The sequence below is a fragment of the Stegodyphus dumicola genome, chromosome 1 (genome assembly GCF_044657685.1).
Source record: "Stegodyphus dumicola isolate Sdum_Otavi_A_Nest chromosome 1, ASM4465768v1".
NCBI classification, from domain to species: Eukaryota; Metazoa; Arthropoda; class Arachnida; order Araneae; family Eresidae; genus Stegodyphus; species Stegodyphus dumicola.
This window is the reverse complement of record NC_140768.1, coordinates 120120310-120192398: the sequence shown is the minus strand read 5'-3', so window position 1 is coordinate 120192398 and position 72089 is coordinate 120120310.

Genomic DNA, 72089 nt, shown 5'->3' with positions numbered 1-72089 from the left:
TAACTTATTTTCTATTTTTTAACGTTTCTAGTTTCCAACATACTCTGAGTTTTAACTAATTTGCTATATTTTCACACTACGTACATGACTTTTACTTCATTTCTCTTATACATTTTAACCTTCATAATTTCCAATATAGTCCTAATTTTAACATAATTGCTATATTTTCACATGATATACCTGACTTTTATTTAATTTTAGGTGTAAATTTTAACTTCTTTTCTATATTTTAACGTTTTTAGTTTCCAATATACTCTGAATTTTAACTAATTTGCTATATTTTCACACTATGTACATGACTTTCATTTAATTTATAGCTACTTTCATACGTTTTAACCTCCGTAATTTCAAATATACTTTACATTTTAGTTTAATTCCTATATTTTCTGACCATATATATGAATTTTGTTTAATTTTAGATGTAATTTTTAACTTGTTTCGTACATTTTAAACCTTCGTAATTTTTAAATTACACTAATTTTGAACTTGCTTATTACATTTTTCTACCGCATACCTAACTTATTTAATTCTAGATGTAAATTTTAACTCCTTTTCTGTTTTTCATTGTTTTTAGTTTCCAACATACTAAGAATTTTAACTAATTTCTTATATTTTCACATGACTTTCATTTAATTTGTAACGACTTTCATATGTTTTAACACTTCTAATTTCAAACAGGCTCTTAATTTTAGCTTAATTCCTCTATTTTCTTGCCATGTATATGAGCTTTATTCAATTTTAGATATTATTTTTAACATGCTTCGTACATTATATACCTTCGTAATTTTTAAAGTACTCTAATTTTGAACTTGTTTATTACATTTTCCTACCATACGCATGAACTTTAGTTAGTTTTAGATGTAATTTTCATACTTTTCTGGCACTGGGTTTCTTTCTAGTTTCCAACATACTCTAAAGTTTAACTCTGTTTTATAATTTTTGATTGTAATTGCTCTTGTGATTTTACTATTTCAGCTAAATTAACACGCTTAAAGCTTAAATTTCTTAAAAATAGAGATCGATTTCAATTAAGCATTTTATTTTACAACCTTTAACTGTTATTCATATCCAATTCCTTGATTAGCCCTTACTTAGTCCATATTTTATAGTACTATTTTAATTTGCCAATTCTACAATTTAGCATTCTGTAGTACTCTTACCATGACTTATCCTACTACTTTACTTCATTATTAACTTCATTCGCATTTTCAAACTTTAACATTTCCTGCATATTCTGGCATTTCCTTTTAATTCTTAATACCCTTTATATCTGAATATATGTTAAGCTCTTCAGTGTTACCAATGTTCAGTTTTGAATCTTGATTCTCATTAAGCTGGTTTGATAGATTCCGAATTTTTAGAATAAAATCTCAACTTTCATCCATAATTTTAGACCCATATTCATTCTTTCATGTACTCATACAAAATTCTTTCTTATTATTTTGAACGCTCAGTACCTTTTAATTCAGTAATTTGTACTAATTGAATGCATTCTACATCACTTTAAATGTCTCGACTATGTTACATTTTCACTTTATTACCTTTTCCTACACTAAGTATGGATATTTCTGCTTTCATGAATGATTTTCATGTGAAATTGACGTATATTTTGGTTACATATCCAAAAGAAAGACCTAATACATTTCCAGTTTTGAATAAGAGATGAAAGACAATCGATTTTACCCGTTGGTTCGAACAAGAATCGTCAAGTTATTACTAGCCTTTCGAACTACGCATTAGTATCGTTAATCGCTTCGTAACAGCTTCATCTGTCCACTGAATTTCCGTTTATCTTTTATCCGTGCTTCTTTAAGGTAGTTATGTAGGACAGATTGATTTTTTGATGCATTTTATAAATATCGCCGATAAAAATTAATAAGGTCTAAGAATGTTCTGAGTCCGTGAATGGCTATTGGAAGTTTGTAATTAACTATAGTTTGGACTTTTTCAAGTAAAGTTTGTGATCCTTGAGGAGAAATGTAATAACCCAAGAATTCTATTTCTTGCGTGCCAAAGATGGATTTGGAAACATTAATGCGGAGTCATTTAATCTTTCAAACACTAGCTTCAAATGGATTCCGTATTGTTCGTCACTAGCAGATGCTATCAATCAGAATGCCATCTAAGTAGGAAAAAATGAAATTTAGGCCAGGAACTGTATTTATAAATCTTTGAAACTTTGCTGGTGCCTTTCACAAACCAAAGCTCATTACATTAAATTCTGATAATCCAAAAGGAGTAATAATAGCAGTTTTATATCTGTCTTCTTCGGCAATGGGCACTCGATAGTAGGCTTTAAATAAATCTATTTTGAAATAAATATTTGTACCTTTTAAAATATGCTGGAAGACCTCAATTCTAGGAATAATATATCTGTCTTAGCTGTCTATAATCTTCACATGGGCAAAGTTAACCATCTTTGTTTAGCACCACATGAAGAGGACTAGCCCATCGAGAACTTGAGGGTCTTATTATGTAATTGTTCAACATGAATTGGAACTCTTTTGTAACTACTGCAAGCTTTCGATGATCCAACTGTCTTCCTTTAGAATGTACAGGTTTACCATATGATGTTGACCATTATGTTTTAAACCTGTAAAGAATCAATTCGGTTTGCATAAGTCTGGGTATTGGTTTAGAAGAGTAGGAAATTTTGTCGAATGGTTTACAGCAGAGGAAATAATGACAGTTCTGAGCCAGGGAGCACAGGGAGCGGGAGTTGAGGGAGCTCCCGAGAAGGAAGGGTTAGTCGTGGAAGGGAGACTTATCTGAAAATGGGGACAGGGAGCCTATCAGGAAGTGGATGCGAGTAGAGTAGTTGCTACGTCACAGAAAAAGGACGTGTGCTTAGATTATTTTCTTTTTTTTTTAATTTGGTGATTTAGGCATTTAGTAGTTATATGATAATTTGTAAACTTGCTTATTTATATTGAGTTCTTAAAAACGTATATCAAGTACGTGTTTTAAGTGACTGAAACAGTTATTATCTTGAAACAGATATTAGCATATAATAAAATGTTTCCTTAACAGTTTTTGGAAAATATTTATTTTCTTACTTGTATTTATCCTATGACTGAATATCTGCAAAATTGCTACATGTCATCACAATTTAATAAGAGATTATATTTTACTGATTTATCGGAGGTGATTTCCCTTCGTTAATAAATTTTTAGCCTTTGTGTTTTTTCTTCTTATTCCAACTGTTTTACTACGTATATGATGATTATCTCCTAGTTACCCTGAATGAGGATTATTTTCGAATTTAATGATTGAGTGATCCTATACACTCAGAATTTTACCTTATTTCTTAAATCTTCTGTTCATAATATCACATATACTTTCCGTAATCTTCATTACATTACTCATTTTTATTCTTAAATTCATTTTACCCAGAGTTTTTTCAAACTTGTAAGGCAATACTTTTAACTTATTCGTTATATTTTATGAGTGTAATTACTAAAACACGCATTTTCGTGTATTATATTATTCAATGTTAGATGTAATTTTTAACTTTTTCGTTCTTTTCAACGTTAGCGATCTTCAACATATTCTGTATTTTAACTTATTTCATACATTTTCTAATCATATAGATGACTTGTATTTAAATGTAACATTTCTAGCTTGTTTTGTACATTTTAACCTTCACACTATTTAATATACTCAAATTTTTAACCAGTTTATATTTTCACACTATATATATGACTTTTACTTGATTTCTCGCATACATTTTAACCTCCATGATTTCCAATATAGTCCTAATTTTACACATAATTCCTGCATTTTCATATAATATACCTGACGTTTATTTAATTTTATGTGTAAATTTTAACTTATTTTCTATTTTTTAACGTTTCTAGTTTCCAACATACTCTGAGTTTTAACTAATTTGCTATATTTTCACACTACGTACATGACTTTTACTTCATTTCTCTTATACATTTTAACCTTCATAATTTCCAATATAGTCCTAATTTTAACATAATTGCTATATTTTCACATGATATACCTGACTTTTATTTAATTTTAGGTGTAAATTTTAACTTCTTTTCTATATTTTAACGTTTTTAGTTTCCAATATACTCTGAATTTTAACTAATTTGCTATATTTTCACACTATGTACATGACTTTCATTTAATTTATAGCTACTTTCATACGTTTTAACCTCCGTAATTTCAAATATACTTTACATTTTAGTTTAATTCCTATATTTTCTGACCATATATATGAATTTTGTTTAATTTTAGATGTAATTTTTAACTTGTTTCGTACATTTTAAACCTTCGTAATTTTTAAAGTACTCTAATTTTGAACTTGCTTATTACATTTTTCTACCGCATACCTAACTTATTTAATTCTAGATGTAAATTTTAACTCCTTTTCTGTTTTTCATTGTTTTTAGTTTCCAACATACTAAGAATTTTAACTAATTTCTTATATTTTCACATGACTTTCATTTAATTTGTAACGACTTTCATATGTTTTAACACTTCTAATTTCAAACAGGCTCTTAATTTTAGCTTAATTCCTCTATTTTCTTGCCATGTATATGAGCTTTATTCAATTTTAGATATTATTTTTAACATGCTTCGTACATTATATACCTTCGTAATTTTTAAAGTACTCTAATTTTGAACTTGTTTATTACATTTTCCTACCATACGCATGAACTTTAGTTAGTTTTAGATGTAATTTTCATACTTTTCTGGCACTGGGTTTCTTTCTAGTTTCCAACATACTCTAAAGTTTAACTCTGTTTTATAATTTTTGATTGTAATTGCTCTTGTGATTTTACTATTTCAGCTAAATTAACACGCTTAAAGCTTAAATTTCTTAAAAATAGAGATCGATTTCAATTAAGCATTTTATTTTACAACCTTTAACTGTTATTCATATCCAATTCCTTGATTAGCCCTTACTTAGTCCATATTTTATAGTACTATTTTAATTTGCCAATTCTACAATTTAGCATTCTGTAGTACTCTTACCATGACTTATCCTACTACTTTACTTCATTATTAACTTCATTCGCATTTTCAAACTTTAACATTTCCTGCATATTCTGGCATTTCCTTTTAATTCTTAATACCCTTTATATCTGAATATATGTTAAGCTCTTCAGTGTTACCAATGTTCTGTTTTGAATCTTGATTCTCATTAAGCTGGTTTGATAGATTCCGAATTTTTAGAATAAAATCTCAACTTTCATCCATAATTTTAGACCCATATTCATTCCTTCATGTACTCATACAAAATTCTTTCTTATTATTTTGAACGCTCAGTACCTTTTAATTCAGTAATTTGTACTAATTGAATGCATTCTACATCACTTTAAATGTCTCGACTATGTTACATTTTCACTTTATTACCTTTTCCTACACTAAGTATGGATATTTCTGCTTTCATGAATGATTTTCATGTGAAATTGACGTATATTTTGGTTACATATCCAAAAGAAAGACCTAATACATTTCCAGTTTTGAATAAGAGATGAAAGACAATCGATTTTACCCGTTGGTTCGAACAAGAATCGTCAAGTTATTACTAGCCTTTCGAACTACGCATTAGTATCGTTAATCGCTTCGTAACAGCTTCATCTGTCCACTGAATTTCCGTTTATCTTTTATCCGTGCTTCTTTAAGGTAGTTATGTAGGACAGATTGATTTTTTGATGCATTTTATAAATATCGCCGATAAAAATTAATAAGGTCTAAGAATGTTCTGAGTCCGTGAATGGCTATTGGAAGTTTGTAATTAACTATAGTTTGGACTTTTTCAAGTAAAGTTTGTGATCCTTGAGGAGAAATGTAATAACCCAAGAATTCTATTTCTTGCGTGCCAAAGATGGATTTGGAAACATTAATGCGGAGTCATTTAATCTTTCAAACACTAGCTTCAAATGGATTCCGTATTGTTCGTCACTAGCAGATGCTATCAATCAGAATGCCATCTAAGTAGGAAAAAATGAAATTTAGGCCAGGAACTGTATTTATAAATCTTTGAAACTTTGCTGGTGCCTTTCACAAACCAAAGCTCATTACATTAAATTCTGATAATCCAAAAGGAGTAATAATAGCAGTTTTATATCTGTCTTCTTCGGCAATGGGCACTCGATAGTAGGCTTTAAATAAATCTATTTTGAAATAAATATTTGTACCTTTTAAAATATGCTGGAAGACCTCAATTCTAGGAATAATATATCTGTCTTAGCTGTCTATAATCTTCACATGGGCAAAGTTAACCATCTTTGTTTAGCACCACATGAAGAGGACTAGCCCATCGAGAACTTGAGGGTCTTATTATGTAATTGTTCAACATGAATTGGAACTCTTTTGTAACTACTGCAAGCTTTCGATGATCCAACTGTCTTCCTTTAGAATGTACAGGTTTACCATATGATGTTGACCATTATGTTTTAAACCTGTAAAGAATCAATTCGGTTTGCATAAGTCTGGGTATTGGTTTAGAAGAGTAGGAAATTTTGTCGAATGGTTTACAGCAGAGGAAATAATGACAGTTCTGAGCCAGGGAGCACAGGGAGCGGGAGTTGAGGGAGCTCCCGAGAAGGAAGGGTTAGTCGTGGAAGGGAGACTTATCTGAAAATGGGGACAGGGAGCCTATCAGGAAGTGGATGCGAGTAGAGTAGTTGCTACGTCACAGAAAAAGGACGTGTGCTTAGATTATTTTCTTTTTTTTTTAATTTGGTGATTTAGGCATTTAGTAGTTATATGATAATTTGTAAACTTGCTTATTTATATTGAGTTCTTAAAAACGTATATCAAGTACGTGTTTTAAGTGACTGAAACAGTTATTATCTTGAAACAGATATTAGCATATAATAAAATGTTTCCTTAACAGTTTTTGGAAAATATTTATTTTCTTACTTGTATTTATCCTATGACTGAATATCTGCAAAATTGCTACATGTCATCACAATTTAATAAGAGATTATATTTTACTGATTTATCGGAGGTGATTTCCCTTCGTTAATAAATTTTTAGCCTTTGTGTTTTTTCTTCTTATTCCAACTGTTTTACTACGTATATGATGATTATCTCCTAGTTACCCTGAATGAGGATTATTTTCGAATTTAATGATTGAGTGATCCTATACACTCAGAATTTTACCTTATTTCTTAAATCTTCTGTTCATAATATCACATATACTTTCCGTAATCTTCATTACATTACTCATTTTTATTCTTAAATTCATTTTACCCAGAGTTTTTTCAAACTTGTAAGGCAATACTTTTAACTTATTCGTTATATTTTATGAGTGTAATTACTAAAACACGCATTTTCGTGTATTATATTATTCAATGTTAGATGTAATTTTTAACTTTTTCGTTCTTTTCAACGTTAGCGATCTTCAACATATTCTGTATTTTAACTTATTTCATACATTTTCTAATCATATAGATGACTTGTATTTAAATGTAACATTTCTAGCTTGTTTTGTACATTTTAACCTTCACACTATTTAATATACTCAAATTTTTAACCAGTTTATATTTTCACACTATATATATGACTTTTACTTGATTTCTCGCATACATTTTAACCTCCATGATTTCCAATATAGTCCTAATTTTAACATAATTCCTGCATTTTCATATAATATACCTGACGTTTATTTAATTTTATGTGTAAATTTTAACTTATTTTCTATTTTTTAACGTTTCTAGTTTCCAACATACTCTGAGTTTTAACTAATTTGCTATATTTTCACACTACGTACATGACTTTTACTTCATTTCTCTTATACATTTTAACCTTCATAATTTCCAATATAGTCCTAATTTTAACATAATTGCTATATTTTCACATGATATACCTGACTTTTATTTAATTTTAGGTGTAAATTTTAACTTCTTTTCTATATTTTAACGTTTTTAGTTTCCAATATACTCTGAATTTTAACTAATTTGCTATATTTTCACACTATGTACATGACTTTCATTTAATTTATAGCTACTTTCATGCGTTTTAACCTCCGTAATTTCAAATATACTTTACATTTTAGTTTAATTCCTATATTTTCTGACCATATATATGAATTTTGTTTAATTTTAGATGTAATTTTTAACTTGTTTCGTACATTTTAAACCTTCGTAATTTTTAAAGTACTCTAATTTTGAACTTGCTTATTACATTTTTCTACCGCATACCTAACTTATTTAATTCTAGATGTAAATTTTAACTCCTTTTCTGTTTTTCATTGTTTTTAGTTTCCAACATACTAAGAATTTTAACTAATTTCTTATTTTTTCACATGACTTTCATTTAATTTGTAACGACTTTCATATGTTTTAACACTTCTAATTTCAAACAGGCTCTTAATTTTAGCTTAATTCCTCTATTTTCTTGCCATGTATATGAGCTTTATTCAATTTTAGATATTATTTTTAACATGCTTCGTACATTATATACCTTCGTAATTTTTAAAGTACTCTAATTTTGAACTTGTTTATTACATTTTCCTACCATACGCATGAACTTTAGTTAGTTTTAGATGTAATTTTCATACTTTTCTGGCACTGGGTTTCTTTCTAGTTTCCAACATACTCTAAAGTTTAACTCTGTTTTATAATTTTTGATTGTAATTGCTCTTGTGATTTTACTATTTCAGCTAAATTAACACGCTTAAAGCTTAAATTTCTTAAAAATAGAGATCGATTTCAATTAAGCATTTTATTTTACAACCTTTAACTGTTATTCATATCCAATTCCTTGATTAGCCCTTACTTAGTCCATATTTTATAGTACTATTTTAATTTGCCAATTCTACAATTTATCATTCTGTAGTACTCTTACCATGACTTATCCTACTACTTTACTTCATTATTAACTTCATTCGCATTTTCAAACTTTAATATTTCCTGCATATTCTGGCATTTCCTTTTAAATCTTAATACCCTTTATATCTGAATATATGTTAAGCTCTTCAGTGTTACCAATGTTCAGTTTTGAATCTTGATTCTCTTTAAGCTGGTTTGATAGATTCCGAATTTTTAGAATAAAATCTCAACTTTCATCCATAATTTTAGACCCATATTCATTCTTTCATGTACTCATACAAAATTCTTTCTTATTATTTTGAACGCTCAGTACCTTTTAATTCAGTAATTTGTACTAATTGAATGCATTCTACATCACTTTAAATGTCTCGACTATGTTACATTTTCACTTTATTACCTTTTCCTACACTAAGTATGGATATTTCTGCTTTCATGAATGATTTTCATGTGAAATTGACGTATATTTTGGTTACATATCCAAAAGAAAGACCTAATACATTTCCAGTTTTGAATAAGAGATGAAAGACAATCGATTTTACCCGTTGGTTCGAACAAGAATCGTCAAGTTATTACTAGCCTTTCGAACTACGCATTAGTATCGTTAATCGCTTCGTAACAGCTTCATCTGTCCACTGAATTTCCGTTTATCTTTTATCCGTGCTTCTTTAAGGTAGTTATGTAGGACAGATTGATTTTTTGATGCATTTTATAAATATCGCCGATAAAAATTAATAAGGTCTAAGAATGTTCTGAGTCCGTGAATGGCTATTGGAAGTTTGTAATTAACTATAGTTTGGACTTTTTCAAGTAAAGTTTGTGATCCTTGAGGAGAAATGTAATAACCCAAGAATTCTATTTCTTGCGTGCCAAAGATGGATTTGGAAACATTAATGCGGAGTCATTTAATCTTTCAAACACTAGCTTCAAATGGATTCCGTATTGTTCGTCACTAGCAGATGCTATCAATCAGAATGCCATCTAAGTAGGAAAAAATGAAATTTAGGCCAGGAACTGTATTTATAAATCTTTGAAACTTTGCTGGTGCCTTTCACAAACCAAAGCTCATTACATTAAATTCTGATAATCCAAAAGGAGTAATAATAGCAGTTTTATATCTGTCTTCTTCGGCAATGGGCACTCGATAGTAGGCTTTAAATAAATCTATTTTGAAATAAATATTTGTACCTTTTAAAATATGCTGGAAGACCTCAATTCTAGGAATAATATATCTGTCTTAGCTGTCTATAATCTTCACATGGGCAAAGTTAACCATCTTTGTTTAGCACCACATGAAGAGGACTAGCCCATCGAGAACTTGAGGGTCTTATTATGTAATTGTTCAACATGAATTGGAACTCTTTTGTAACTACTGCAAGCTTTCGATGATCCAACTGTCTTCCTTTAGAATGTACAGGTTTACCATATGATGTTGACCATTATGTTTTAAACCTGTAAAGAATCAATTCGGTTTGCATAAGTCTGGGTATTGGTTTAGAAGAGTAGGAAATTTTGTCGAATGGTTTACAGCAGAGGAAATAATGACAGTTCTGAGCCAGGGAGCACAGGGAGCGGGAGTTGAGGGAGCTCCCGAGAAGGAAGGGTTAGTCGTGGAAGGGAGACTTATCTGAAAATGGGGACAGGGAGCCTATCAGGAAGTGGATGCGAGTAGAGTAGTTGCTACGTCACAGAAAAAGGACGTGTGCTTAGATTATTTTCTTTTTTTTTTTAATTTGGTGATTTAGGCATTTAGTAGTTATATGATAATTTGTAAACTTGCTTATTTATATTGAGTTCTTAAAAACGTATATCAAGTACGTGTTTTAAGTGACTGAAACAGTTATTATCTTGAAACAGATATTAGCATATAATAAAATGTTTCCTTAACAGTTTTTGGAAAATATTTATTTTCTTACTTGTATTTATCCTATGACTGAATATCTGCAAAATTGCTACATGTCATCACAATTTAATAAGAGATTATATTTTACTGATTTATCGGAGGTGATTTCCCTTCGTTAATAAATTTTTAGCCTTTGTGTTTTTTCTTCTTATTCCAACTGTTTTACTACGTATATGATGATTATCTCCTAGTTACCCTGAATGAGGATTATTTTCGAATTTAATGATTGAGTGATCCTATACACTCAGAATTTTACCTTATTTCTTAAATCTTCTGTTCATAATATCACATATACTTTCCGTAATCTTCATTACATTACTCATTTTTATTCTTAAATTCATTTTACCCAGAGTTTTTTCAAACTTGTAAGGCAATACTTTTAACTTATTCGTTATATTTTATGAGTGTAATTACTAAAACACGCATTTTCGTGTATTATATTATTCAATGTTAGATGTAATTTTTAACTTTTTCGTTCTTTTCAACGTTAGCGATCTTCAACATATTCTGTATTTTAACTTATTTCATACATTTTCTAATCATATAGATGACTTGTATTTAAATGTAACATTTCTAGCTTGTTTTGTACATTTTAACCTTCACACTATTTAATATACTCAAATTTTTAACCAGTTTATATTTTCACACTATATATATGACTTTTACTTGATTTCTCGCATACATTTTAACCTCCATGATTTCCAATATAGTCCTAATTTTAACATAATTCCTGCATTTTCATATAATATACCTGACGTTTATTTAATTTTATGTGTAAATTTTAACTTATTTTCTATTTTTTAACGTTTCTAGTTTCCAACATACTCTGAGTTTTAACTAATTTGCTATATTTTCACACTACGTACATGACTTTTACTTCATTTCTCTTATACATTTTAACCTTCATAATTTCCAATATAGTCCTAATTTTAACATAATTGCTATATTTTCACATGATATACCTGACTTTTATTTAATTTTAGGTGTAAATTTTAACTTCTTTTCTATATTTTAACGTTTTTAGTTTCCAATATACTCTGAATTTTAACTAATTTGCTATATTTTCACACTATGTACATGACTTTCATTTAATTTATAGCTACTTTCATACGTTTTAACCTCCGTAATTTCAAATATACTTTACATTTTAGTTTAATTCCTATATTTTCTGACCATATATATGAATTTTGTTTAATTTTAGATGTAATTTTTAACTTGTTTCGTACATTTTAAACCTTCGTAATTTTTAAAGTACTCTAATTTTGAACTTGCTTATTACATTTTTCTACCGCATACCTAACTTATTTAATTCTAGATGTAAATTTTAACTCCTTTTCTGTTTTTCATTGTTTTTAGTTTCCAACATACTAAGAATTTTAACTAATTTCTTATATTTTCACATGACTTTCATTTAATTTGTAACGACTTTCATATGTTTTAACACTTCTAATTTCAAACAGGCTCTTAATTTTAGCTTAATTCCTCTATTTTCTTGCCATGTATATGAGCTTTATTCAATTTTAGATATTATTTTTAACATGCTTCGTACATTATATACCTTCGTAATTTTTAAAGTACTCTAATTTTGAACTTGTTTATTACATTTTCCTACCATACGCATGAACTTTAGTTAGTTTTAGATGTAATTTTCATACTTTTCTGGCACTGGGTTTCTTTCTAGTTTCCAACATACTCTAAAGTTTAACTCTGTTTTATAATTTTTGATTGTAATTGCTCTTGTGATTTTACTATTTCAGCTAAATTAACACGCTTAAAGCTTAAATTTCTTAAAAATAGAGATCGATTTCAATTAAGCATTTTATTTTACAACCTTTAACTGTTATTCATATCCAATTCCTTGATTAGCCCTTACTTAGTCCATATTTTATAGTACTATTTTAATTTGCCAATTCTACAATTTAGCATTCTGTAGTACTCTTACCATGACTTATCCTACTACTTTACTTCATTATTAACTTCATTCGCATTTTCAAACTTTAACATTTCCTGCATATTCTGGCATTTCCTTTTAATTCTTAATACCCTTTATATCTGAATATATGTTAAGCTCTTCAGTGTTACCAATGTTCAGTTTTGAATCTTGATTCTCATTAAGCTGGTTTGATAGATTCCGAATTTTTAGAATAAAATCTCAACTTTCATCCATAATTTTAGACCCATATTCATTCTTTCATGTACTCATACAAAATTCTTTCTTATTATTTTGAACGCTCAGTACCTTTTAATTCAGTAATTTGTACTAATTGAATGCATTCTACATCACTTTAAATGTCTCGACTATGTTACATTTTCACTTTATTACCTTTTCCTACACTAAGTATGGATATTTCTGCTTTCATGAATGATTTTCATGTGAAATTGACGTATATTTTGGTTACATATCCAAAAGAAAGACCTAATACATTTCCAGTTTTGAATAAGAGATGAAAGACAATCGATTTTACCCGTTGGTTCGAACAAGAATCGTCAAGTTATTACTAGCCTTTCGAACTACGCATTAGTATCGTTAATCGCTTCGTAACAGCTTCATCTGTCCACTGAATTTCCGTTTATCTTTTATCCGTGCTTCTTTAAGGTAGTTATGTAGGACAGATTGATTTTTTGATGCATTTTATAAATATCGCCGATAAAAATTAATAAGGTCTAAGAATGTTCTGAGTCCGTGAATGGCTATTGGAAGTTTGTAATTAACTATAGTTTGGACTTTTTCAAGTAAAGTTTGTGATCCTTGAGGAGAAATGTAATAACCCAAGAATTCTATTTCTTGCGTGCCAAAGATGGATTTGGAAACATTAATGCGGAGTCATTTAATCTTTCAAACACTAGCTTCAAATGGATTCCGTATTGTTCGTCACTAGCAGATGCTATCAATCAGAATGCCATCTAAGTAGGAAAAAATGAAATTTAGGCCAGGAACTGTATTTATAAATCTTTGAAACTTTGCTGGTGCCTTTCACAAACCAAAGCTCATTACATTAAATTCTGATAATCCAAAAGGAGTAATAATAGCAGTTTTATATCTGTCTTCTTCGGCAATGGGCACTCGATAGTAGGCTTTAAATAAATCTATTTTGAAATAAATATTTGTACCTTTTAAAATATGCTGGAAGACCTCAATTCTAGGAATAATATATCTGTCTTAGCTGTCTATAATCTTCACATGGGCAAAGTTAACCATCTTTGTTTAGCACCACATGAAGAGGACTAGCCCATCGAGAACTTGAGGGTCTTATTATGTAATTGTTCAACATGAATTGGAACTCTTTTGTAACTACTGCAAGCTTTCGATGATCCAACTGTCTTCCTTTAGAATGTACAGGTTTACCATATGATGTTGACCATTATGTTTTAAACCTGTAAAGAATCAATTCGGTTTGCATAAGTCTGGGTATTGGTTTAGAAGAGTAGGAAATTTTGTCGAATGGTTTACAGCAGAGGAAATAATGACAGTTCTGAGCCAGGGAGCACAGGGAGCGGGAGTTGAGGGAGCTCCCGAGAAGGAAGGGTTAGTCGTGGAAGGGAGACTTATCTGAAAATGGGGACAGGGAGCCTATCAGGAAGTGGATGCGAGTAGAGTAGTTGCTACGTCACAGAAAAAGGACGTGTGCTTAGATTATTTTCTTTTTTTTTTAATTTGGTGATTTAGGCATTTAGTAGTTATATGATAATTTGTAAACTTGCTTATTTATATTGAGTTCTTAAAAACGTATATCAAGTACGTGTTTTAAGTGACTGAAACAGTTATTATCTTGAAACAGATATTAGCATATAATAAAATGTTTCCTTAACAGTTTTTGGAAAATATTTATTTTCTTACTTGTATTTATCCTATGACTGAATATCTGCAAAATTGCTACATGTCATCACAATTTAATAAGAGATTATATTTTACTGATTTATCGGAGGTGATTTCCCTTCGTTAATAAATTTTTAGCCTTTGTGTTTTTTCTTCTTATTCCAACTGTTTTACTACGTATATGATGATTATCTCCTAGTTACCCTGAATGAGGATTATTTTCGAATTTAATGATTGAGTGATCCTATACACTCAGAATTTTACCTTATTTCTTAAATCTTCTGTTCATAATATCACATATACTTTCCGTAATCTTCATTACATTACTCATTTTTATTCTTAAATTCATTTTACCCAGAGTTTTTTCAAACTTGTAAGGCAATACTTTTAACTTATTCGTTATATTTTATGAGTGTAATTACTAAAACACGCATTTTCGTGTATTATATTATTCAATGTTAGATGTAATTTTTAACTTTTTCGTTCTTTTCAACGTTAGCGATCTTCAACATATTCTGTATTTTAACTTATTTCATACATTTTCTAATCATATAGATGACTTGTATTTAAATGTAACATTTCTAGCTTGTTTTGTACATTTTAACCTTCACACTATTTAATATACTCAAATTTTTAACCAGTTTATATTTTCACACTATATATATGACTTTTACTTGATTTCTCGCATACATTTTAACCTCCATGATTTCCAATATAGTCCTAATTTTAACATAATTCCTGCATTTTCATATAATATACCTGACGTTTATTTAATTTTATGTGTAAATTTTAACTTATTTTCTATTTTTTAACGTTTCTAGTTTCCAACATACTCTGAGTTTTAACTAATTTGCTATATTTTCACACTACGTACATGACTTTTACTTCATTTCTCTTATACATTTTAACCTTCATAATTTCCAATATAGTCCTAATTTTAACATAATTGCTATATTTTCACATGATATACCTGACTTTTATTTAATTTTAGGTGTAAATTTTAACTTCTTTTCTATATTTTAACGTTTTTAGTTTCCAATATACTCTGAATTTTAACTAATTTGCTATATTTTCACACTATGTACATGACTTTCATTTAATTTATAGCTACTTTCATGCGTTTTAACCTCCGTAATTTCAAATATACTTTACATTTTAGTTTAATTCCTATATTTTCTGACCATATATATGAATTTTGTTTAATTTTAGATGTAATTTTTAACTTGTTTCGTACATTTTAAACCTTCGTAATTTTTAAAGTACTCTAATTTTGAACTAGCTTATTACATTTTTCTACCGCATACCTAACTTATTTAATTCTAGATGTAAATTTTAACTCCTTTTCTGTTTTTCATTGTTTTTAGTTTCCAACATACTAAGAATTTTAACTAATTTCTTATTTTTTCACATGACTTTCATTTAATTTGTAACGACTTTCATATGTTTTAACACTTCTAATTTCAAACAGGCTCTTAATTTTAGCTTAATTCCTCTATTTTCTTGCCATGTATATGAGCTTTATTCAATTTTAGATATTATTTTTAACATGCTTCGTACATTATATACCTTCGTAATTTTTAAAGTACTCTAATTTTGAACTTGTTTATTACATTTTCCTACCATACGCATGAACTTTAGTTAGTTTTAGATGTAATTTTCATACTTTTCTGGCACTGGGTTTCTTTCTAGTTTCCAACATACTCTAAAGTTTAACTCTGTTTTATAATTTTTGATTGTAATTGCTCTTGTGATTTTACTATTTCAGCTAAATTAACACGCTTAAAGCTTAAATTTCTTAAAAATAGAGATCGATTTCAATTAAGCATTTTATTTTACAACCTTTAACTGTTATTCATATCCAATTCCTTGATTAGCCCTTACTTAGTCCATATTTTATAGTACTATTTTAATTTGCCAATTCTACAATTTATCATTCTGTAGTACTCTTACCATGACTTATCCTACTACTTTACTTCATTATTAACTTCATTCGCATTTTCAAACTTTAATATTTCCTGCATATTCTGGCATTTCCTTTTAAATCTTAATACCCTTTATATCTGAATATATGTTAAGCTCTTCAGTGTTACCAATGTTCAGTTTTGAAACTTGATTCTCTTTAAGCTGGTTTGATAGATTCCGAATTTTTAGAATAAAATCTCAACTTTCATCCATAATTTTAGACCCATATTCATTCTTTCATGTACTCATACAAAATTCTTTCTTATTATTTTGAACGCTCAGTACCTTTTAATTCAGTAATTTGTACTAATTGAATGCATTCTACATCACTTTAAATGTCTCGACTATGTTACATTTTCACTTTATTACCTTTTCCTACACTAAGTATGGATATTTCTGCTTTCATGAATGATTTTCATGTGAAATTGACGTATATTTTGGTTACATATCCAAAAGAAAGACCTAATACATTTCCAGTTTTGAATAAGAGATGAAAGACAATCGATTTTACCCGTTGGTTCGAACAAGAATCGTCAAGTTATTACTAGCCTTTCGAACTACGCATTAGTATCGTTAATCGCTTCGTAACAGCTTCATCTGTCCACTGAATTTCCGTTTATCTTTTATCCGTGCTTCTTTAAGGTAGTTATGTAGGACAGATTGATTTTTTGATGCATTTTATAAATATCGCCGATAAAAATTAATAAGGTCTAAGAATGTTCTGAGTCCGTGAATGGCTATTGGAAGTTTGTAATTAACTATAGTTTGGACTTTTTCAAGTAAAGTTTGTGATCCTTGAGGAGAAATGTAATAACCCAAGAATTCTATTTCTTGCGTGCCAAAGATGGATTTGGAAACATTAATGCGGAGTCATTTAATCTTTCAAACACTAGCTTCAAATGGATTCCGTATTGTTCGTCACTAGCAGATGCTATCAATCAGAATGCCATCTAAGTAGGAAAAAATGAAATTTAGGCCAGGAACTGTATTTATAAATCTTTGAAACTTTGCTGGTGCCTTTCACAAACCAAAGCTCATTACATTAAATTCTGATAATCCAAAAGGAGTAATAATAGCAGTTTTATATCTGTCTTCTTCGGCAATGGGCACTCGATAGTAGGCTTTAAATAAATCTATTTTGAAATAAATATTTGTACCTTTTAAAATATGCTGGAAGACCTCAATTCTAGGAATAATATATCTGTCTTAGCTGTCTATAATCTTCACATGGGCAAAGTTAACCATCTTTGTTTAGCACCACATGAAGAGGACTAGCCCATCGAGAACTTGAGGGTCTTATTATGTAATTGTTCAACATGAATTGGAACTCTTTTGTAACTACTGCAAGCTTTCGATGATCCAACTGTCTTCCTTTAGAATGTACAGGTTTACCATATGATGTTGACCATTATGTTTTAAACCTGTAAAGAATCAATTCGGTTTGCATAAGTCTGGGTATTGGTTTAGAAGAGTAGGAAATTTTGTCGAATGGTTTACAGCAGAGGAAATAATGACAGTTCTGAGCCAGGGAGCACAGGGAGCGGGAGTTGAGGGAGCTCCCGAGAAGGAAGGGTTAGTCGTGGAAGGGAGACTTATCTGAAAATGGGGACAGGGAGCCTATCAGGAAGTGGATGCGAGTAGAGTAGTTGCTACGTCACAGAAAAAGGACGTGTGCTTAGATTATTTTCTTTTTTTTTTTAATTTGGTGATTTAGGCATTTAGTAGTTATATGATAATTTGTAAACTTGCTTATTTATATTGAGTTCTTAAAAACGTATATCAAGTACGTGTTTTAAGTGACTGAAACAGTTATTATCTTGAAACAGATATTAGCATATAATAAAATGTTTCCTTAACAGTTTTTGGAAAATATTTATTTTCTTACTTGTATTTATCCTATGACTGAATATCTGCAAAATTGCTACATGTCATCACAATTTAATAAGAGATTATATTTTACTGATTTATCGGAGGTGATTTCCCTTCGTTAATAAATTTTTAGCCTTTGTGTTTTTTCTTCTTATTCCAACTGTTTTACTACGTATATGATGATTATCTCCTAGTTACCCTGAATGAGGATTATTTTCGAATTTAATGATTGAGTGATCCTATACACTCAGAATTTTACCTTATTTCTTAAATCTTCTGTTCATAATATCACATATACTTTCCGTAATCTTCATTACATTACTCATTTTTATTCTTAAATTCATTTTACCCAGAGTTTTTTCAAACTTGTAAGGCAATACTTTTAACTTATTCGTTATATTTTATGAGTGTAATTACTAAAACACGCATTTTCGTGTATTATATTATTCAATGTTAGATGTAATTTTTAACTTTTTCGTTCTTTTCAACGTTAGCGATCTTCAACATATTCTGTATTTTAACTTATTTCATACATTTTCTAATCATATAGATGACTTGTATTTAAATGTAACATTTCTAGCTTGTTTTGTACATTTTAACCTTCACACTATTTAATATACTCAAATTTTTAACCAGTTTATATTTTCACACTATATATATGACTTTTACTTGATTTCTCGCATACATTTTAACCTCCATGATTTCCAATATAGTCCTAATTTTAACATAATTCCTGCATTTTCATATAATATACCTGACGTTTATTTAATTTTATGTGTAAATTTTAACTTATTTTCTATTTTTTAACGTTTCTAGTTTCCAACATACTCTGAGTTTTAACTAATTTGCTATATTTTCACACTACGTACATGACTTTTACTTCATTTCTCTTATACATTTTAACCTTCATAATTTCCAATATAGTCCTAATTTTAACATAATTGCTATATTTTCACATGATATACCTGACTTTTATTTAATTTTAGGTGTAAATTTTAACTTCTTTTCTATATTTTAACGTTTTTAGTTTCCAATATACTCTGAATTTTAACTAATTTGCTATATTTTCACACTATGTACATGACTTTCATTTAATTTATAGCTACTTTCATACGTTTTAACCTCCGTAATTTCAAATATACTTTACATTTTAGTTTAATTCCTATATTTTCTGACCATATATATGAATTTTGTTTAATTTTAGATGTAATTTTTAACTTGTTTCGTACATTTTAAACCTTCGTAATTTTTAAAGTACTCTAATTTTGAACTTGCTTATTACATTTTTCTACCGCATACCTAACTTATTTAATTCTAGATGTAAATTTTAACTCCTTTTCTGTTTTTCATTGTTTTTAGTTTCCAACATACTAAGAATTTTAACTAATTTCTTATATTTTCACATGACTTTCATTTAATTTGTAACGACTTTCATATGTTTTAACACTTCTAATTTCAAACAGGCTCTTAATTTTAGCTTAATTCCTCTATTTTCTTGCCATGTATATGAGCTTTATTCAATTTTAGATATTATTTTTAACATGCTTCGTACATTATATACCTTCGTAATTTTTAAAGTACTCTAATTTTGAACTTGTTTATTACATTTTCCTACCATACGCATGAACTTTAGTTAGTTTTAGATGTAATTTTCATACTTTTCTGGCACTGGGTTTCTTTCTAGTTTCCAACATACTCTAAAGTTTAACTCTGTTTTATAATTTTTGATTGTAATTGCTCTTGTGATTTTACTATTTCAGCTAAATTAACACGCTTAAAGCTTAAATTTCTTAAAAATAGAGATCGATTTCAATTAAGCATTTTATTTTACAACCTTTAACTGTTATTCATATCCAATTCCTTGATTAGCCCTTACTTAGTCCATATTTTATAGTACTATTTTAATTTGCCAATTCTACAATTTAGCATTCTGTAGTACTCTTACCATGACTTATCCTACTACTTTACTTCATTATTAACTTCATTCGCATTTTCAAACTTTAATATTTCCTGCATATTCTGGCATTTCCTTTTAAATCTTAATACCCTTTATATCTGAATATATGTTAAGCTCTTCAGTGTTACCAATGTTCAGTTTTGAATCTTGATTCTCTTTAAGCTGGTTTGATAGATTCCGAATTTTTAGAATAAAATCTCAACTTTCATCCATAATTTTAGACCCATATTCATTCTTTCATGTACTCATACAAAATTCTTTCTTATTATTTTGAACGCTCAGTACCTTTTAATTCAGTAATTTGTACTAATTGAATGCATTCTACATCACTTTAAATGTCTCGACTATGTTACATTTTCACTTTATTACCTTTTCCTACACTAAGTATGGATATTTCTGCTTTCATGAATGATTTTCATGTGAAATTGACGTATATTTTGGTTACATATCCAAAAGAAAGACCTAATACATTTCCAGTTTTGAATAAGAGATGAAAGACAATCGATTTTACCCGTTGGTTCGGACAAGAATCGTCAAGTTATTACTAGCCTTTCGAACTACGCATTAGTATCGTTAATCGCTTCGTAACAGCTTCATCTGTCCACTGAATTTCCGTTTATCTTTTATCCGTGCTTCTTTAAGGTAGTTATGTAGGACAGATTGATTTTTTGATGCATTTTATAAATATCGCCGATAAAAATTAATAAGGTCTAAGAATGTTCTGAGTCCGTGAATGGCTATTGGAAGTTTGTAATTAACTATAGTTTGGACTTTTTCAAGTAAAGTTTGTGATCCTTGAGGAGAAATGTAATAACCCAAGAATTCTATTTCTTGCGTGCCAAAGATGGATTTGGAAACATTAATGCGGAGTCATTTAATCTTTCAAACACTAGCTTCAAATGGATTCCGTATTGTTCGTCACTAGCAGATGCTATCAATCAGAATGCCATCTAAGTAGGAAAAAATGAAATTTAGGCCAGGAACTGTATTTATAAATCTTTGAAACTTTGCTGGTGCCTTTCACAAACCAAAGCTCATTACATTAAATTCTGATAATCCAAAAGGAGTAATAATAGCAGTTTTATATCTGTCTTCTTCGGCAATGGGCACTCGATAGTAGGCTTTAAATAAATCTATTTTGAAATAAATATTTGTACCTTTTAAAATATGCTGGAAGACCTCAATTCTAGGAATAATATATCTGTCTTAGCTGTCTATAATCTTCACATGGGCAAAGTTAACCATCTTTGTTTAGCACCACATGAAGAGGACTAGCCCATCGAGAACTTGAGGGTCTTATTATGTAATTGTTCAACATGAATTGGAACTCTTTTGTAACTACTGCAAGCTTTCGATGATCCAACTGTCTTCCTTTAGAATGTACAGGTTTACCATATGATGTTGACCATTATGTTTTAAACCTGTAAAGAATCAATTCGGTTTGCATAAGTCTGGGTATTGGTTTAGAAGAGTAGGAAATTTTGTCGAATGGTTTACAGCAGAGGAAATAATGACAGTTCTGAGCCAGGGAGCACAGGGAGCGGGAGTTGAGGGAGCTCCCGAGAAGGAAGGGTTAGTCGTGGAAGGGAGACTTATCTGAAAATGGGGACAGGGAGCCTATCAGGAAGTGGATGCGAGTAGAGTAGTTGCTACGTCACAGAAAAAGGACGTGTGCTTAGATTATTTTCTTTTTTTTTTTAATTTGGTGATTTAGGCATTTAGTAGTTATATGATAATTTGTAAACTTGCTTATTTATATTGAGTTCTTAAAAACGTATATCAAGTACGTGTTTTAAGTGACTGAAACAGTTATTATCTTGAAACAGATATTAGCATATAATAAAATGTTTCCTTAACAGTTTTTGGAAAATATTTATTTTCTTACTTGTATTTATCCTATGACTGAATATCTGCAAAATTGCTACATGTCATCACAATTTAATAAGAGATTATATTTTACTGATTTATCGGAGGTGATTTCCCTTCGTTAATAAATTTTTAGCCTTTGTGTTTTTTCTTCTTATTCCAACTGTTTTACTACGTATATGATGATTATCTCCTAGTTACCCTGAATGAGGATTATTTTCGAATTTAATGATTGAGTGATCCTATACACTCAGAATTTTACCTTATTTCTTAAATCTTCTGTTCATAATATCACATATACTTTCCGTAATCTTCATTACATTACTCATTTTTATTCTTAAATTCATTTTACCCAGAGTTTTTTCAAACTTGTAAGGCAATACTTTTAACTTATTCGTTATATTTTATGAGTGTAATTACTAAAACACGCATTTTCGTGTATTATATTATTCAATGTTAGATGTAATTTTTAACTTTTTCGTTCTTTTCAACGTTAGCGATCTTCAACATATTCTGTATTTTAACTTATTTCATACATTTTCTAATCATATAGATGACTTGTATTTAAATGTAACATTTCTAGCTTGTTTTGTACATTTTAACCTTCACACTATTTAATATACTCAAATTTTTAACCAGTTTATATTTTCACACTATATATATGACTTTTACTTGATTTCTCGCATACATTTTAACCTCCATGATTTCCAATATAGTCCTAATTTTAACATAATTCCTGCATTTTCATATAATATACCTGACGTTTATTTAATTTTATGTGTAAATTTTAACTTATTTTCTATTTTTTAACGTTTCTAGTTTCCAACATACTCTGAGTTTTAACTAATTTGCTATATTTTCACACTACGTACATGACTTTTACTTCATTTCTCTTATACATTTTAACCTTCATAATTTCCAATATAGTCCTAATTTTAACATAATTGCTATATTTTCACATGATATACCTGACTTTTATTTAATTTTAGGTGTAAATTTTAACTTCTTTTCTATATTTTAACGTTTTTAGTTTCCAATATACTCTGAATTTTAACTAATTTGCTATATTTTCACACTATGTACATGACTTTCATTTAATTTATAGCTACTTTCATGCGTTTTAACCTCCGTAATTTCAAATATACTTTACATTTTAGTTTAATTCCTATATTTTCTGACCATATATATGAATTTTGTTTAATTTTAGATGTAATTTTTAACTTGTTTCGTACATTTTAAACCTTCGTAATTTTTAAAGTACTCTAATTTTGAACTTGCTTATTACATTTTTCTACCGCATACCTAACTTATTTAATTCTAGATGTAAATTTTAACTCCTTTTCTGTTTTTCATTGTTTTTAGTTTCCAACATACTAAGAATTTTAACTAATTTCTTATTTTTTCACATGACTTTCATTTAATTTGTAACGACTTTCATATGTTTTAACACTTCTAATTTCAAACAGGCTCTTAATTTTAGCTTAATTCCTCTATTTTCTTGCCATGTATATGAGCTTTATTCAATTTTAGATATTATTTTTAACATGCTTCGTACATTATATACCTTCGTAATTTTTAAAGTACTCTAATTTTGAACTTGTTTATTACATTTTCCTACCATACGCATGAACTTTAGTTAGTTTTAGATGTAATTTTCATACTTTTCTGGCACTGGGTTTCTTTCTAGTTTCCAACATACTCTAAAGTTTAACTCTGTTTTATAATTTTTGATTGTAATTGCTCTTGTGATTTTACTATTTCAGCTAAATTAACACGCTTAAAGCTTAAATTTCTTAAAAATAGAGATCGATTTCAATTAAGCATTTTATTTTACAACCTTTAACTGTTATTCATATCCAATTCCTTGATTAGCCCTTACTTAGTCCATATTTTATAGTACTATTTTAATTTGCCAATTCTACAATTTATCATTCTGTAGTACTCTTACCATGACTTATCCTACTACTTTACTTCATTATTAACTTCATTCGCATTTTCAAACTTTAACATTTCCTGCATATTCTGGCATTTCCTTTTAATTCTTAATACCCTTTATATCTGAATATATGTTAAGCTCTTCAGTGTTACCAATGTTCAGTTTTGAATCTTGATTCTCATTAAGCTGGTTTGATAGATTCCGAATTTTTAGAATAAAATCTCAACTTTCATCCATAATTTTAGACCCATATTCATTCTTTCATGTACTCATACAAAATTCTTTCTTATTATTTTGAACGCTCAGTACCTTTTAATTCAGTAATTTGTACTAATTGAATGCATTCTACATCACTTTAAATGTCTCGACTATGTTACATTTTCACTTTATTACCTTTTCCTACACTAAGTATGGATATTTCTGCTTTCATGAATGATTTTCATGTGAAATTGACGTATATTTTGGTTACATATCCAAAAGAAAGACCTAATACATTTCCAGTTTTGAATAAGAGATGAAAGACAATCGATTTTACCCGTTGGTTCGAACAAGAATCGTCAAGTTATTACTAGCCTTTCGAACTACGCATTAGTATCGTTAATCGCTTCGTAACAGCTTCATCTGTCCACTGAATTTCCGTTTATCTTTTATCCGTGCTTCTTTAAGGTAGTTATGTAGGACAGATTGATTTTTTGATGCATTTTATAAATATCGCCGATAAAAATTAATAAGGTCTAAGAATGTTCTGAGTCCGTGAATGGCTATTGGAAGTTTGTAATTAACTATAGTTTGGACTTTTTCAAGTAAAGTTTGTGATCCTTGAGGAGAAATGTAATAACCCAAGAATTCTATTTCTTGCGTGCCAAAGATGGATTTGGAAACATTAATGCAGAGTCATTTAATCTTTCAAACACTAGCTTCAAATGGATTCCGTATTGTTCGTCACTAGCAGATGCTATCAATCAGAATGCCATCTAAGTAGGAAAAAATGAAATTTAGGCCAGGAACTGTATTTATAAATCTTTGAAACTTTGCTGGTGCCTTTCACAAACCAAAGCTCATTACATTAAATTCTGATAATCCAAAAGGAGTAATAATAGCAGTTTTATATCTGTCTTCTTCGGCAATGGGCACTCGATAGTAGGCTTTAAATAAATCTATTTTGAAATAAATATTTGTACCTTTTAAAATATGCTGGAAGACCTCAATTCTAGGAATAATATATCTGTCTTAGCTGTCTATAATCTTCACATGGGCAAAGTTAACCATCTTTGTTTAGCACCACATGAAGAGGACTAGCCCATCGAGAACTTGAGGGTCTTATTATGTAATTGTTCAACATGAATTGGAACTCTTTTGTAACTACTGCAAGCTTTCGATGATCCAACTGTCTTCCTTTAGAATGTACAGGTTTACCATATGATGTTGACCATTATGTTTTAAACCTGTAAAGAATCGATTCGGTTTGCATAAGTCTGGGTATTGGTTTAGAAGAGTAGGAAATTTTGTCGAATGGTTTACAGCAGAGGAAATAATGACAGTTCTGAGCCAGGGAGCACAGGGAGCGGGAGTTGAGGGAGCTCCCGAGAAGGAAGGGTTAGTCGTGGAAGGGAGACTTATCTGAAAATGGGGACAGGGAGCCTATCAGGAAGTGGATGCGAGTAGAGTAGTTGCTACGTCACAGAAAAAGGACGTGTGCTTAGATTATTTTCTTTTTTTTTTTAATTTGGTGATTTAGGCATTTAGTAGTTATATGATAATTTGTAAACTTGCTTATTTATATTGAGTTCTTAAAAACGTATATCAAGTACGTGTTTTAAGTGACTGAAACAGTTATTATCTTGAAACAGATATTAGCATATAATAAAATGTTTCCTTAACAGTTTTTGGAAAATATTTATTTTCTTACTTGTATTTATCCTATGACTGAATATCTGCAAAATTGCTACATGTCATCACAATTTAATAAGAGATTATATTTTACTGATTTATCGGAGGTGATTTCCCTTCGTTAATAAATTTTTAGCCTTTGTGTTTTTTCTTCTTATTCCAACTGTTTTACTACGTATATGATGATTATCTCCTAGTTACCCTGAATGAGGATTATTTTCGAATTTAATGATTGAGTGATCCTATACACTCAGAATTTTACCTTATTTCTTAAATCTTCTGTTCATAATATCACATATACTTTCCGTAATCTTCATTACATTACTCATTTTTATTCTTAAATTCATTTTACCCAGAGTTTTTTCAAACTTGTAAGGCAATACTTTTAACTTATTCGTTATATTTTATGAGTGTAATTACTAAAACACGCATTTTCGTGTATTATATTATTCAATGTTAGATGTAATTTTTAACTTTTTCGTTCTTTTCAACGTTAGCGATCTTCAACATATTCTGTATTTTAACTTATTTCATACATTTTCTAATCATATAGATGACTTGTATTTAAATGTAACATTTCTAGCTTGTTTTGTACATTTTAACCTTCACACTATTTAATATACTCAAATTTTTAACCAGTTTATATTTTCACACTATATATATGACTTTTACTTGATTTCTCGCATACATTTTAACCTCCATGATTTCCAATATAGTCCTAATTTTAACATAATTCCTGCATTTTCATATAATATACCTGACGTTTATTTAATTTTATGTGTAAATTTTAACTTATTTTCTATTTTTTAACGTTTCTAGTTTCCAACATACTCTGAGTTTTAACTAATTTGCTATATTTTCACACTACGTACATGACTTTTACTTCATTTCTCTTATACATTTTAACCTTCATAATTTCCAATATAGTCCTAATTTTAACATAATTGCTATATTTTCACATGATATACCTGACTTTTATTTAATTTTAGGTGTAAATTTTAACTTCTTTTCTATATTTTAACGTTTTTAGTTTCCAATATACTCTGAATTTTAACTAATTTGCTATATTTTCACACTATGTACATGACTTTCATTTAATTTATAGCTACTTTCATGCGTTTTAACCTCCGTAATTTCAAATATACTTTACATTTTAGTTTAATTCCTATATTTTCTGACCATATATATGAATTTTGTTTAATTTTAGATGTAATTTTTAACTTGTTTCGTACATTTTAAACCTTCGTAATTTTTAAAGTACTCTAATTTTGAACTTGCTTATTACATTTTTCTACCGCATACCTAACTTATTTAATTCTAGATGTAAATTTTAACTCCTTTTCTGTTTTTCATTGTTTTTAGTTTCCAACATACTAAGAATTTTAACTAATTTCTTATTTTTTCACATGACTTTCATTTAATTTGTAACGACTTTCATATGTTTTAACACTTCTAATTTCAAACAGGCTCTTAATTTTAGCTTAATTCCTCTATTTTCTTGCCATGTATATGAGCTTTATTCAATTTTAGATATTATTTTTAACATGCTTCGTACATTATATACCTTCGTAATTTTTAAAGTACTCTAATTTTGAACTTGTTTATTACATTTTCCTACCATACGCATGAACTTTAGTTAGTTTTAGATGTAATTTTCATACTTTTCTGGCACTGGGTTTCTTTCTAGTTTCCAACATACTCTAAAGTTTAACTCTGTTTTATAATTTTTGATTGTAATTGCTCTTGTGATTTTACTATTTCAGCTAAATTAACACGCTTAAAGCTTAAATTTCTTAAAAATAGAGATCGATTTCAATTAAGCATTTTATTTTACAACCTTTAACTGTTATTCATATCCAATTCCTTGATTAGCCCTTACTTAGTCCATATTTTATAGTACTATTTTAATTTGCCAATTCTACAATTTATCATTCTGTAGTACTCTTACCATGACTTATCCTACTACTTTACTTCATTATTAACTTCATTCGCATTTTCAAACTTTAACATTTCCTGCATATTCTGGCATTTCCTTTTAATTCTTAATACCCTTTATATCTGAATATATGTTAAGCTCTTCAGTGTTACCAATGTTCAGTTTTGAATCTTGATTCTCATTAAGCTGGTTTGACAGATTCCGAATTTTTAGAATAAAATCTCAACTTTCATCCATAATTTTAGACCCATATTCATTCTTTCATGTACTCATACAAAATTCTTTCTTATTATTTTGAACGCTCAGTACCTTTTAATTCAGTAATTTGTACTAATTGAATGCATTCTACATCACTTTAAATGTCTCGACTATGTTACATTTTCACTTTATTACCTTTTCCTACACTAAGTATGGATATTTCTGCTTTCATGAATGATTTTCATGTGAAATTGACGTATATTTTGGTTACATATCCAAAAGAAAGACCTAATACATTTCCAGTTTTGAATAAGAGATGAAAGACAATCGATTTTACCCGTTGGTTCGAACAAGAATCGTCAAGTTATTACTAGCCTTTCGAACTACGCATTAGTATCGTTAATCGCTTCGTAACAGCTTCATCTGTCCACTGAATTTCCGTTTATCTTTTATCCGTGCTTCTTTAAGGTAGTTATGTAGGACAGATTGATTTTTTGATGCATTTTATAAATATCGCCGATAAAAATTAATAAGGTCTAAGAATGTTCTGAGTCCGTGAATGGCTATTGGAAGTTTGTAATTAACTATAGTTTGGACTTTTTCAAGTAAAGTTTGTGATCCTTGAGGAGAAATGTAATAACCCAAGAATTCTATTTCTTGCGTGCCAAAGATGGATTTGGAAACATTAATGCGGAGTCATTTAATCTTTCAAACACTAGCTTCAAATGGATTCCGTATTGTTCGTCACTAGCAGATGCTATCAATCAGAATGCCATCTAAGTAGGAAAAAATGAAATTTAGGCCAGGAACTGTATTTATAAATCTTTGAAACTTTGCTGGTGCCTTTCACAAACCAAAGCTCATTACATTAAATTCTGATAATCCAAAAGGAGTAATAATAGCAGTTTTATATCTGTCTTCTTCGGCAATGGGCACTCGATAGTAGGCTTTAAATAAATCTATTTTGAAATAAATATTTGTACCTTTTAAAATATGCTGGAAGACCTCAATTCTAGGAATAATATATCTGTCTTAGCTGTCTATAATCTTCACATGGGCAAAGTTAACCATCTTTGTTTAGCACCACATGAAGAGGACTAGCCCATCGAGAACTTGAGGGTCTTATTATGTAATTGTTCAACATGAATTGGAACTCTTTTGTAACTACTGCAAGCTTTCGATGATCCAACTGTCTTCCTTTAGAATGTACAGGTTTACCATATGATGTTGACCATTATGTTTTAAACCTGTAAAGAATCAATTCGGTTTGCATAAGTCTGGGTATTGGTTTAGAAGAGTAGGAAATTTTGTCGAATGGTTTACAGCAGAGGAAATAATGACAGTTCTGAGCCAGGGAGCACAGGGAGCGGGAGTTGAGGGAGCTCCCGAGAAGGAAGGGTTAGTCGTGGAAGGGAGACTTATCTGAAAATGGGGACAGGGAGCCTATCAGGAAGTGGATGCGAGTAGAGTAGTTGCTACGTCACAGAAAAAGGACGTGTGCTTAGATTATTTTCTTTTTTTTTTAATTTGGTGATTTAGGCATTTAGTAGTTATATGATAATTTGTAAACTTGCTTATTTATATTGAGTTCTTAAAAACGTATATCAAGTACGTGTTTTAAGTGACTGAAACAGTTATTATCTTGAAACAGATATTAGCATATAATAAAATGTTTCCTTAACAGTTTTTGGAAAATATTTATTTTCTTACTTGTATTTATCCTATGACTGAATATCTGCAAAATTGCTACATGTCATCACAATTTAATAAGAGATTATATTTTACTGATTTATCGGAGGTGATTTCCCTTCGTTAATAAATTTTTAGCCTTTGTGTTTTTTCTTCTTATTCCAACTGTTTTACTACGTATATGATGATTATCTCCTAGTTACCCTGAATGAGGATTATTTTCGAATTTAATGATTGAGTGATCCTATACACTCAGAATTTTACCTTATTTCTTAAATCTTCTGTTCATAATATCACATATACTTTCCGTAATCTTCATTACATTACTCATTTTTATTCTTAAATTCATTTTACCCAGAGTTTTTTCAAACTTGTAAGGCAATACTTTTAACTTATTCGTTATATTTTATGAGTGTAATTACTAAAACACGCATTTTCGTGTATTATATTATTCAATGTTAGATGTAATTTTTAACTTTTTCGTTCTTTTCAACGTTAGCGATCTTCAACATATTCTGTATTTTAACTTATTTCATACATTTTCTAATCATATAGATGACTTGTATTTAAATGTAACATTTCTAGCTTGTTTTGTACATTTTAACCTTCACACTATTTAATATACTCAAATTTTTAACCAGTTTATATTTTCACACTATATATATGACTTTTACTTGATTTCTCGCATACATTTTAACCTCCATGATTTCCAATATAGTCCTAATTTTAACATAATTCCTGCATTTTCATATAATATACCTGACGTTTATTTAATTTTATGTGTAAATTTTAACTTATTTTCTATTTTTTAACGTTTCTAGTTTCCAACATACTCTGAGTTTTAACTAATTTGCTATATTTTCACACTACGTACATGACTTTTACTTCATTTCTCTTATACATTTTAACCTTCATAATTTCCAATATAGTCCTAATTTTAACATAATTGCTATATTTTCACATGATATACCTGACTTTTATTTAATTTTAGGTGTAAATTTTAACTTCTTTTCTATATTTTAACGTTTTTAGTTTCCAATATACTCTGAATTTTAACTAATTTGCTATATTTTCACACTATGTACATGACTTTCATTTAATTTATAGCTACTTTCATGCGTTTTAACCTCCGTAATTTCAAATATACTTTACATTTTAGTTTAATTCCTATATTTTCTGACCATATATATGAATTTTGTTTAATTTTAGATGTAATTTTTAACTTGTTTCGTACATTTTAAACCTTCGTAATTTTTAAAGTACTCTAATTTTGAACTTGCTTATTACATTTTTCTACCGCATACCTAACTTATTTAATTCTAGATGTAAATTTTAACTCCTTTTCTGTTTTTCATTGTTTTTAGTTTCCAACATACTAAGAATTTTAACTAATTTCTTATTTTTTCACATGACTTTCATTTAATTTGTAACGACTTTCATATGTTTTAACACTTCTAATTTCAAACAGGCTCTTAATTTTAGCTTAATTCCTCTATTTTCTTGCCATGTATATGAGCTTTATTCAATTTTAGATATTATTTTTAACATGCTTCGTACATTATATACCTTCGTAATTTTTAAAGTACTCTAATTTTGAACTTGTTTATTACATTTTCCTACCATACGCATGAACTTTAGTTAGTTTTAGATGTAATTTTCATACTTTTCTGGCACTGGGTTTCTTTCTAGTTTCCAACATACTCTAAAGTTTAACTCTGTTTTATAATTTTTGATTGTAATTGCTCTTGTGATTTTACTATTTCAGCTAAATTAACACGCTTAAAGCTTAAATTTCTTAAAAATAGAGATCGATTTCAATTAAGCATTTTATTTTACAACCTTTAACTGTTATTCATATCCAATTCCTTGATTAGCCCTTACTTAGTCCATATTTTATAGTACTATTTTAATTTGCCAATTCTACAATTTATCATTCTGTAGTACTCTTACCATGACTTATCCTACTACTTTACTTCATTATTAACTTCATTCGCATTTTCAAACTTTAATATTTCCTGCATATTCTGGCATTTCCTTTTAAATCTTAATACCCTTTATATCTGAATATATGTTAAGCTCTTCAGTGTTACCAATGTTCAGTTTTGAAACTTGATTCTCTTTAAGCTGGTTTGATAGATTCCGAATTTTTAGAATAAAATCTCAACTTTCATCCATAATTTTAGACCCATATTCATTCTTTCATGTACTCATACAAAATTCTTTCTTATTATTTTGAACGCTCAGTACCTTTTAATTCAGTAATTTGTACTAATTGAATGCATTCTACATCACTTTAAATGTCTCGACTATGTTACATTTTCACTTTATTACCTTTTCCTACACTAAGTATGGATATTTCTGCTTTCATGAATGATTTTCATGTGAAATTGACGTATATTTTGGTTACATATCCAAAAGAAAGACCTAATACATTTCCAGTTTTGAATAAGAGATGAAAGACAATCGATTTTACCCGTTGGTTCGAACAAGAATCGTCAAGTTATTACTAGCCTTTCGAACTACGCATTAGTATCGTTAATCGCTTCGTAACAGCTTCATCTGTCCACTGAATTTCCGTTTATCTTTTATCCGTGCTTCTTTAAGGTAGTTATGTAGGACAGATTGATTTTTTGATGCATTTTATAAATATCGCCGATAAAAATTAATAAGGTCTAAGAATGTTCTGAGTCCGTGAATGGCTATTGGAAGTTTGTAATTAACTATAGTTTGGACTTTTTCAAGTAAAGTTTGTGATCCTTGAGGAGAAATGTAATAACCCAAGAATTCTATTTCTTGCGTGCCAAAGATGGATTTGGAAACATTAATGCGGAGTCATTTAATCTTTCAAACACTAGCTTCAAATGGATTCCGTATTGTTCGTCACTAGCAGATGCTATCAATCAGAATGCCATCTAAGTAGGAAAAAATGAAATTTAGGCCAGGAACTGTATTTATAAATCTTTGAAACTTTGCTGGTGCCTTTCACAAACCAAAGCTCATTACATTAAATTCTGATAATCCAAAAGGAGTAATAATAGCAGTTTTATATCTGTCTTCTTCGGCAATGGGCACTCGATAGTAGGCTTTAAATAAATCTATTTTGAAATAAATATTTGTACCTTTTAAAATATGCTGGAAGACCTCAATTCTAGGAATAATATATCTGTCTTAGCTGTCTATAATCTTCACATGGGCAAAGTTAACCATCTTTGTTTAGCACCACATGAAGAGGACTAGCCCATCGAGAACTTGAGGGTCTTATTATGTAATTGTTCAACATGAATTGGAACTCTTTTGTAACTACTGCAAGCTTTCGATGATCCAACTGTCTTCCTTTAGAATGTACAGGTTTACCATATGATGTTGACCATTATGTTTTAAACCTGTAAAGAATCAATTCGGTTTGCATAAGTCTGGGTATTGGTTTAGAAGAGTAGGAAATTTTGTCGAATGGTTTACAGCAGAGGAAATAATGACAGTTCTGAGCCAGGGAGCACAGGGAGCGGGAGTTGAGGGAGCTCCCGAGAAGGAAGGGTTAGTCGTGGAAGGGAGACTTATCTGAAAATGGGGACAGGGAGCCTATCAGGAAGTGGATGCGAGTAGAGTAGTTGCTACGTCACAGAAAAAGGACGTGTGCTTAGATTATTTTCTTTTTTTTTTAATTTGGTGATTTAGGCATTTAGTAGTTATATGATAATTTGTAAACTTGCTTATTTATATTGAGTTCTTAAAAACGTATATCAAGTACGTGTTTTAAGTGACTGAAACAGTTATTATCTTGAAACAGATATTAGCATATAATAAAATGTTTCCTTAACAGTTTTTGGAAAATATTTATTTTCTTACTTGTATTTATCCTATGACTGAATATCTGCAAAATTGCTACATGTCATCACAATTTAATAAGAGATTATATTTTACTGATTTATCGGAGGTGATTTCCCTTCGTTAATAAATTTTTAGCCTTTGTGTTTTTTCTTCTTATTCCAACTGTTTTACTACGTATATGATGATTATCTCCTAGTTACCCTGAATGAGGATTATTTTCGAATTTAATGATTGAGTGATCCTATACACTCAGAATTTTACCTTATTTCTTAAATCTTCTGTTCATAATATCACATATACTTTCCGTAATCTTCATTACATTACTCATTTTTATTCTTAAATTCATTTTACCCAGAGTTTTTTCAAACTTGTAAGGCAATACTTTTAACTTATTCGTTATATTTTATGAGTGTAATTACTAAAACACGCATTTTCGTGTATTATATTATTCAATGTTAGATGTAATTTTTAACTTTTTCGTTCTTTTCAACGTTAGCGATCTTCAACATATTCTGTATTTTAACTTATTTCATACATTTTCTAATCATATAGATGACTTGTATTTAAATGTAACATTTCTAGCTTGTTTTGTACATTTTAACCTTCACACTATTTAATATACTCAAATTTTTAACCAGTTTATATTTTCACACTATATATATGACTTTTACTTGATTTCTCGCATACATTTTAACCTCCATGATTTCCAATATAGTCCTAATTTTAACATAATTCCTGCATTTTCATATAATATACCTGACGTTTATTTAATTTTATGTGTAAATTTTAACTTATTTTCTATTTTTTAACGTTTCTAGTTTCCAACATACTCTGAGTTTTAACTAATTTGCTATATTTTCACACTACGTACATGACTTTTACTTCATTTCTCTTATACATTTTAACCTTCATAATTTCCAATATAGTCCTAATTTTAACATAATTGCTATATTTTCACATGATATACCTGACTTTTATTTAATTTTAGGTGTAAATTTTAACTTCTTTTCTATATTTTAACGTTTTTAGTTTCCAATATACTCTGAATTTTAACTAATTTGCTATATTTTCACACTATGTACATGACTTTCATTTAATTTATAGCTACTTTCATGCGTTTTAACCTCCGTAATTTCAAATATACTTTACATTTTAGTTTAATTCCTATATTTTCTGACCATATATATGAATTTTGTTTAATTTTAGATGTAATTTTTAACTTGTTTCGTACATTTTAAACCTTCGTAATTTTTAAAGTACTCTAATTTTGAACTTGCTTATTACATTTTTCTACCGCATACCTAACTTATTTAATTCTAGATGTAAATTTTAACTCCTTTTCTGTTTTTCATTGTTTTTAGTTTCCAACATACTAAGAATTTTAACTAATTTCTTATTTTTTCACATGACTTTCATTTAATTTGTAACGACTTTCATATGTTTTAACACTTCTAATTTCAAACAGGCTCTTAATTTTAGCTTAATTCCTCTATTTTCTTGCCATGTATATGAGCTTTATTCAATTTTAGATATTATTTTTAACATGCTTCGTACATTATATACCTTCGTAATTTTTAAAGTACTCTAATTTTGAACTTGTTTATTACATTTTCCTACCATACGCATGAACTTTAGTTAGTTTTAGATGTAATTTTCATACTTTTCTGGCACTGGGTTTCTTTCTAGTTTCCAACATACTCTAAAGTTTAACTCTGTTTTATAATTTTTGATTGTAATTGCTCTTGTGATTTTACTATTTCAGCTAAATTAACACGCTTAAAGCTTAAATTTCTTAAAAATAGAGATCGATTTCAATTAAGCATTTTATTTTACAACCTTTAACTGTTATTCATATCCAATTCCTTGATTAGCCCTTACTTAGTCCATATTTTATAGTACTATTTTAATTTGCCAATTCTACAATTTATCATTCTGTAGTACTCTTACCATGACTTATCCTACTACTTTACTTCATTATTAACTTCATTCGCATTTTCAAACTTTAACATTTCCTGCATATTCTGGCATTTCCTTTTAATTCTTAATACCCTTTATATCTGAATATATGTTAAGCTCTTCAGTGTTACCAATGTTCAGTTTTGAATCTTGATTCTCATTAAGCTGGTTTGATAGATTCCGAATTTTTAGAATAAAATCTCAACTTTCATCCATAATTTTAGACCCATATTCATTCTTTCATGTACTCATACAAAATTCTTTCTTATTATTTTGAACGCTCAGTACCTTTTAATTCAGTAATTTGTACTAATTGAATGCATTCTACATCACTTTAAATGTCTCGACTATGTTACATTTTCACTTTATTACCTTTTCCTACACTAAGTATGGATATTTCTGCTTTCATGAATGATTTTCATGTGAAATTGACGTATATTTTGGTTACATATCCAAAAGAAAGACCTAATACATTTCCAGTTTTGAATAAGAGATGAAAGACAATCGATTTTACCCGTTGGTTCGAACAAGAATCGTCAAGTTATTACTAGCCTTTCGAACTACGCATTAGTATCGTTAATCGCTTCGTAACAGCTTCATCTGTCCACTGAATTTCCGTTTATCTTTTATCCGTGCTTCTTTAAGGTAGTTATGTAGGACAGATTGATTTTTTGATGCATTTTATAAATATCGCCGATAAAAATTAATAAGGTCTAAGAATGTTCTGAGTCCGTGAATGGCTATTGGAAGTTTGTAATTAACTATAGTTTGGACTTTTTCAAGTAAAGTTTGTGATCCTTGAGGAGAAATGTAATAACCCAAGAATTCTATTTCTTGCGTGCCAAAGATGGATTTGGAAACATTAATGCGGAGTCATTTAATCTTTCAAACACTAGCTTCAAATGGATTCCGTATTGTTCGTCACTAGCAGATGCTATCAATCAGAATGCCATCTAAGTAGGAAAAAATGAAATTTAGGCCAGGAACTGTATTTATAAATCTTTGAAACTTTGCTGGTGCCTTTCACAAACCAAAGCTCATTACATTAAATTCTGATAATCCAAAAGGAGTAATAATAGCAGTTTTATATCTGTCTTCTTCGGCAATGGGCACTCGATAGTAGGCTTTAAATAAATCTATTTTGAAATAAATATTTGTACCTTTTAAAATATGCTGGAAGACCTCAATTCTAGGAATAATATATCTGTCTTAGCTGTCTATAATCTTCACATGGGCAAAGTTAACCATCTTTGTTTAGCACCACATGAAGAGGACTAGCCCATCGAGAACTTGAGGGTCTTATTATGTAATTGTTCAACATGAATTGGAACTCTTTTGTAACTACTGCAAGCTTTCGATGATCCAACTGTCTTCCTTTAGAATGTACAGGTTTACCATATGATGTTGACCATTATGTTTTAAACCTGTAAAGAATCAATTCGGTTTGCATAAGTCTGGGTATTGGTTTAGAAGAGTAGGAAATTTTGTCGAATGGTTTACAGCAGAGGAAATAATGACAGTTCTGAGCCAGGGAGCACAGGGAGCGGGAGTTGAGGGAGCTCCCGAGAAGGAAGGGTTAGTCGTGGAAGGGAGACTTATCTGAAAATGGGGACAGGGAGCCTATCAGGAAGTGGATGCGAGTAGAGTAGTTGCTACGTCACAGAAAAAGGACGTGTGCTTAGATTATTTTCTTTTTTTTTTAATTTGGTGATTTAGGCATTTAGTAGTTATATGATAATTTGTAAACTTGCTTATTTATATTGAGTTCTTAAAAACGTATATCAAGTACGTGTTTTAAGTGACTGAAACAGTTATTATCTTGAAACAGATATTAGCATATAATAAAATGTTTCCTTAACAGTTTTTGGAAAATATTTATTTTCTTACTTGTATTTATCCTATGACTGAATATCTGCAAAATTGCTACATGTCATCACAATTTAATAAGAGATTATATTTTACTGATTTATCGGAGGTGATTTCCCTTCGTTAATAAATTTTTAGCCTTTGTGTTTTTTCTTCTTATTCCAACTGTTTTACTACGTATATGATGATTATCTCCTAGTTACCCTGAATGAGGATTATTTTCGAATTTAATGATTGAGTGATCCTATACACTCAGAATTTTACCTTATTTCTTAAATCTTCTGTTCATAATATCACATATACTTTCCGTAATCTTCATTACATTACTCATTTTTATTCTTAAATTCATTTTACCCAGAGTTTTTTCAAACTTGTAAGGCAATACTTTTAACTTATTCGTTATATTTTATGAGTGTAATTACTAAAACACGCATTTTCGTGTATTATATTATTCAATGTTAGATGTAATTTTTAACTTTTTCGTTCTTTTCAACGTTAGCGATCTTCAACATATTCTGTATTTTAACTTATTTCATACATTTTCTAATCATATAGATGACTTGTATTTAAATGTAACATTTCTAGCTTGTTTTGTACATTTTAACCTTCACACTATTTAATATACTCAAATTTTTAACCAGTTTATATTTTCACACTATATATATGACTTTTACTTGATTTCTCGCATACATTTTAACCTCCATGATTTCCAATATAGTCCTAATTTTAACATAATTCCTGCATTTTCATATAATATACCTGACGTTTATTTAATTTTATGTGTAAATTTTAACTTATTTTCTATTTTTTAACGTTTCTAGTTTCCAACATACTCTGAGTTTTAACTAATTTGCTATATTTTCACACTACGTACATGACTTTTACTTCATTTCTCTTATACATTTTAACCTTCATAATTTCCAATATAGTCCTAATTTTAACATAATTGCTATATTTTCACATGATATACCTGACTTTTATTTAATTTTAGGTGTAAATTTTAACTTCTTTTCTATATTTTAACGTTTTTAGTTTCCAATATACTCTGAATTTTAACTAATTTGCTATATTTTCACACTATGTACATGACTTTCATTTAATTTATAGCTACTTTCATGCGTTTTAACCTCCGTAATTTCAAATATACTTTACATTTTAGTTTAATTCCTATATTTTCTGACCATATATATGAATTTTGTTTAATTTTAGATGTAATTTTTAACTTGTTTCGTACATTTTAAACCTTCGTAATTTTTAAAGTACTCTAATTTTGAACTTGCTTATTACATTTTTCTACCGCATACCTAACTTATTTAATTCTAGATGTAAATTTTAACTCCTTTTCTGTTTTTCATTGTTTTTAGTTTCCAACATACTAAGAATTTTAACTAATTTCTTATTTTTTCACATGACTTTCATTTAATTTGTAACGACTTTCATATGTTTTAACACTTCTAATTTCAAACAGGCTCTTAATTTTAGCTTAATTCCTCTATTTTCTTGCCATGTATATGAGCTTTATTCAATTTTAGATATTATTTTTAACATGCTTCGTACATTATATACCTTCGTAATTTTTAAAGTACTCTAATTTTGAACTTGTTTATTACATTTTCCTACCATACGCATGAACTTTAGTTAGTTTTAGATGTAATTTTCATACTTTTCTGGCACTGGGTTTCTTTCTAGTTTCCAACATACTCTAAAGTTTAACTCTGTTTTATAATTTTTGATTGTAATTGCTCTTGTGATTTTACTATTTCAGCTAAATTAACACGCTTAAAGCTTAAATTTCTTAAAAATAGAGATCGATTTCAATTAAGCATTTTATTTTACAACCTTTAACTGTTATTCATATCCAATTCCTTGATTAGCCCTTACTTAGTCCATATTTTATAGTACTATTTTAATTTGCCAATTCTACAATTTATCATTCTGTAGTACTCTTACCATGACTTATCCTACTACTTTACTTCATTATTAACTTCATTCGCATTTTCAAACTTTAACATTTCCTGCATATTCTGGCATTTCCTTTTAATTCTTAATACCCTTTATATCTGAATATATGTTAAGCTCTTCAGTGTTACCAATGTTCAGTTTTGAATCTTGATTCTCATTAAGCTGGTTTGATAGATTCCGAATTTTTAGAATAAAATCTCAACTTTCATCCATAATTTTAGACCCATATTCATTCTTTCATGTACTCATACAAAATTCTTTCTTATTATTTTGAACGCTCAGTACCTTTTAATTCAGTAATTTGTACTAATTGAATGCATTCTACATCACTTTAAATGTCTCGACTATGTTACATTTTCACTTTATTACCTTTTCCTACACTAAGTATGGATATTTCTGCTTTCATGAATGATTTTCATGTGAAATTGACGTATATTTTGGTTACATATCCAAAAGAAAGACCTAATACATTTCCAGTTTTGAATAAGAGATGAAAGACAATCGATTTTACCCGTTGGTTCGAACAAGAATCGTCAAGTTATTACTAGCCTTTCGAACTACGCATTAGTATCGTTAATCGCTTCGTAACAGCTTCATCTGTCCACTGAATTTCCGTTTATCTTTTATCCGTGCTTCTTTAAGGTAGTTATGTAGGACAGATTGATTTTTTGATGCATTTTATAAATATCGCCGATAAAAATTAATAAGGTCTAAGAATGTTCTGAGTCCGTGAATGGCTATTGGAAGTTTGTAATTAACTATAGTTTGGACTTTTTCAAGTAAAGTTTGTGATCCTTGAGGAGAAATGTAATAACCCAAGAATTCTATTTCTTGCGTGCCAAAGATGGATTTGGAAACATTAATGCGGAGTCATTTAATCTTTCAAACACTAGCTTCAAATGGATTCCGTATTGTTCGTCACTAGCAGATGCTATCAATCAGAATGCCATCTAAGTAGGAAAAAATGAAATTTAGGCCAGGAACTGTATTTATAAATCTTTGAAACTTTGCTGGTGCCTTTCACAAACCAAAGCTCATTACATTAAATTCTGATAATCCAAAAGGAGTAATAATAGCAGTTTTATATCTGTCTTCTTCGGCAATGGGCACTCGATAGTAGGCTTTAAATAAATCTATTTTGAAATAAATATTTGTACCTTTTAAAATATGCTGGAAGACCTCAATTCTAGGAATAATATATCTGTCTTAGCTGTCTATAATCTTCACATGGGCAAAGTTAACCATCTTTGTTTAGCACCACATGAAGAGGACTAGCCCATCGAGAACTTGAGGGTCTTATTATGTAATTGTTCAACATGAATTGGAACTCTTTTGTAACTACTGCAAGCTTTCGATGATCCAACTGTCTTCCTTTAGAATGTACAGGTTTACCATATGATGTTGACCATTATGTTTTAAACCTGTAAAGAATCAATTCGGTTTGCATAAGTCTGGGTATTGGTTTAGAAGAGTAGGAAATTTTGTCGAATGGTTTACAGCAGAGGAAATAATGACAGTTCTGAGCCAGGGAGCACAGGGAGCGGGAGTTGAGGGAGCTCCCGAGAAGGAAGGGTTAGTCGTGGAAGGGAGACTTATCTGAAAATGGGGACAGGGAGCCTATCAGGAAGTGGATGCGAGTAGAGTAGTTGCTACGTCACAGAAAAAGGACGTGTGCTTAGATTATTTTCTTTTTTTTTTAATTTGGTGATTTAGGCATTTAGTAGTTATATGATAATTTGTAAACTTGCTTATTTATATTGAGTTCTTAAAAACGTATATCAAGTACGTGTTTTAAGTGACTGAAACAGTTATTATCTTGAAACAGATATTAGCATATAATAAAATGTTTCCTTAACAGTTTTTGGAAAATATTTATTTTCTTACTTGTATTTATCCTATGACTGAATATCTGCAAAATTGCTACATGTCATCACAATTTAATAAGAGATTATATTTTACTGATTTATCGGAGGTGATTTCGCTTCGTTAATAAATTTTTAGCCTTTGTGTTTTTTCTTCTTATTCCAACTGTTTTACTACGTATATGATGATTATCTCCTAGTTACCCTGAATGAGGATTATTTTCGAATTTAATGATTGAGTGATCCTATACACTCAGAATTTTACCTTATTTCTTAAATCTTCTGTTCATAATATCACATATACTTTCCGTAATCTTCATTACATTACTCATTTTTATTCTTAAATTCATTTTACCCAGAGTTTTTTCAAACTTGTAAGGCAATACTTTTAACTTATTCGTTATATTTTATGAGTGTAATTACTAAAACACGCATTTTCGTGTATTATATTATTCAATGTTAGATGTAATTTTTAACTTTTTCGTTCTTTTCAACGTTAGCGATCTTCAACATATTCTGTATTTTAACTTATTTCATACATTTTCTAATCATATAGATGACTTGTATTTAAATGTAACATTTCTAGCTTGTTTTGTACATTTTAACCTTCACACTATTTAATATACTCAAATTTTTAACCAGTTTATATTTTCACACTATATACATGACTTTTACTTGATTTCTTGCATACATTTTAACCTCCATGATTTCCAATATAGTCCTAATTTTAACATAATTCCTGCATTTTCATATAATATACCTGACGTTTATTTAATTTTATGTGTAAATTTTAACTTATTTTCTATTTTTTAACGTTTCTAGTTTCCAACATACTCTGAGTTTTAACTAATTTGCTATATTTTCACACTACGTACATGACTTTTACTTCATTTCTCTTATACATTTTAACCTTCATAATTTCCAATATAGTCCTAATTTTAACATAATTGCTATATTTTCACATGATATACCTGACTTTTATTTAATTTTAGGTGTAAATTTTAACTTCTTTTCTATATTTTAACGTTTTTAGTTTCCAATATACTCTGAATTTTAACTAATTTGCTATATTTTCACACTATGTACATGACTTTCATTTAATTTATAGCTACTTTCATACGTTTTAACCTCCGTAATTTCAAATATACTTTACATTTTAGTTTAATTCCTATATTTTCTGACCATATATATGAATTTTGTTTAATTTTAGATGTAATTTTTAACTTGTTTCGTACATTTTAAACCTTCGTAATTTTTAAAGTACACTAATTTTGAACTTGCTTATTACATTTTTCTACCGCATACCTAACTTATTTAATTCTAGATGTAAATTTTAACTCCTTTTCTGTTTTTCATTGTTTTTAGTTTCCAACATACTAAGAATTTTAACTAATTTCTTATATTTTCACATGACTTTCATTTAATTTGTAACGACTTTCATATGTTTTAACACTTCTAATTTCAAACAGGCTCTTAATTTTAGCTTAATTCCTCTATTTTCTTGCCATGTATATGAGCTTTATTCAATTTTAGATATTATTTTTAACATGCTTCGTACATTATATACCTTCGTAATTTTTAAAGTACTCTAATTTTGAACTTGTTTATTACATTTTCCTACCATACGCATGAACTTTAGTTAGTTTTAGATGTAATTTTCATACTTTTCTGGCACTGGGTTTCTTTCTAGTTTCCAACATACTCTAAAGTTTAACTCTGTTTTATAATTTTTGATTGTAATTGCTCTTGTGATTTTACTATTTCAGCTAAATTAACACGCTTAAAGCTTAAATTTCTTAAAAATAGAGATCGATTTCAATTAAGCATTTTATTTTACAACCTTTAACTGTTATTCATATCCAATTCCTTGATTAGCCCTTACTTAGTCCATATTTTATAGTACTATTTTAATTTGCCAATTCTACAATTTATCATTCTGTAGTACTCTTACCATGACTTATCCTACTACTTTACTTCATTATTAACTTCATTCGCATTTTCAAACTTTAACATTTCCTGCATATTCTGGCATTTCCTTTTAATTCTTAATACCCTTTATATCTGAATATATGTTAAGCTCTTCAGTGTTACCAATGTTCAGTTTTGAATCTTGATTCTCATTAAGCTGGTTTGATAGATTCCGAATTTTTAGAATAAAATCTCAACTTTCATCCATAATTTTAGACCCATATTCATTCTTTCATGTACTCATACAAAATTCTTTCTTATTATTTTGAACGCTCAGTACCTTTTAATTCAGTAATTTGTACTAATTGAATGCATTCTACATCACTTTAAATGTCTCGACTATGTTACATTTTCACTTTATTACCTTTTCCTACACTAAGTATGGATATTTCTGCTTTCATGAATGATTTTCATGTGAAATTGACGTATATTTTGGTTACATATCCAAAAGAAAGACCTAATACATTTCCAGTTTTGAATAAGAGATGAAAGACAATCGATTTTACCCGTTGGTTACCATTTCATCTCTTGAAAGTTTGTTTTATTGGTATACATTTATTTCTAACGCATAGTGTTAAGACATTTTTTTTTTTTTTTTTGTAACTTAGTTCAGTTCCAACTTAATTTCCCTAGACAATATCATATATAGTCTGTATTTTTTTAATTTCTTATACTAAAATGTTCTTTTCACAAATGTCAGTTTGCATTAACTTATTTACCAATTTATTTTCTTTTGAATGAAATCTTGTAAAACACTACCACACCTTAACACAACATATATCATTACCAATATACCTATATTTACAGAAGGAACCAAAGAGAGAAAGAGTAAGAGACATTTTACCCAAATCTCACTATAAGTTCGAATATTTTAACCTTCTTCATCACAAATACAGAAATTTCTTCGTACAATACTCATCATATCAGTTAAATATTCCTTACTAATACACATTTAATGAGGAATATCCCCTTTTCAATACAAAATTACACCCAAATAAGTGTTACGTTTTCTTATAATTGTAGATATATGTTTGTATTATAGGAAATTTCTATACATTTTTTAGAACTGTAATTTGCTAAATATTACCTCTTTCTGAAATAAAAACTCCAAAGACTATTCAAATCATTTATCTTCACTTGCAGTATTTCCCGCAGTACCGAATACTTATCTTAGAACTATTTTCTTAAGAACTAAATACGAAAGAAGCATTTTTCACTATAGAATATTTAAGGTTTTACCCAAATGAGGATATAACCTTTACCGAATTTTAGTTATTTACCCAGAATTCCAACAAATTTTAGAAAATGTGCAACTTATTTACCTAAACATGAGTCTTAACAGATTTTTATCGGCTTCAGGTTTACTATCACTGGGAAAAACCTGAAGTTCACTTTATCTACCCTCGTCAGTATACACAGGAAAGTCATGAATCATTCTGTAGTACAATTAACATTTTAATACTAATTAACTAATTTTAATTAACTTTCAATTAAGATTTTAAAAAGAAAAGTATATTTATGCGACATATTATCAAATTATTCCCAAGCATTATTAAGATAAATGCAATTAAATATCCACGTACACACTACGAAAATCCCATTCATTAGGAACAGTAAAACTTTACCAACACTTAAATGAAATGTAAAATCTTGCAATGCATTAATATAAAACCTGAGTAACATATCATTTCCTATAAGCAGTATACGGTAAAAAAGAGTATTCTTATAACTTATCAAGACTTAAGAGGTAAGATTAAGGTAAAGAAATATTCATTTAAAACATAATAAGAAACAGTTGACAGCTAAGTAAAGATACATTTCAATATAAGTAAAACAATTTTTATTAAAATACATACTTACTAAATTTTTTTTCTTGCAACTTTGCTATTTGATCACGTAAAGGTGACAATGAAATATTCTTTAAAAAGTCTTCATTATCATAAATACAACAGCAAGTATCCTTATAAAGTTTTTGAGCAAGTCTTTTAAAGTTCATTGACAATATAGCTTTGTCAGTATTATTCATAGCTTTTTCCCGAGTTGTCTCCATTATACAGGGGTGGCGACGTTGACTTGGATGATTGATCGCACATCCCTCACAGATAAACACCTCGTTGAGACTGGTTAAGTACTCCTCGTAAATAATATTGTTAACTTTTTGCATGCATTGCTCGCTAGTTAAATGTTCCAACTGCTGGCATTTTGAGTGCCGTTTTCTTCTCTCATGCGGTAACACATGTTGAAATAGGGTAGTTTGGATAATTTGTGTTATTTCACTGTATAAATCTAAAAGTTTATCGGTTTGATATGACTCTAATTCAAAACAATCTGCTACGAGGCGGAAACCACCGTAGGGACTTTTACAAATTTCTTGAAGAACACATTGCGCGTTTGCAGAAAATACCACCAACTGATTATTGGCTATGAAGGATGCTTCCGAATACTTGAAATTAAAGTTTGGTAATTTTTTCATGAAATCATACCACGTCTCAGGAGTCATACTCACATCCTCAAGAGAAGATCCACAGTTGAAATTATTCGTTTCTGCAAAGTTTTGTATAAGAATTCGAACATTATTATTTCTACTTACAACGATGGAAAGACGAGACATCCGTTCTAATGACCAATAATTGATCACTTCATCATGATTTCGTGATGACTGGTAATGACGACTCAGCCAGTCGTCCTGGGGTATCTCGAGCACCTCATCTTCTAAGCATGGTTTCCTCCCCCTTACGCGGAAAAGTTCTTTTATTCATGCACGGTATAGGGATTGTGTTGCCATAATAACCAAAGTCCATTTCATCAGAAGCCACTCGTCCTGGGGTATCTCGAGCACCTCATCTTCTAAACATGGTTTCCTTACGCGGAAAAGTTCTTTTATTCATGCACGGTATAGGGATTGTGTTGTCATAATAACCAAAGTCCATTTCATCAGAAGAACGCTTCACTTGTGGAGATATAATTTTTCTAAACGTCAAACTTATTCGAATAGTCTTCACTTCGGGCTGGGATGGGATACCGTGCTTCCAGACTACATTAGTGGGGGGTTTCATCACTAGAAGCGATCCATGCTCCAGACTCAGAATGTGAGTCATATAATTCTCTCTTGTAAAATGCATCACTCGCGTCGCACCGCAACTCAGCGTGGGAATGCAGTAGGAAGGATCCAGGGAGCTTTCATAGTCTCTGTGCGCGGATATCTTGGCATCTCCGTCAGGGTATTTGTTGAGCAGGACGTAATTATATTTTTCGTGGGTGAGGGCTTCCACTTCACTTTTAATTTGGTGCAGCATAGGAGTCCAGGCCTGGGCGACGATCGATGTGCCCGAAAACCTGTAGGTGAGTCCATCTTCATCCCCGAAAGCGCAACAAAGTCGAGCTGGAATATATTGGTGGCCGTAAATATTCAGTTTCACAGGTTGGAAAGGATACGTACAGAGTTCTTCAAAAATAGAATTTGCCTTTTCTCAAATCATTCATGAAAGCAGAAATATCCATACTTAGTGTAGGAAAAGGTAATAAAGTGAAAATGTAACATAGTCGAGACATTTAAAGTGATGTAGAATGCATTCAATTAGTACAAATTACTGAATTAAAAGGTACTGAGCGTTCAAAATAATAAGAAAGAGTTTTGTATGAGTACATGAAAGAATGAATATGGGTCTAAAATTATGGATGAAAGTTGAGATTTTATTCTAAAAATTCGGAATCTATCAAACCAGCTTAATGAGAATCAAGATTCAAAACTGAACATTGGTAACACTGAAGAGCTTAACATATATTCAGATATAAAGGGTATTAAGAATTAAAAGGAAATGCCAGAATATGCAGGAAATGTTAAAGTTTGAAAATGCGAATGAAGTTAATAATGAAGTAAAGTAGTAGGACAAGTCATGGTAAGAGTACTACAGAATGATAAATTGTAGAATTGGCAAATTAAAATAGTACTATAAAATATGGACTAAGTAAGGACTAATCAAGGAATTGGATATGAATAACAGTTAAAGGTTGTAAAATAAAATGCTTAATTGAAATCGATCTCTATTTTTAAGAAATTTAAGCTTTAAGCGTGTTAATTTAGCTGAAATAGTAAAATCACAAGAGCAATTACAATCAAAAATTATAAAACAGAGTTAAACTTTAGAGTATGTTGGAAACTAGAAAGAAACCCAGTGCCAGAAAAGTATGAAAATTACATCTAAAACTAACTAAAGTTCATGCGTATGGTAGGAAAATGTAATAAACAAGTTCAAAATTAGAGTACTTTAAAAATTACGAAGGTATATAATGTACGAAGCATGTTAAAAATAATATCTAAAATTGAATAAAGCTCATATACATGGCAAGAAAATAGAGGAATTAAGCTAAAATTAAGAGCCTGTTTGAAATTAGAAGTGTTAAAACATATGAAAGTCGTTACAAATTAAATGAAAGTCATGTGAAAATATAAGAAATTAGTTAAAATTCTTAGTATGTTGGAAACTAAAAACAATGAAAAACAGAAAAGGAGTTAAAATTTACATCTAGAATTAAATAAGTTAGGTATACGGTAGAAAAATGTAATAAGCAAGTTCAAAATTAGAGTACTTTAAAAATTACGAAGGTTTAAAATGTACGAAACAAGTTAAAAATTACATCTAAAATTAAACAAAATTCATATATATGGTCAGAAAATATAGGAATTAAACTAAAATGTAAAGTATATTTGAAATTACGGAGGTTAAAACGTATGAAAGTAGCTATAAATTAAATGAAAGTCATGTACATAGTGTGAAAATATAGCAAATTAGTTAAAATTCAGAGTATATTGGAAACTAAAAACGTTAAAATATAGAAAAGAAGTTAAAATTTACACCTAAAATTAAATAAAAGTCAGGTATATCATGTGAAAATATAGCAATTATGTTAAAATTAGGACTATATTGGAAATTATGAAGGTTAAAATGTATAAGAGAAATGAAGTAAAAGTCATGTACGTAGTGTGAAAATATAGCAAATTAGTTAAAACTCAGAGTATGCTGGAAACTAGAAACGTTAAAAAATAGAAAATAAGTTAAAATTTACACATAAAATTAAATAAACGTCAGGTATATTATATGAAAATGCAGGAATTATGTTAAAATTAGGACTATATTGGAAATCATGGAGGTTAAAATGTATGCGAGAAATCAAGTAAAAGTCATGTATATAGTGTGAAAATATAAACTGGTTAAAAATTTGAGTATATTAAATAGTGTGAAGGTTAAAATGTACAAAACAAGCTAGAAATGTTACATTTAAATACAAGTCATCTATATGATTAGAAAATGTATGAAATAAGTTAAAATACAGAATATGTTGAAGATCGCTAACGTTGAAAAGAACGAAAAAGTTAAAAATTACATCTAACATTGAATAATATAATACACGAAAATGCGTGTTTTAGTAATTACACTCATAAAATATAACGAATAAGTTAAAAGTATTGCCTTACAAGTTTGAAAAAACTCTGGGTAAAATGAATTTAAGAATAAAAATGAGTAATGTAATGAAGATTACGGAAAGTATATGTGATATTATGAACAGAAGATTTAAGAAATAAGGTAAAATTCTGAGTGTATAGGATCACTCAATCATTAAATTCGAAAATAATCCTCATTCAGGGTAACTAGGAGATAATCATCATATACGTAGTAAAACAGTTGGAATAAGAAGAAAAAACACAAAGGCTAAAAATTTATTAACGAAGGGAAATCACCTCCGATAAATCAGTAAAATATAATCTCTTATTAAATTGTGATGACATGTAGCAATTTTGCAGATATTCAGTCATAGGATAAATACAAGTAAGAAAATAAATATTTTCCAAAAACTGTTAAGGAAACATTTTATTATATGCTAATATCTGTTTCAAGATAATAACTGTTTCAGTCACTTAAAACACGTACTTGATATACGTTTTTAAGAACTCAATATAAATAAGCAAGTTTACAAATTATCATATAACTACTAAATGCCTAAATCACCAAATTAAAAAAAAAAAGAAAATAATCTAAGCACACGTCCTTTTTCTGTGACGTAGCAACTACTCTACTCGCATCCACTTCCTGATAGGCTCCCTGTCCCCATTTTCAGATAAGTCTCCCTTCCACGACTAACCCTTCCTTCTCGGGAGCTCCCTCAACTCCCGCTCCCTGTGCTCCCTGGCTCAGAACTGTCATTATTTCCTCTGCTGTAAACCATTCGACAAAATTTCCTACTCTTCTAAACCAATACCCAGACTTATGCAAACCGAATTGATTCTTTACAGGTTTAAAACATAATGGTCAACATCATATGGTAAACCTGTACATTCTAAAGGAAGACAGTTGGATCATCGAAAGCTTGCAGTAGTTACAAAAGAGTTCCAATTCATGTTGAACAATTACATAATAAGACCCTCAAGTTCTCGATGGGCTAGTCCTCTTCATGTGGTGCTAAACAAAGATGGTTAACTTTGCCCATGTGAAGATTATAGACAGCTAAGACAGATATATTATTCCTAGAATTGAGGTCTTCCAGCATATTTTAAAAGGTACAAATATTTATTTCAAAATAGATTTATTTAAAGCCTACTATCGAGTGCCCATTGCCGAAGAAGACAGATATAAAACTGCTATTATTACTCCTTTTGGATTATCAGAATTTAATGTAATGAGCTTTGGTTTGTGAAAGGCACCAGCAAAGTTTCAAAGATTTATAAATACAGTTCCTGGCCTAAATTTCATTTTTTCCTACTTAGATGGCATTCTGATTGATAGCATCTGCTAGTGAGGAACAATACGGAATCCATTTGAAGCTAGTGTTTGAAAGATTAAATGACTCCGCATTAATGTTTCCAAATCCATCTTTGGCACGCAAGAAATAGAATTCTTGGGTTATTACATTTCTCCTCAAGGATCACAACCTTTACTTGAAAAAGTCCAAACTATAGTTAATTACAAACTTCCAATAGCCATTCACGGACTCAGAACGTTCTTAGACCTTATTAATTTTTATCGGCGATATTTATAAAATGCATCAAAAAATCAATCTGTCCTACATAACTACCTTAAAGAAGCACGGATAAAAGATAAACGGAAATTCAGTGGACAGATGAAGCTGTTACGAAGCGATTAACGATACTAATGCGTAGTTCGAAAGGCTAGTAATAACTTGACGATTCTTGTTCGAACCAACGGGTAAAATCGATTGTCTTTCATCTCTTATTCAAAACTGGAAATGTATTAGGTCTTTCTTTTGGATATGTAACCAAAATATACGTCAATTTCACATGAAAATCATTCATGAAAGCAGAAATATCCATACTTAGTGTAGGAAAAGGTAATAAAGTGAAAATGTAACATAGTCGAGACATTTAAAGTGATGTAGAATGCATTCAATTAGTACAAATTACTGAATTAAAAGGTACTGAGTGTTCAAAATAATAAGAAAGAATTTTGTATGAGTACATGAAAGAATGAATATGGGTCTAAAATTATGGATGAAAGTTGAGATTTTATTCTAAAAATTCGGAATCTATCAAACCAGCTTAATGAGAATCAAGATTCAAAACTGAACATTGGTAACACTGAAGAGCTTAACATATATTCAGATATAAAGGGTATTAAGAATTAAAAGGAAATTCCAGAATATGCAGGAAATGTTAAAGTTTGAAAATGCGAATGAAGTTAATAATGAAGTAAAGTAGTAGGATAAGTCATGGTAAGAGTACTACAGAATGATAAATTGTAGAATTGGCAAATTAAAATAGTACTATAAAATATGGACTAAGTAAGGGCTAATCAAGGAATTGGATATGAATAACAGTTAAAGGTTGTAAAATAAAATGCTTAATTGAAATCGATCTCTATTTTTAAGAAATTTAAGCTTTAAGCGTGTTAATTTAGCTGAAATAGTAAAATCACAAGAGCAATTACAATCAAAAATTATAAAACAGAGTTAAACTTTAGAGTATGTTGGAAACTAGAAAGAAACCCAGTGCCAGAAAAGTATGAAAATTACATCTAAAACTAACTAAAGTTCATGCGTATGGTAGGAAAATGTAATAAACAAGTTCAAAATTAGAGTACTTTAAAAATTACGAAGGTATATAATGTACGAAGCATGTTAAAAATAATATCTAAAATTGAATAAAGCTCATATACATGGCAAGAAAATAGAGGAATTAAGCTAAAATTAAGAGCCTGTTTGAAATTAGAAGTGTTAAAACATATGAAAGTCGTTACAAATTAAATGAAAGTCATGTGAAAATATAAGAAATTAGTTAAAATTCTTAGTATGTTGGAAACTAAAAACAATGAAAAACAGAAAAGGAGTTAAAATTTACATCTAGAATTAAATAAGTTAGGTATGCGGTAGAAAAATGTAATAAGCAAGTTCAAAATTAGAGTACTTTAAAAATTACGAAGGTTTAAAATGTACGAAACAAGTTAAAAATTACATCTAAAATTAAACAAAATTCATATATATGGTCAGAAAATATAGGAATTAAACTAAAATGTAAAGTATATTTGAAATTACGGAGGTTAAAACGTATGAAAGTAGCTATAAATTAAATGAAAGTCATGTACATAGTGTGAAAATATAGCAAATTAGTTAAAATTCAGAGTATATTGGAAACTAAAAACGTTAAAATATAGAAAAGAAGTTAAAATTTACACCTAAAATTAAATAAAAGTCAGGTATATCATGTGAAAATATAGCAATTATGTTAAAATTAGGACTATATTGGAAATTATGAAGGTTAAAATGTATAAGAGAAATGAAGTAAAAGTCATGTACGTAGTGTGAAAATATAGCAAATTAGTTAAAACTCAGAGTATGTTGGAAACTAGAAACGTTAAAAAATAGAAAATAAGTTAAAATTTACACATAAAATTAAATAAACGTCAGGTATATTATATGAAAATGCAGGAATTATGTTAAAATTAGGACTATATTGGAAATCATGGAGGTTAAAATGTATGCGAGAAATCAAGTAAAAGTCATATATATAGTGTGAAAATATAAACTGGTTAAAAATTTGAGTATATTAAATAGTGTGAAGGTTAAAATGTACAAAACAAGCTAGAAATGTTACATTTAAATACAAGTCATCTATATGATTAGAAAATGTATGAAATAAGTTAAAATACAGAATATGTTGAAGATCGCTAACGTTGAAAAGAACGAAAAAGTTAAAAATTACATCTAACATTGAATAATATAATACACGAAAATGCGTGTTTTAGTAATTACACTCATAAAATATAACGAATAAGTTAAAAGTATTGCCTTACAAGTTTGAAAAAACTCTGGGTAAAATGAATTTAAGAATAAAAATGAGTAATGTAATGAAGATTACGGAAAGTATATGTGATATTATGAACAGAAGATTTAAGAAATAAGGTAAAATTCTGAGTGTATAGGATCACTCAATCATTAAATTCGAAAATAATCCTCATTCAGGGTAACTAGGAGATAATCATCATATACGTAGTAAAACAGTTGGAATAAGAAGAAAAAACACAAAGGCTAAAAATTTATTAACGAAGGGAAATCACCTCCGATAAATCAGTAAAATATAATCTCTTATTAAATTGTGATGACATGTAGCAATTTTGCAGATATTCAGTCATAGGATAAATACAAGTAAGAAAATAAATATTTTCCAAAAACTGTTAAGGAAACATTTTATTATATGCTAATATCTGTTTCAAGATAATAACTGTTTCAGTCACTTAAAACACGTACTTGATATACGTTTTTAAGAACTCAATATAAATAAGCAAGTTTACAAATTATCATATAACTACTAAATGCCTAAATCACCAAATTAAAAAAAAAGAAAATAATCTAAGCACACGTCCTTTTTCTGTGACGTAGCAACTACTCTACTCGCATCCACTTCCTGATAGGCTCCCTGTCCCCATTTTCAGATAAGTCTCCCTTCCACGACTAACCCTTCCTTCTCGGGAGCTCCCTCAACTCCCGCTCCCTGTGCTCCCTGGCTCAGAACTGTCATTATTTCCTCTGCTGTAAACCATTCGACAAAATTTCCTACTCTTCTAAACCAATACCCAGACTTATGCAAACCGAATTGATTCTTTACAGGTTTAAAACATAATGGTCAACATCATATGGTAAACCTGTACATTCTAAAGGAAGACAGTTGGATCATCGAAAGCTTGCAGTAGTTACAAAAGAGTTCCAATTCATGTTGAACAATTACATAATAAGACCCTCAAGTTCTCGATGGGCTAGTCCTCTTCATGTGGTGCTAAACAAAGATGGTTAACTTTGCCCATGTGAAGATTATAGACAGCTAAGACAGATATATTATTCCTAGAATTGAGGTCTTCCAGCATATTTTAAAAGGTACAAATATTTATTTCAAAATAGATTTATTTAAAGCCTACTATCGAGTGCCCATTGCCGAAGAAGACAGATATAAAACTGCTATTATTACTCCTTTTGGATTATCAGAATTTAATGTAATGAGCTTTGGTTTGTGAAAGGCACCAGCAAAGTTTCAAAGATTTATAAATACAGTTCCTGGCCTAAATTTCATTTTTTCCTACTTAGATGGCATTCTGATTGATAGCATCTGCTAGTGACGAACAATACGGAATCCATTTGAAGCTAGTGTTTGAAAGATTAAATGACTCCGCATTAATGTTTCCAAATCCATCTTTGGCACGCAAGAAATAGAATTCTTGGGTTATTACATTTCTCCTCAAGGATCACAACCTTTACTTGAAAAAGTCCAAACTATAGTTAATTACAAACTTCCAATAGCCATTCACGGACTCAGAACATTCTTAGACCTTATTAGTTTTTATCGGCGATATTTATAAAATGCATCAAAAAATCAATCTGTCCTACATAACTACCTTAAAGAAGCACGGATAAAAGATAAACGGAAATTCAGTGGACAGATGAAGCTGTTACGAAGCGATTAACGATACTAATGCGTAGTTCGAAAGGCTAGTAATAACTTGACGATTCTTGTTCGAACCAACGGGTAAAATCGATTGTCTTTCATCTCTTATTCAAAACTGGAAATGTATTAGGTCTTTCTTTTGGATATGTAACCAAAACATACGTCAATTTCACATGAAAATCATTCATGAAAGCAGAAATATCCATACTTAGTGTAGGAAAAGGTAATAAAGTGAAAATGTAACATAGTCGAGACATTTAAAGTGATGTAGAATGCATTCAATTAGTACAAATTACTGAATTAAAAGGTACTGAGTGTTCAAAATAATAAGAAAGAATTTTGTATGAGTACATGAAAGAATGAATATGGGTCTAAAATTATGGATGAAAGTTGAGATTTTATTCTAAAAATTCGGAATCTATCAAACCAGCTTAATGAGAATCAAGATTCAAAACTGAACATTGGTAACACTGAAGAGCTTAACATATATTCAGATATAAAGGGTATTAAGAATTAAAAGGAAATTCCAGAATATGCAGGAAATGTTAAAGTTTGAAAATGCGAATGAAGTTAATAATGAAGTAAAGTAGTAGGATAAGTCATGGTAAGAGTACTACAGAATGATAAATTGTAGAATTGGCAAATTAAAATAGTACTATAAAATATGGACTAAGTAAGGGCTAATCAAGGAATTGGATATGAATAACAGTTAAAGGTTGTAAAATAAAATGCTTAATTGAAATCGATCTCTATTTTTAAGAAATTTAAGCTTTAAGCGTGTTAATTTAGCTGAAATAGTAAAATCACAAGAGCAATTACAATCAAAAATTATAAAACAGAGTTAAACTTTAGAGTATGTTGGAAACTAGAAAGAAACCCAGTGCCAGAAAAGTATGAAAATTACATCTAAAACTAACTAAAGTTCATGCGTATGGTAGGAAAATGTAATAAACAAGTTCAAAATTAGAGTACTTTAAAAATTACGAAGGTATATAATGTACGAAGCATGTTAAAAATAATATCTAAAATTGAATAAAGCTCATATACATGGCAAGAAAATAGAGGAATTAAGCTAAAATTAAGAGCCTGTTTGAAATTAGAAGTGTTAAAACATATGAAAGTCGTTACAAATTAAATGAAAGTCATGTGAAAATATAAGAAATTAGTTAAAATTCTTAGTATGTTGGAAACTAAAAACAATGAAAAACAGAAAAGGAGTTAAAATTTACATCTAGAATTAAATAAGTTAGGTATACGGTAGAAAAATGTAATAAGCAAGTTCAAAATTAGAGTACTTTAAAAATTACGAAGGTTTAAAATGTACGAAACAAGTTAAAAATTACATCTAAAATTAAACAAAATTCATATATATGGTCAGAAAATATAGGAATTAAACTAAAATGTAAAGTATATTTGAAATTACGGAGGTTAAAACGTATGAAAGTAGCTATAAATTAAATGAAAGTCATGTACATAGTGTGAAAATATAGCAAATTAGTTAAAATTCAGAGTATATTGGAAACTAAAAACGTTAAAATATAGAAAAGAAGTTAAAATTTACACCTAAAATTAAATAAAAGTCAGGTATATCATGTGAAAATATAGCAATTATGTTAAAATTAGGACTATATTGGAAATTATGAAGGTTAAAATGTATAAGAGAAATGAAGTAAAAGTCATGTACGTAGTGTGAAAATATAGCAAATTAGTTAAAACTCAGAGTATGTTGGAAACTAGAAACGTTAAAAAATAGAAAATAAGTTAAAATTTACACATAAAATTAAATAAACGTCAGGTATATTATATGAAAATGCAGGAATTATGTTAAAATTAGGACTATATTGGAAATCATGGAGGTTAAAATGTATGCGAGAAATCAAGTAAAAGTCATATATATAGTGTGAAAATATAAACTGGTTAAAAATTTGAGTATATTAAATAGTGTGAAGGTTAAAATGTACAAAACAAGCTAGAAATGTTACATTTAAATACAAGTCATCTATATGATTAGAAAATGTATGAAATAAGTTAAAATACAGAATATGTTGAAGATCGCTAACGTTGAAAAGAACGAAAAAGTTAAAAATTACATCTAACATTGAATAATATAATACACGAAAATGCGTGTTTTAGTAATTACACTCATAAAATATAACGAATAAGTTAAAAGTATTGCCTTACAAGTTTGAAAAAACTCTGGGTAAAATGAATTTAAGAATAAAAATGAGTAATGTAATGAAGATTACGGAAAGTATATGTGATATTATGAACAGAAGATTTAAGAAATAAGGTAAAATTCTGAGTGTATAGGATCACTCAATCATTAAATTCGAAAATAATCCTCATTCAGGGTAACTAGGAGATAATCATCATATACGTAGTAAAACAGTTGGAATAAGAAGAAAAAACACAAAGGCTAAAAATTTATTAACGAAGGGAAATCACCTCCGATAAATCAGTAAAATATAATCTCTTATTAAATTGTGATGACATGTAGCAATTTTGCAGATATTCAGTCATAGGATAAATACAAGTAAGAAAATAAATATTTTCCAAAAACTGTTAAGGAAACATTTTATTATATGCTAATATCTGTTTCAAGATAATAACTGTTTCAGTCACTTAAAACACGTACTTGATATACGTTTTTAAGAACTCAATATAAATAAGCAAGTTTACAAATTATCATATAACTACTAAATGCCTAAATCACCAAATTAAAAAAAAAAGAAAATAATCTAAGCACACGTCCTTTTTCTGTGACGTAGCAACTACTCTACTCGCATCCACTTCCTGATAGGCTCCCTGTCCCCATTTTCAGATAAGTCTCCCTTCCACGACTAACCCTTCCTTCTCGGGAGCTCCCTCAACTCCCGCTCCCTGTGCTCCCTGGCTCAGAACTGTCATTATTTCCTCTGCTGTAAACCATTCGACAAAATTTCCTACTCTTCTAAACCAATACCCAGACTTATGCAAACCGAATTGATTCTTTACAGGTTTAAAACATAATGGTCAACATCATATGGTAAACCTGTACATTCTAAAGGAAGACAGTTGGATCATCGAAAGCTTGCAGTAGTTACAAAAGAGTTCCAATTCATGTTGAACAATTACATAATAAGACCCTCAAGTTCTCGATGGGCTAGTCCTCTTCATGTGGTGCTAAACAAAGATGGTTAACTTTGCCCATGTGAAGATTATAGACAGCTAAGACAGATATATTATTCCTAGAATTGAGGTCTTCCAGCATATTTTAAAAGGTACAAATATTTATTTCAAAATAGATTTATTTAAAGCCTACTATCGAGTGCCCATTGCCGAAGAAGACAGATATAAAACTGCTATTATTACTCCTTTTGGATTATCAGAATTTAATGTAATGAGCTTTGGTTTGTGAAAGGCACCAGCAAAGTTTCAAAGATTTATAAATACAGTTCCTGGCCTAAATTTCATTTTTTCCTACTTAGATGGCATTCTGATTGATAGCATCTGCTAGTGACGAACAATACGGAATCCATTTGAAGCTAGTGTTTGAAAGATTAAATGACTCCGCATTAATGTTTCCAAATCCATCTTTGGCACGCAAGAAATAGAATTCTTGGGTTATTACATTTCTCCTCAAGGATCACAACCTTTACTTGAAAAAGTCCAAACTATAGTTAATTACAAACTTCCAATAGCCATTCACGGACTCAGAACATTCTTAGACCTTATTAATTTTTATCGGCGATATTTATAAAATGCATCAAAAAATCAATCTGTCCTACATAACTACCTTAAAGAAGCACGGATAAAAGATAAACGGAAATTCAGTGGACAGATGAAGCTGTTACGAAGCGATTAACGATACTAATGCGTAGTTCGAAAGGCTAGTAATAACTTGACGATTCTTGTTCGAACGCTAATTTTGTTTCGACGAATTTGCATCAGTGGTAAATTTGATCTTGATTTGGATACAAAAAATTCATGACGATATCTTTCATTTATATTTAATGAAAGCACCAAAATATATCACAGCAATACACACACATCGCAATGGCGAACCACAGTTACATAATGTAAAAAACACAGAATTCCTTTGGCGCAACAGCGCCCTCTAACCTATGAAAAGTTCTAACACACCCCACCTGTGCTCTTTTAAGAGCACATTAAATTTACATATCAATAATATATTTAGATATGATCAAAACCAATATGCACAAATTAATACTGAAAACTACATTGCAAATTAAATACAATACATGAAACAAACATATATATATATATAACTTTAAGCTTCAAAAGGATAGATTAATTGGACGGGTCTTCGATAAAGTCCTTGAGAAATATGAATCAAACATGAACGCACATACCCATCCCTACCTTTATAAACTTCTTCTATAATTCCAATAGGCCATAAAAATTTGGATTTCGTCGACCCCTCCAGCAATACAACCTCACCCTTTTTAAGATTCCTTTCAGGAGATGGATTTAGAAAAGTATGCGCAGACCGTAATTCGAGGAGATAATTCTCCTTCCACTTTTTCCAAATTTGTTTCAAAAGATTAGTTTGATACAGTTTTCTCCTAGTCAAAGTCTGCCTGTTCAATGGTTCATTCCTGAAAAGGTCGGCGAAATGTACAGGATAAGAAATATTTTCTTGCCCTGGAAACAAGAAATGGGCAGGTGTAAGAGCTTCTGGCTCTTTTATTTCCTTATGGACATAAGTAAGAGGTCTATGATTTAAAACTAACTCAATTTCTGATAGAATAGTCATCATTTCCTCAAAGTTAAGAAGAGCCCTTCCTAGAACCTTTCTCAAAGGATCTTTGATACTTTTCATAAGCCTTTCATAAAAACCACCCCACCAAGGCGCGTGAGGCGCAATATATTGCCAAGTTATGCCGTTTATTGATATGAAATCTTTCAATTTTGAATCTATTATAATTTTTGCAAATTCTTTAAGAATTTCATTAGTGGCTCTAAAGCTCTTAGCATTGTCGGAAATGATAACTTTACAATTTCCTCTCCTAGCTAAATATCTCCTTAATGACAAAATAAAATTTTTTGTTGACATATTTGTGATTAATTCTATGTGCACAGCTCTAGTAACACTGCATGTAAATAATGTTATGTAAGCCTTTTGAGGCGTATCCTTTCCTGATTTTATTAAAACTGGGCCAGTGAAATCTATGCCAGTTACAGTAAAAGGAGGGTTTTCAGTAATTCTACATTTAGGTAGTTGACTAGTTATTTGTTTAGCTGGTTTCAACTTATACTTTCGACAAATTAGGCAGTTACCTAATACTCTTTTTATAATTTGTCTACCTCGTGGAATCCAAAATCTAGACCTAATTTTGGCTAGCGTAAATGTAACTCCACCATGAAAAATTTTATTACGTTCTCGAATAATAATTAACTCTGTAAATTTAGACTGCTTAGGAAGAAGTATAGGATGAGCTTCATCCTTTGTAAACGCTCCTTGTTCTAACCTTCCTTTTATGCGCAATACACCACAACTGTCGAGAAATGGGGCTAAATTCGAAAGTGGAGAGTTTTTAGGAATCGATTTACCATTTTTAAGGTTCTGTAATTCTAAGTTGAACTCTATGTTTTGCTCATGTTTTATCCAGTCTATTTCAGCATTTTGAAGTTCTGCTGTGAGGGGACCTGCAATCGTTTGTCGTTTTTGAAGTTTATTAACAAACCGTTTAACTAGTGCAGTTACTCTTAGTACTTTTAACAAACAACTATATTTCCTTAAATCTAAAATAAATTTCGAATTTCCTACCAAACAGTTATTTTGCACTGTACTTTCAAATTCTTTTTTTAGCTCTAAGTCTACGTCTGTAGATTTTAAGTTCTCTCTTTCAGTAGGCCAGTATTCAGGTGATTGGCTTAGCCACGGTGGACCGTTCCACCAAATATGGTTTGTAGCTAAATTTGCTGCAGAAATTCCTCTGGACAAGATATCTGCAGGGTTATCCTTACCAGGGCAATGAGCCCAATTATTGGTATCTGATAAAGATTGAATTTCTTATATTCTATTTTTTACGAAAGTTTTGTATTTACTAGCTTGTCCCTTAATCCAACATAATGTAATCATCGAGTCGGTCCAAAAATAACTAGAAATATTAAATTTAAGACATTTACTTACTTGATGGACTAATCTTGCGGACAATAAAGCTCCCATTAATTCCAGTCTTGGTAATGTAAGACTTTTCAGAGGAGCTACACGACTTTTAGAACAAATAAAACTGATACTTATCCTCCCATATTCAGATATAGCTCTTAAATACAATACAGTTCCATAGGCTAAAAGAGATGAATCTGAAAAAGAATGAATTTCAAATGAAATAAATTTACAGTTCAAATTTGAAAAATAACATCTAGAAATTTGGAGATATTCTAAGTGTTCGATTTCACTGCACCACAACTGCCACTTGTGATCCAGTGACGATGGAAGTTTATCATCCCAGTCTATGTCATGACTCCATAGTTCCTGTAGAATGCACTTCAGCTTTATGATGAAAGGCCCAAGAAATCCGATAGGATCATAAATACGACCCACTACTCGAAAAATAAACCTTTTCGAAGCAGTTCCGTTCTTGACAAACTTTGATAATTCTTTCACGTTAAAAGATATACTGTCCGCATCTGGATCCCAAACTAGACCCAACACCTTGGATGGTGAGTCAAGTCCCGTACTTGAGCTCTTTTTCTCATCGATGTCGAACTCAGCATCTTTCCACAGCTTACGCAGTTCCATGGAATTGGTTTTCCATTTTCGTAATATCATGCCACATCTTTTGAGAATTTCTACACTTTCAGTCGTAATTTTCAAAGCCGCTTGCAAGTCTTCTTCGCCTCCAATCAAATCGTCGACATAAAACCATTCTGACAGTAATTTGCAAGTATCAGGAAATTCTTCTTTACATTTATCAAAATGATATTTCAGAGTTGCAGCTAATAAATGTGGATTTGGTTTTAGTCCAAATAAAACTCTACTAAAGTTCATTTCTTGATATGAATTAGAACCGATATCATCAGTCCAGAAGAATCTAGTAAATTTTCTATCACTAGGATCGATCAAAATTTGTAGATACGCTTGCTTTATATCCGCTGTGAAGGCGATTGTATTTTGTCGAAACTTTAAAATCATTTCAAATAGATTTGGATACAAGTTTAGTCCTTTAAATAAACAGTCATTAATTGAAAGTTGTCCTCCTTCATGAGAAGAACCATCAAACACGATTCGAAGTCGACTAGTAGATTTGTCCTCGCGAATGACAGCGTGGTGGGGTAAGTAGAATGACTGCTCAGAATATGACACTTCGGTATCTGACGACGAATTCTCAATGATACCTTCCTTACGATAATCATCAATTATCTTTTTATAATCCTCATAAAAAGCTGTATCATTTCTAAATCTCCTAACCAGACTATCGAAACGTTTCCGAGCCACTTCTCTATTATTTGCTAATTTCTCCTGCATACCTGGTTTCCACGGCAACTTTACACAATATCTCCCATCTACGAACCCAACAGAATTATTAAATTCATCAAGTATCTCGTGTTCCACTAAAGTCAAACACTCCGCTTCCTTGTTTTCAATACCTAAACTTTCCAGTTCCCAGAAACGCCTGAGTTCAGCTGATACAGTGCTTTGATCACCTAAAACTAAGTTAACAGCAGCCGTTTTACTCATATCACCACAATTTCCCTGCAAGGACCATCCAAGTTCTGTGTTTACAGCTACCAAAGACGTATTTAACCTTTCAAAACCTTTTGTCAACTTCCAATAAAAATCTATACCTATTAACAAGGAAATTTCATTATCATCTGACGCTTGATTATAACCCCACGTTAAAGTTAATCCCTTGGCTTCCATTTCAGCTCTTGTACGCTCATTGGGCAAATTAATCGCCGCCCTCGAAATTTCATCTGTTTCCAACGCCTGTATTACGACTTCATTTCCATCTAAAATATTTCGCAATGTCACTTCAACTCTGCGACATGTTTGCAACCTAGGATCCTCTGCTCCAAATGAATAAATCTTTAATGCTTCTGACCCTAGACATTTTAATCCCAACTTCATAGATACATTTCTTTTAATAAAACTCTTCTCACTACCGTTATCAAACATTGCAATAACTGTACCTGACGATTTACGACCAACAATTTCTGTCTTAACACACTGAAATAAACTCACATTCCTATCATTTACAACTGAATTCGAAATAGTAGGCTGAATTTCCAATTCCTTTGGTTTTTCTTCTTCCGGTTTTGAATTAGATTTACACTTGCTAGAATTTTCAAATTTAAAACAAATAGCTTTGGCGTGTCTACCAAAGCAGAATGAACACTGTTTAGCATTACATTTTTTCACAAAACAATTTGTGTTACAACATAACAGACATCTCCTTTCCTTAATTAATTTATCCTTTTTTTGTTGCACAATCATGTTCTCACATTCAGTCTTACAGTGACCTTGACCGCAGAATAAACAAACTTCGGAAGTTTTCGCGATAAATTGTGTTACTGACGCGTGTTGTTTATTGCGACTCGGATGAAAGTTTCGTTTCTGATTTCGAAAATTGTTTTGTTTGTGTTGGTTAGAATGAAAATTATTATATGAAGATACATTATTAGAATTAATACGGAATGCCTTTTCTCTTGCACTAATAGCATTGTGTAAAAACTTCATCAATTCCTGTAAATCATGACAATTATTTATATTTTGCTTCGAAAATTCAAGAGTCAATTCTCCTGGCAGATTTTTTAGTATTATGTTAGTCAGTATTGTTGTGTATGTTTCCGATTTGACATTTAATTCCTCTAAACATCTAATTTGAGTTTGGGCTTCAAAATAAAGGTTACGAAGGGCCTGAATGTTAGAAGCATTTTTTACAGGTGCCAGATTTAATAAATATGACAAGTGAGCATTTATTAAAATGTCTCTTTGGCCAAATGTTTCAGAAATTAATTTAACAGCCTGTTTATAATTCTCTGGAGTGATTGAGAATCCTTTGATGCTAGCTAGGGCTTTACCACCTAATAACGACTTTAAATAGCAAAATTTGTCAACCTCAGTTAAATTAGAATTATTATGTACAGAATTCTCAAACTGATTCCAAAAATCTAAATATTCTGAAGGCTCACCATAGAATCGAGGAAGCGAAAGTTTAGGAAGTTTAGTTCAGTTTCCTAAAGTTTTATTTTCTACGTGAACATTTTCTGGATTTACTGTTTGTTCACCTGACTGATATGGAACTTTTCCAATTGATTTAATTTTGTTTTGCAACTTTACTTTAACTGGTATTATTTTTTCGTTATATTCATCTACTGTGTTAATTTCATCCTTAATTTCTTGTTCTTCTTTCAACAATTCATCAATGTCACTATTTAGTATGTTAATAATTTCAATTTTACTATTCAACTGTTCTAAATATGAATCACATACATCTATGTCAATATCTGATTCATTTAAATATATGTTTATTTTTTCTACTAACTTTAATGTTTGTTCACGATGTGTGTCACGCTTAGTTCGAAGCTTTAACAATTTAGCCATTTTCACAGTTTCTAGCAACAAATTTTACCCCTCAAATACTTTAACAATAAATTCTAATTCTAGAATTCTAAGAAAACAAACTGTAATTTTCAACAACAAATCACACTTCAAGCATTAACAACAAATTCTAATTCTAAGAAAGCACAACATTTTCTTACTTGCAAATATTCAGTAAATGCGAAAACTAAAGTTCTAAATTTTTACCAAACAAGATCAACAACATCAAATAACTTTACCACTTCAACAATTACAAAATATTCTATTCAACCAAATTTTCAACAAAACTATTTACTCACTCCACCATTACGATAATTCCCGGCGACAGCACCACATGTTACGAAGCGATTAACGATACTAATGCGTAGTTCGAAAGGCTAGTAATAACTTGACGATTCTTGTTCGAACGCTAATTTTGTTTCGACGAATTTGCATCAGTGGTAAATTTGATCTTGATTTGGATACAAAAAATTCATGACGATATCTTTCATTTATATTTAATGAAAGCACCAAAATATATCACAGCAATACACACACATCGCAACGGCGAACCACAGTTACATAATGTAAAAAACACAGAATTCCTTTGGCGCAACAGCGCCCTCTATCCTATGAAAAGTTCTAACAGAAGCTAAAGATCAATTTCAGCGATGCAAAGATGATTTAGTCAATACAAAATTCTTATGATTTCCGAATCATGAACTACCTCTGTCATTATATATAAATGCTCCAGACTCGGCGATTGGAGGGGTACTTTAGCAATTTGAAGGTAAGGCATGGAAATTTATTGCATTTATTCCAAAAAACAAAACAAACCACAAAAGCATTACAGTACTGTCGATAAAGAGTTACTAGGAATTTACCTAACCATCAAACGCTTTAAATTTTTACTTTAAGAAAGAATATTTAAAATATTTACAGACCATAAACCCATATTCTTTGCATTTAAACAAAAGCCAGAAAAAGCATCACCTCGTCAACTTGGACATTTACAATACATCTCTCAGTTTTCAACTGATATACAGCTCATAGAAAGTCGAAACAACATCGTTGCAGATACTTTATCTAAAATTGAAGAAATTTCTTTGATCGACTTCTTTGATCGTTATCGCAAGAAAATATTTCATCAAATGTATAACGCAGCCCATCCTGGTATTAAGCTATCTGTTAACTTCTTATCGTCTAAATTTATTTGGCTAAGTAATCCGTAAATATGTGCGGCTTTGGACTCAATCTTGCACGGCTTGCCATAAAAGTAAAATAATTCGGCGCACAAAATCAAGTTTCGGTGATTTTCAACTTCAGAAAGATTTTGTGACGTGCATATTGATCCCATTGAACCTTTACCGCCATCAATTGGGAATATTTACTGTCTCACTTGCATTTATCGGTACACTAACTGTATGGAAGTGATTCCGCTTAACAGCATTTCAGCAGACACAGTTGCCAAAGCATTTTATACTTACTGGATTTCAAAATTTGGAATGCCATGTCGCCTAATCACAGATCGTGGAGCACAGTTTAGTTCAGAGTTGTTCAAAAACCTATCAAAAATGTGTAGAATAAAATTGTAACATACAACGGCTTACCATACTCAAGCAAACGGGAAGGTCGAGCGCCGCTATCAGCCGCACTTATGGCACACAATAGCCTGACCTGGAGTGAAACACTTCCAGCTATTCTTCTTGGCCTACGTACAGGTACGCAAGAAGACTCTGCATACGCCATTGCTGAAATGTTTTATGGATAAAATATACGATTACCTGGAGAATTTTTCCAAGATAGCACAAATCCTACAGTACCTGATATTTTTGTCAAGCAGCTAAAAAAACTATGGAACAAATTGGACCAAGAATGTTGTCAGATAAATATGTCCGAAAATTATTCGTCCCTAAAGATTTAAAAACAACATCACATGTGTTTATTCGCAAAGATGGACTTAAAAAGCAATTAGAGAACCTCCTTACGATGGTCTTTTTCAAGTGGTTGACAGAAAAGAAAAATATTTTTTACTGTAAAAATCAATCACAAAGATGTTACAGCGTCTGTTGATAGATTAAAGCCTGCATATTTCTTGCAAATACCAGACGTTACTACGACGCAGTCAACAACGTCAATAAGTCAACCTGTCAAACCTCCAACAGATTTAGCTCCTAAAAATTAAAAAGCTTCCTACAAAGCAGTCGCGTCTAGGACGGACAATAAAACTCCCTGTGTGATTGGGGGTTAGCATTTACATATATCTATAATATTTTTTGTAAATGGTGTTATTTGAAAGTAATAATATGCTCTACCGTAACTTAACTGAGAAGGGAGTAGTGTTGTGACTTAAACAAATAATGTACAAGTTTTAAATAATGGTTAATATCGTGTTATTTGTGTTTTGCTGTTTTTGGAATGGCAGCGAAACGATTATTTAATTTTGTTGTTCTGAAAATTGTTTATGTTTGCTAAGAGCTTTAATAAAGATTATTTTCGAATTAAGAAAGGCGAACTGAAATTATTTAAAGAAACGGAGTTCTAATTATAAAGATTATGTAAGAAATTTTATGTAGAAATATATTTTAATCGCCAAAGAGGGCGTAAATCTTTCATAATGTTCTTCTTGTTCTTTGATCTGGGAATGCCAGTTGAATGCGTGTGAGACTTGAATAAATTTGGAAGTTTTGAAACCTGATTCGTAATGTTCTTTTACCTTTGTGATATTATGTGTGATTTGAATTAATGTTTCTTGGACCAGGATAACTTGAAATCTTGACGGTTATTATGATTATTTTATATTTTTGACGTCCAACGTGGGGCACGAACAGTTTCTTGATTTAAGAATGCAGCGTTTTTTCGTGTTATTGAAAAATTTTTCCTCTTCACTAAACGTGGCAAGATAAACGTTCAGAATACTTATGAATGCTTTTCACCAGGAAAGTGAGTTACTAAATTAGGATTAAACCATTTGAAGACTGCACAGGTAAGCAAATATAATTATTTTTATTGGTATTATAGAAGACGATACTGTTTAATTGAAAGCTACTAGAAAAACTATGAGACAAGCTATTTCTAAAATAGTAAATGTTGTAGAACCCGAAATTAAAAAAGACATTTGGGACAAGAATATGGTAGAAGAAAATGTGTTTTTACTTACTTCTAAACAGTCTCCGTTGAAGGAAATTAATGAAAAAATACTGGATTGTTTTAAAGGTGATGAGTCCGAAATTGAGAAAGAATGTAATACCGTGTTAGAGTACGATGAAAAAATGAGTTTATGTATTTTTAGGGCTAAAAAGAAACTTAATTTAAATTCTCAGATAGTGAACATTGCAAATGAATCGCCTAGTAACCATACTGCTGCCGTAAAAATCAAAAACAAAACTAACATTAGGTTACCTAAAATTTCAATTCCTAAATATTATGGTGATCCTAGTTTATTTTTAGAATTTTATAATTCTTTTGAAAATGTTATTGGTAATAATAATGAGTTAACAAAGGTCGAGAAGTTTACTTATGTTAAATCCTTACTCTCAGGACGTGCTTTAAGTGCAGTATCTGGGTTTGCACTATCTAATGAAAATTATGACGCTTCTATAAGTTTAATTAAAAAAAGATTTGGACGAATAGATTTGGTTATATCTTCACACATGAATAAACTCTTGAATCTTGAACTGGTTAGAAGTTCGTCCAATGTGAAAGCACTAAGAACACTTTACGATTCCTGTGAAATCAATATAAGAAGTTTAAATTCATTAGGTATTGTGTCGAAAGCTTATGGGACCCTTTTAGGGCCTGTTATTTTAAAGCTTTTACCAGACGATATATGAATCTGGAGTTTAATACAAAAGAAACTCTAAACAGCAATATACCCTAACAGAACTTTTCGAATTCATTAGACTGGAAGTTGAAAGTCGGGAAGCTTCTAATTTAATAATAAACTCAAAGAAAAGGGACACAAATTACGGTGTTAAGCAGAATAAAAATAATTACTTAAAAGGGGCAAGCGTTCCTACTGCTTCGGCGTTAGCTACAGTGACGAAGCCATATTGTTTCTATTGTAATCAAAACACGCCTGATGTAGAAAAATGTGAGAAAACAAATGAGCAAAAAACAGCAATATTAAAAAACCATGGACGTTGTTACAAATATTTTAAGAAAGGTCATGTATCCTCCAGATGTAAAATGAAACTTCAGCCTTGTGAGTTGCGGTAATGGTTTAAATTATAATAAGTTATTTTTAAAAATATTGTTCCTGAAGTGGAGGCAATTTTAGATGTTAAACAAAAAGTAGTTACAGTATCAGATTCTAAGCAGAATGTAGTTGCATCCCTGTTGTTTAGCTCTAAGACTGTTTCTGAAACTGCTGATAAAGGTTTATACTTATAAACTTGCACTGTTTACGCTTCAGATACAGATAACCCAAATAGTAAAAATCTTAATTGATGGTGGATCACTGAGGTCATTTATTAGATCTGATTTGACTAAAGAACTAAAATTAAGGACTTCATTTGTTTATATCCAGGGTATACTAATGGAATATAATGTTGTTCAAATTACACTGAAACGTATACATTTCTCTAATGACTCAATCACTGTTGAAGCTTTTGTTACAGATAGAATTTCTGAAGCGATCATAAAAATTCCCTCCAAAAACATTTTAGAAATATTAAAATCAGAAAATCTAAAATTAGCCGATAATGGTGAAGCAGCTCAAATAAAAATATTGTTAGAATCTGATTCATGTTGGGAAGTGCAAACAGGAGAAAAGAAAAGAGTAAGTAATAAATTATTTGCGGTGTCTTCTATATTTGGGTGGGTCTTGGTTGGATCTTTGGAAGGTGATCAGTCTAGTGCCTGTATTTTTACAACTGGTACTTCTGACTGCTCGAAGGAAGATAATAATACAGTTAATGACTGTTTGCGAAGGTTTTGGACTTTGAACCATTTGGGTTTAGAGGAGAAGGAGACTTCTAATGATAAATCAATCATCGAGAAATTTGAAAAAGAATTGCATTTTACTAATGGTAGATATGTAGCTCGTTTGTTATGGAAATCACATCATGAAAACTTGAGTAATAATTTAGAAAATGCCAAGTGACGTCTAGTATCTTTGGTTAATAAACTAAACAATGATGAATGGCTTAGAGCGAATTATGATATGATAATAAACGAACAGTTAAAAAATGAAATAATTGAAGAGTGCGAAATTGAAAGTTGTAACAGTAGTAAAATTACATGCCACATTCTCCAGTGGTAAGAAAAAATGTATCAAAAACTAAAGTCCGTTTCGTGTTTGACGCATCTTCGAAGTGTAATGGGGTATCTCTAAACAATTGTTTGATACCTGGTCCAAATTTGAATCCTTCTGTTTTGAACTTGATATTGCGGTTCAGACAATACAAATATGCATTCTCAGCAGACATTGAAAAGGCCGTTCTCCAGATTGGAATCTCTGAAATTGATAAAGATGTATTACGGTTTTTATACTTTGATAATAATTACAATTTGAAACATTATAGAATGACTCGCGTTTCTTTCGGAGTGACATGTAGCCCTTTCATTCTGGCGTGCACTATAAAAAGCATATAAAGAAAATAGAGTTAGAAAAATCCAGATATTTTTGAGATGTTGAACTGTTCGATCTACGTAGATGATGTTTTCTATGGTGCAGATTCTGTGGAACAGGCTTTTAAGTTAATTACTGGAGCCTATTGCGTGCTTAAAAATGACGGAATGAATTTGCGTCAGTTTAATACAAATTCAGAAAAACTCAAAAAACTTTGGGATGATTGTGGAATAATTAAATCAGAAAATGAAATAAACAGCTGCTTAAAAGTATTAGGGCTTAATTGGTTTACGAGTAAAGATGTAATTTCCTTGAACATAGATAACTTGTGCGAAACATTAAATAGTTGTACAAACAGCACAAAAAGAAAAATATTAAAGGTGACTGCTACTATTTTCGATCCAGTAGGTTTCTTGCATGGACCTTATAAGACCATTAACCCAGTGGGCGGGGCGCGCATCACCGACATGTCGGCAAGAAAGAGTAGGAATGATCTGGTTTACTTTAACACTGAAACCTATGGCGTTTGTATCACATAACTCTTTTTAATTATTAAATGTGATACGTTGTATAGTGAGGAGATTATGAAAGCCACAGTTTTTTCCTAATAGGATTTAATATATTTCATTAAAGCACTTTTAACTGCATTTCGCGCATTTTTTTCACGGGTAATTCTTGTACAAACATCTTTACTTTGGTAAAACGGTAAAAACTCTAGGCACAAAATTTATGAACTTAATTTTTCGTAAAAATAAAGTAAAATTAAATAAGATTGATAGTACGTGATACTTTGAAATAAATAAGGTAAAATTAAACAAGATCTGATAATATTTTTTTTAATTTAATGAAAATTTTCAGGCACTGATTTTCCAAACTATAATAACATTACAAAACGATCATATTTATTTGATTATATGATCATTAAATTATTAATATTAAAGTGGATTAGTTATTTTAATAATCCATAAAATGCGGAGCATAAAATTTTCTGAGGGTAATGAAGGGAAAAAAAAGATAAAATAAAATCTAGAAGCACTCAGGTTTTATATTACGCCCAAAGGGCACCTTTTTTTAAAGTTTTGTGTGTTACCTATATTTATTGAATATCATGTTCTTCGCCCGTAAACCACATACGTTTGAAAACAGCATATCTTTAGAATTTCCGCAATGGAGATAAAACTGTTATTTTCCGTACAGTGCTCGCTCTGAATTCCTTGAGTTTGTTAATCAAAAATTAGTTAAAATTTTACAAAATATGAAATAGATTAAAACATATTCGAAATTCGAGCTTCCAGATGCCCATGTTCGGGTGGAGGATTACATTATTCAAAATTTGATGGCTCTAGATACTGTCGTTTTCGTCACAGTGCGAGAAACATACATGCTTTCATGCAGATTCTTCATTATTTAATTTCTTTACATATAATACAGGGTGATAATATTTGGTAACAACAATTTGCAAGGAAACACGGACATTTATAGTAAAACAGCGCAAAATTCCGCTTCGAAACTAACAGCCTTTCTAGGCTACCGCCGCTTTGGGCTAATAAATTAAATTAACAGTAAATAAAAAAAAATCTTACGCAACACCAAAAATAAATTTAAAAAAGTAATCACTATAAAATACAAGCAAAATTAATTATTACGGTTAAATACAATTTTAATATTAGAATTAAATGTATAAAAATTTTTAAGGAGTCAAAAGTGTTTATTACTATGATGTATTATGAAATATAATTGAAATAAAATTCCTTTATAGAAATTGTGCTATAATACTCATCTATAATTTTCAAAAAGCAGCACAATTTAGAATTTTAAACAAAACTTTCACAAATTCATTTTTAAATATTTTAGTATTTTTTACTTATTTACACCAATAAAAAGCATAAAAATTGCAAGAGAAAACTGCTTGTTTGAAATTTTCTATTAGTTCACATTTAAAATATTATTTTCTAAAAGTAGCAGTTACAAATTTCCTTACGGCATAGGAAAAGCTAAAAAAATATCCAGCCCTGAAAGCATGCAATAGCTTCTTAATTATTTGGAACGTTAATTATGCTTGATAAATATGCTAAATTTTTAAAAACCAATCTCAATTTCAAAAATAAAAATACGTAGAAATTCTAATTTGTGAAATGAGGCGCTACAACTAGCTTTCTCTTGACAATTATATACGCTGCAATAACATTGATTGCCTATAGGCAATCAATGTTAAATTTCTGCAAGTCGTCCCTACTCCTCCGGATGTGATCAAGGTGACAGCCGGCAACGCCTCAGACGAGAGAGAAAACCCGTTTGGGTTAGTCTATTTCTTATAAGGTCCATGGTTTCTTGGCGCCATTTGTATTACGTGCAAAATTGATAATGCAAAACCTTTGGCAGCTAGGTTTATAATTTGACAACTGATTATAAGCAGTTGTGGTCCGAGTGGAGCGGTGAAATAAAAAAATTAAAGAAATTTGAAATTTCTCGAGAATATTTCCCCGGCAAATTGAATCAAAATAAAGACATCGAACTTCATTTATTTTGTGATGCATGAATTAAAGCGTACGGTTCAGTTGCATATTTTAGATCGGTTGAAGAAGGGCAGGTAGCAAAATCTAGAATTGCGCCAATAAAACAAAAACTCACACTTCCAAGATTAGAGCTGCTAGGAGCATTAACATCGGCAAGACTTGCCAAAAATTTAAAAGAGCTGTTTTCAATTCATGAAGAAAATATCTATATGTGGACTGATAGTATGATAGTGGTTCACTGGATTCATAGTGCTCCTGAACGATGGAAAA